Raw genomic sequence first — 64,909 nt, forward strand, 5'->3', positions numbered from 1 at the left:
CATATCACAGCTATTTGCTATTTTATCTTTTGTTTTGCTGTGTGTATAGTCTGAACACTGCCTACTTTCCCTCCTCTGCTTGCTCCTGCCTTGGCTAGAACCTTCTAGTTTTTTCCCCATGCCCTCCTCCAGTCCTGTAGACTGCAGTGACCCAAAACACTGCTTTGTGCAATGATTCTGCATCTTTTCAGCTTGTTTGTTTCACATAAGCTCCATCTGCTGGTTAAAGCTAGAATCTGTATGACTTTTCACTGTGACCTGCAAATGCTACTTTTCCCTTACTTTGAAAATATACCATATCCAGCAGTGCTCTCGTGTCTGCCTACAGGTCAAATTTAATTAATGACCGCTGATCTATTATTTTCTAGGGACAATTTGGGCCCAGTTTATGCGATCTTTTAAAACGCTCTTTCTCTGGAATTTGAGTGGATAATCATTCCTGGATCTGGAATGTCTGTTTACAGCACATTATTGCTGTTATGGAAATCTCTCCAGCACTTTTGACTGCATTGTTTGAAAAAGCACGCACCTCCCACTGATTCTGTACTGTTGCTAATGTGTAGCCACTACTGCTTGGTTTTGGCACATGTGGACAGGAATGAACTTGTGACCTGGACGTTCATAGTGAGCGAGTCTGTAATCCAGCTACCAACTGAACTTTTACCTTTGGGTCTTAACATTTAGAAAGCAATGGGCTTTGTATCCTAGGAGTCCCTCCAAAAATATCTGTGATTATGAATGGGAGTATTTTTAAAGAACTACTAATAATCCTTTGGTTCTCTCCCTCGAGTGGAAACTTAGTGGAACTGCCTTCACAGTGAGATCTTTTTTTCAGTGGTGAATGCAGATGAGGTTGATTCCATATTATTTAATCTGTTCAGTGAGACAGCCTGGTAATTGCCATAGAAACAAATTCTGCAGACTAAAACCTTAATTCTACTTTTAAGTATCGTATATAGAGCTGGATCACTACAGAGTGTATAGTCAGTCTGTGTAAACAAAAATAAATGATTCTGCATCAGAGAAACAGCAAGCTTGTCTTTCATCACATCAGATGCTATTTGTGTTCCCACCTCCCCCACTTCCAGCCCAGAGTATCACAAATTGCACGTCCTTCCCATTCATGCACTGAGTTCTATCTCCCCAGTGCCTTGCTGCTAGCTCAGCTTGTCATTTGGGTGTAATGGGGAACCAAGGCCACGTGTGTGAAATGAATGCAGTCCTAGCAGGAACATCACAGATTTTCTGTTGCTACACACCTACTTGCACAGGCTAGAGGGCAACTGTATCTGAAATTGGGAATGAAGGTCCTGCTACTCAGTCCAAAAAAAAGAAAAAAAAAGGAGCAGGATATAGGAGGTGCTTCCTGGGATGTATCTATCTCAGGGAAAAGAGTGACAACTGTGGTAGACACAGAGGGATGGCCCCCACAGCCACAAGGGAATCCTATTCCCCACATGTACCTGCCTATATAGACCTTACCTTAGTTTTGCTCCCTCTTCATACTGACATTGTTCCCCACTTTCTAGGTAGATCTCTAAACTTCCTCAAAGAGAACTGAAGATTTATCTGCCTCCTTTTCATGTTTGTGCCAGCAAAACATGGATGTGGGCATCATCTTGAGTTTTTATAAGTCTTATGTACATCTCTCTTTAAACAAACAAAACAGCGTTTTTTCATATCACTGGGTTATGCTCAGGTATTAGTAAATGTTTTGATGTGTTATTGTGCTCCTTGTATCTGTTGTAGTTTCCATGGTAATAAATAGAAGGCATTACTTTTGGAGCAAACTATATAATTGTTGAGCCAGTTGTCATGCTGCTATTGAGGGGGAAAAATAGCTGATGCTTAATAAGAAATAATAATCTTAATTTTGTTTCAATAGTGCATTTATTTTCAACATTCTCAGATCCTCATTAAATCCAAACCAAGAAAGGTTTGTATTTCTTCCTTTTAGTCTCACCCTATTCCTGCCACAAAACACATAATTTTCAACAAGATGGCTGACAGTTTTTTCCAAACAACATGATTGCTTTAAGAATCTGGTCTAAAATTACTGTAGTAGCTCGAGGTTTTTTTAAATAAAACCCTACTAGCTGCATGTATTGTGTCTTAATCTGTGTTTGGTGCTCTTGTGAACTTTCAGGCTGTTTGAATGAACTGGAAGATGCTTTTCTTTGAAGCAAAAATTGACCTGCATGGATAGCCCACATATGGACCTTTTCAAATGGGAAAAATCATACAACTACTTGAAAATCACTAATACTTTTTTTTTTTCTTAGGCTTTATCTTTACAACAATTGTTAAGTGCACAAAATCAATTAGTATTTTGAAACGGTGTGTTTGTTTAGGAAATTTTCACAAAGTGTGAAATATATGAATTTTAATATATGATTGAAAACCACATAACTTCCAGGTATAAAAAAAATCTGGAACAAAAGGCTGTACAAAAATATAACTGATTCAGTTCAGAAAGGTTTGTGTGTATGTTGTCTGGCGTGCTGCATACCACTGAAATTAATGACACTGTTGAGTCTGCTTACTCGTCTGCTTGAGTGTATTGAGTCCACTGTAATCATCTGTTTGCTGTCTGAAGGCTTTCATCAATAGTTTAATGACTTCAGAGCATATTCTTTTTGTTCTATAGACTTCATATAGTGTTTCTACATAATTAAGCAGCTTTGTTAAAGGAACTGCCATTAGTTGCCCCATTTCATTTAGTTTAGTTGCTAGCCAACCATAAAGAAAAAAGAATAACAAGAGAAGGCTACAGATCCACTCCAGTGATCCGGAAGATTTTTTCTTAAGATTGCCGTAGTAACATAATATTGTTACATCACACATTTTAAACAACTTTAACCATTTAAATATATCAGACCCTTCAACACTTGTACAGCAACCACAGTTGTCTGAAAGTCTTGCAGTATGTTTTGGAGCCAAACATTTTAAAAGCAGCTCTGATAAAAAGTACATAAATAATATCTATTTCATTTTTAAGTCACTAAATATAACCAACAATAGTGGTTTTGTACCCAATACAGTCAAAGGATATGTGAGAAAACGGTATATTGATTTATTTTAAGGTTTGGTCCATTGAATATTTCATCCTTTGATATGCTATGTAATGAACCACAGAATAGTAGGGGTTGGAAGGGACCATCGAATCTGACCCTCTGCTAAAGCAGGTTCCCTACAACAGATAACAAAGGTAGGCATCCAGACAGGTCTTGAATATCCCTATAGGAGACTCCACAGCCTCTGGGCAAACTGTTCCAGAGCTCTGTCACCCTCACTGTAAAGATGTTTTCCATAATTGTGTGGAACTTCCTATGTTCAGGTTTTAGGCCACTGCTCCTCGTCCTATTGCTATGCACGCCAAGAAGAGCCAGGCCTCATCTAATTGCTTCTCCCACTTCAGATGTTTATAAACATTAATCAGATCCTCTTAGTCTTCTCCAGGCACAAGAGACCAGGGTCTCTCAGCCTTTCCTCATACGGGAGATGCTCCAGGCCCTTCATCATCTTTGTCTCGTTTTCTAGGAGACTCTAAGAGATCCCTGTCTTTTTTGATGTGGGGAGCCCAGAACTGGACACAGTACTCCAGATGAGGCCTCACCAGGGCAGAGTAGAGGGGGAGGATCACCTCCCTTGGCCTTCTGGCCATGCTCTTCTTAATGCATCCCAGGATCCCATTGGCCTTCTTGGCCACCAGAGCACACTACTGGCTCATGGCCAACCTGTACTGATGCATGCATGCATATAAATAACATACATTTTATTTCATTATTCATTCTTAGGAGAAACCCAGGTGATTTTCTTTAAATAACATGAAAGAACTTTTAAAAATCTACAATTTCCTGCATTTTCCAAATCTCAGGAATGAAGGGATGTCTTCAGACACCTTTGCTTTTTGCAGTGTTTCAGTCAGTCACGTTTCAGGTCAACACAGAAGATCCTGCCACCCTTTGCAGACAACAGAGCCTGTTTTCTTCAGGGCTTAGGCATGCATATAGGAGAATGACTGCCGAGTGTTATAAACAACTGAAATGACAGAGGTCTATAGGAGCAGAACCTTCACTGCCATCCAGAGCTGCAATTGAGACATCCATCTTGTTGCAGGCGGTGTCAGCCATCTTGTTGAGAGCAGCTTTCCCCCAATTTTCAAAACAAGGCATTTCCACCTAAACGTACCCGTACCTCATTTTTACTATTTCATAATTCTCATGTTAAGTGAAGATTTCTGCCGTTTGATCCTGGTTGTTCCCTACGCCTCTATGCTCACAGGTTAAGCAATATGAATGGCACAATTTATGCCCTCCAAAGCATGTGGAGAGCATTTTTATGAAGATGCTCCCACAGCGGTACAGTGTTTGCCGAGCAACATTCCTCCTGCAGCCCCACTACCAAGCAAAGCACCGCTGGCAGCTGACCTCTTTACGTGCTATTTTAGCTCTAAACCATCCCAACACTCTGCAGTACGGTGTGCATTTTTTCCCGTCACATCCCGTGACACGCACAGCACTCAGTAAAACGACAAAGAATCACTTTTAGTCCAAACCAGCAGGGCTCGCTCTGCCCCACAGTGCATCACTGCATCACTTAGGACTGCAGTGAAGTGAGTTGAGAACTGGCTGACTGGCAGAGCACAGAGGGTCATCGTTGGCGATGCAGAGTTCAGTTGGATAACTAACTAGTGGCATCCCCCAGGGGTCTGTGCTGGGTCTGGTGTTGTTCAACATCTTCATCAGTGACCTTGATGAGGGGATAGTGGCCACCCTCAGCAAGTTTGCTGATGATATGAAGTTAGGAGGATTGGCTGTGCTGCCATTCAGTGAGATCTGGACAGGCTGGAGAGCTGAGCAGTAAGAAACTGGATGAGGTTTAACAAAAGCAAGTGTAGAGTCTTGCATCTAGGGAGGAGTAATTGCATGCACCAGAACAGGCTGGGGGATGACCTGATGGAGAGGAGCTCTGCAGAGAGGGACCTGGGTGTCCTGGTGGACGACAGGTTGCCCATGAGCCAGCAGTGTGCCCTCGTGGCCAAGAGGGCCAATGGCATTCTGGGATGCATTAAAAAGAGCGTGGCCAGCAGGTCAAGGGAGGTGATCCTCCCCCTCTACTTTGCCCTGGTGAGGCCTCATCTGGGGTACTGTGTCCAGTTCTGGGCTCCCCACATCAAAAAAGACAGGGATCTCTGGGAAAGAGTTCAGTGGAAGGCCACAAAGATGGTGAAGGGCCTGGAGGATCTCCCCTATGAAGAAAGGCTAAGTGAACTGGGTCTGTTTAGCCTTGAGAAAAGAAGACTGAGAAGGGACCTGATCCACATTTATAAATATCTTCAGTGTGGGTGACAAAGTGGCGAGGCCAGACTCTTTTCAGCAGAGTGTGGAGACAGGACAGGTGGAAACGGACAGAAACTGCAGCACAGGAGGTTCTGTATGAATGTGTGCAAGAACTTCTTTACGGTGAGGGTGACGGAGCACTGGCACAGGCTGCCCAGGGGGGTTGTGGTGTCACCTTCTCTGGTGATATTCAAGACCCGCCTGGACACCTACCCGTGCGACCTGGTGTAGGGAACTGCTTTGGCAGGGGGTTTGGACTCGATGATCTCTTGAGGTCCCTTCCAACCTCTGATTCTGCAATGCTGTGACACAGCTCCCGGCATGCCGTGCGCCCACCAGAACTACACTTCCCAGCGTGCCCGGCTCCGGCGCGGGGGGTGGCGCTGTGCGGACTTGCCGGCTGGGCGCGTGCAGGCCGGCAGCCCGCCGCCCAGCGCCAAGATGGCGTCCATGCTGCTGCAGGGCTGCGGCCGGCGGGTGTGCCGCCTGCCCCGTGCGCTGCGCCGCCAGGCCCCGCTGGGTGAGGCTCCCGCGGCCCCGGAGGGACTGAGGAGGGAGCGGGAGGAGCCGCCCTGGGTGCTCGCGGTGTGGGAGGAGAGGTCGCGGCCTGGGCCGGGCCCGGTGCGCGCGGACGTGCGGCGCCGTCTGTCCCCGTCGGGGGCTGAGGGAGGGCAGGGCGTGCCGGGTTCGCCCCGCTCTTGTCGGGGTTTGCTGCCCCGCTCACGGCGTGGCTGCGGGGTGCTGCTCTCCCAGCTGCACGCATCTCTCCGTTCCTTACCTTGCGTTATGAAGGCGGTGCGCGTTGGATTTCCTCCGGGTGATATGGTTTCTATGACCGAGATAACTTGGCGGTTGAAATGTCTCAGCGCTGTGCGGTTTAAGGACATGGAGCAGCTGATGCCCTGTGACGTGTGTGAGCCTCGCGCCTGCTTTTTACGTCCAGGATCTGGAGCGGCGAGGGTTTAGCTGTGGAACGAGGAGAGCTTAGCTGTCACTACTTCTTCTCTGCTTATCATAAAGCTCATACCAGAGTAAAGCTCGTTTGCTGGTAAAATCAGATAGCTTTTGTGCTGTAATGCTTTATGTTTGTGGTGTCTGAAGTGCTGATCCATTAGATCCATCCAGAGTGTTAATTTATGATTAATAGGGTATTCTTTGGTGTCAGAGTTTTCATGGAGAAGACCACTGAGATCGTTTAAACCAACCATCAGCCCATCCCCACCGTGCCCGCTGTCTGTGGCCTTCAGTGCCACATGTCCCTGGTTCTTGAACACCTCCCAGGACAGTGAGTCTGCTGCTTCCTGAGCACCTTGTTCTAAAGCCTTACATTCTTAAAGTGGTTTTTATATAGTGTTCTGCTTTACACCTCCCTGTGCAACCTGTCTAGGAACCCTGCTTTGGTAGAGGGTTGGACTAAATGATCTCTAGAGGTCCCTTCCCTCCCCTACGGTTCTCTGATCTCCTTTGCTTTACATATCAGTAATCTAAGATTAAGTTAAAGCTAAGTGCTTCTAAGAATCCTGTGTGTTCTTCCTGTGAAGATCAAGCTGCTTATACTTTGTAGGGACTTATTTCCTGTTAGCCTTGCTCTGTTTTTCCCCATCAGCAAGCAAAACCTCTTACTGTAATAATAGCACACAGCTATTTTACATTCAGAGCTTTCATTTTAATGTTTCATTACATTTAAAACTTTCTGATGGGTTCTTTTCTATGAAGAATATGTGTGTGTGTATCTTTTCTGACACTTACTTTCCCTACTTCCCATGCAGGTCATCCTATTGCCAGTTTCATAAATTAACCATGTTGGGTATGGTGAGCTGTATGCATCTTGCTCAGACACATTCGGATTTTTGTCTTTCCTCAGAGGGCAGAAGTGTGGACTTTGCTCTTTCCTGAAGAGAGTATGTATTTCACTTTTTAGGCCTGGGCTGCTCCCAGGTGCTGTGATTAGAGCAGTGTAACATATAGAGCTGTTGTTGTCTGAACTGACCAACTTCAAATTAAGTTATTCCCAAGAGTGCTCTGGTGATAATAGGTGTTTCCGTGAGCCCATTCACATTCCAAATGGCAACAGGACAAGAGCTGTTGGAGTCAGCATGTTTTCTTTCCTATGGTAACTATGGAGTTTTGTTCTTTGCCCTTTCCTTAGAATTAATGAGTCCTAGCTGGAAGACGAATAAAGTTAAGTGAAGGCGTCTTGCTCTTATGGAGTTTTATCTAAGGAACTTAAAGCCACCTTTGGTCTTTTTGATATCATCCCTCTTTGTTCTGTGAGCACCTGTCTGTAGCAGATAATTTCCTCTGTCCAGACTCTCATTTTTGGCACATGTGCTTTGTGTTCTTCCTGGAGCTGAGGAAGAAAAGCATACTACAGTTTTGGGGCTCATCTGTAGAGATCCTTAGTGCTTCTAGTTTGCTCAGCCATTCATAGGAGCATCTTTTTTATATATATGTCTTGATTCTCAGGTCAAGGAATTCAGCCACCAGAATGCCTTCAGAAGTTTCCAAAGCTGGTTTGTGAGCCAGAGGTGACTGTCTTTCTCCTGGCTCTTTCTTGCAGTAGCAGCAAGTATCTGTAAAGAGTTTCGTTTAACTTGAGATGGGTAAATCCTTTCCCTTTGACTTTATAATGCCACAAATTTTTCTGTAATGACATCAAAGCCCACTTAGCATGAGACATCCAGTGGTTATTGAGAGAGTATTCTTCGGTAGGTCAACTTACTTTTTTATTATTTTCCTCTCTCCTCCTTCCTTCTGTGCCTTTTGATGTCCCAACCTGATTTTGGAGATTCTCTTCCTGTAATAATTAGGTTGTGTTGCTGAGGAATGCTTTTGCCTATCCGATTTGGTGCTTTTTTTCTCAGGTGTGACTACCTCTACTTCAGATTCTGTTATAGGTCATATCTTAGCTTTGATGATGGAAAAGTTGACCAATAACTTCAAAAATGGCTCTTACACCCTGCTGTCTCTTGGGATTGACCAGAAGTAGTGTAGTAGGCAATAATCCAGCTGGGTCACCTAATACTGTATTGTTGTGGAACTGATCAAGAACTGCATTTGCTTTCAGTGAGATTGTTCAGTTGCAGTTGCTTGTCCTCAGAAACCTGTTGGGTGATTGAATCAGTTACCTTGCATTCCACAGAGTGTGGCTGAGTGTGTGGGCAGTTTGCTTGTATGCATATGGAAATGTCAGCCTTGTTAAAGAAGGGCTTCGTGCCTGTTCTCCCATTTTATCCTATGAGTCAGAAGATTGTGGATTGAGAGAAATATGGAGAACATGCCATGTGCTTTGATTCCTGTTGGAATAGGACGAGGTTTTTGGACTTCAGTACTTCACGGGGTAACTGTCAAAGGAAAAGCTCCTCTTTCTTGGATGTTTGAGATGCACAATCATCCCAAGTGTGAATGTGCTTACAATAAAACTCCAGTTGCTTAACAGCAGTTTCTCCACTGTGTTTTTCTTGGTGTCCACTTCTTAGTAAGACTGTGTGTTGTTTTTTTTAAATCACATCTGTGTACAATTCAGCTGTATTTCTGAATTCAAAATGAATGCTAATAGTTGGTGTTTTTCTAGGTAACCTGGGAGATCGTGCTTGTCTTAGTTGTACATCCCTGAGGTTGGCAAACAAAATGTAAGTAAATACGAACCGTTTTTCCTAAACTCAGAACTGTGCCAAACTCTTAGTTATTATGCTGTAACAAAGCACTGGTATTGCTTCTTTCAGTTCTGGGCTCCCCAGTACGAAGAAGACAGGGATCTCCTGGAAGGAGTCCAGTATAGGTCCACAGAGGTGATAAAGGGCCTGGAGCACCTCTCATGAGGAAAGGCTGAGCAATCTGGGTCTGTTCAGCATTGAGGGGAGAAGAATCAGAGGGGATCTGACCCATGTCTGTAAATATCATAAGGAGCAGGTGGCAAAGGGATGGGGCTGGACTCTTTTCAGTGGTGCGTGGTGATAGGATGAGGGGAGGTGGCCACAAACTGAAGCATAGGAAGTTCTGCACAAATGTGTGTGGGAACTTCTATGCAGTGCAGTGACGGAGCACTGGCACAGCTGCACAGAGAGGTGGTGGGGTCTCCTTCTCTGGAGATGTTCAAGACCTGCCTGGACACCTACCTGTGCAGCTGGGTCTGGGAAGCTGCTCTGGCAGGGAGTTGGACTTCGTGATCTCTAGAGGTCCCTTCCAGCCCCTACAATTCTGTGGTTCTGTATGCAAAGTGTGAAAATACCAGCTTTATCCTGTTTTGGCAGATGTAAGGAGGTCTGAGTAATCATTCTCTTCACCTACCTGATTGTATGTGGGGAAGTGATATCTTTTCCCTCCTCATCCACTTTTACCCTTTTTGTTTCCAGATGATGTGGAAGCAATAGGGTATTACTTTTCTGTTATTGCCTAATTTCAGGTGGCATAATGGGATATTGTGGGTTTCATGCATCCTTCCTCTGTGGAGTTCCACACCCAATGGAAGCTAGTTTGAAACACATAGGTATCAGTTAGGAACTTACTTGAGCTGTGTTTTGGTCAAACGGAGGCAGTGTACTGTACATTACAGCTTTGACTGAGGACCTCCGAAGAGATGGTGATCTCTTTTGCAAGTAAATCCAGTTGTTCTGTGCTCTTATGTCACTTAAGGAGCTGATTGAGAGAGTCCATTCTCCTTCTGACCTGTCTTACAAAGCGTATGGATATGAATTTTCTAATGCCTCTTGTAATATATAAAACATGTTGTCTAGTTGATTTATTCTGACTGTTCAGTAAACAGTGACCATTTCTCAGTTTTGTGACTTTATCATAAGTGTGTCTTGCTATCTGATACAGAACATAAGGTGATTCCTTCTTCAGTCATGTTACTTCTGTAATACTTGCTATGTGATTAGTTACGAGAGGTTTTAATATATCAACCTTTGTCAAATCTCAGTTGGCTTTTTTTATAGATCATTGCAAGCTCTTCTCTTTTTGGGAAGAATGGAAACTTCTGATTTACTTCTATAATATTAACAGAGTGTCGTGCCAGAAGTCACTGTTTTTTAGGTTGTGGGTTTGTTTGTTTTGAGTTCTTTTACTGAAAGCTGCTGTTACTGTGATTTTGCTCCTTAAAGTAAACTGATCCCTGCACACTGCCCAGATCCAAAGCAGGGTACTCCAATAATACCAGGACTGGGGAGAGCTTGGGAAAGAGTCTCTATGTCCAATGTCTTGTAGTGGAAGTCTGTTTATTAAACAAAGAGACACACTTCTTCTGTCTTCTAATGCTTATCTACTGTTTCAGGGTATTCAGTAACTTTCCTTTTGTCTTCAGTTTGCATTTAATAAAAGAAAAGGAACCAAATTCTGTTAGTCCTGTGTGTGCTACCTCAGAACTATGACGGAAATTCACGTGTAAAGTCTCTTCTTTAAAAGGAAAGCAAGATATGTAGAGAGAGTAAGGGAGGAACTCCAATGAAATCACATCTCTTGGTGCTTATCCTCTTCCTGTAATTCAGAACCTGACCCAAGCCTGCAGCCTGAGGTTTCCTTACTGTTTTATTGAAACAAAATAAAGAATAGGAGGGTCTTTGTTACTTACGTCTACACAGATTTATTTTTAAATGAAAAGCACTTCTGCTTGCTGCTTTTCATGTCACTTGAGTAAAAGAAGTCACCTTTTCCACGTAGTTTAAAGGAGAATCCACTACCAGTTGGATTTCTTCAGGTTTTGATTTTTGTTTTGGTTGGTTGGTTTTGGTTTGGTGTGTGCTGTTATTTTGTTACAAAGTGAAGCTAAGCACTGCTTTCAGGTTTAGACATCTGAGCTTGAAGCAGATCTCATTGAATAAGTGGTATGTATTTCTCAAGTGATGCGCTGTATGTTGTTAGTTTTTGAATGCTGTTTCTTCTTTTCTTTTGAAGGACTGTACACTTTAAATATTGCACTAGTGTTGCTCCTGTTTACGCATACTCCAAAAAAGATCACTACTGTTGTTGGACTAAAGAATCAGAACGAATGTACTTTACTCTTATGAGCTCTTCTGGCTCATGGACGCCACTGGCAGCCATGGGTGTTTTAGGACCCCAGTATCTTCCAGTTAGGTGGTGGCATTCTTCACGTTCCCTTCAAGATGACTCCATAGTTGAAAAGTCCCTGAAGTCCTTAAAGGACAAAAACAAGAAGTTGGAAGAAGGAGGTCCTGTATATAGCCCAACAGAGGTAGAAATTGTGAAAAAATCTCTTGGACAGAAGATTATGGATGAGCTGAAGCACTATTACCACGGTTTTCGGTTACTCTGGATTGACACAAAAATAGCTGCAAGGATGCTCTGGCGAATACTTCATGGAAACACTCTGTCGCGTCGGGAACGGAGACAGGTACTGAGTAAACACCAATTTCATTTTAGTATCCTTAGTGACTGCTCCATTTTATTTAACCTGATGTTCTTTTTGTTGTGCTTTGTTCCTAGAGTTAAAATTGCCATGTGAATTTCCCTCATCCACCTTATGTGATTACTGAAAGCTTCTGATTTGGCACCCAACTGTTTCACCTCTTGTCCCCCTGTCTAGCTTTATGAACCTGCCATTAAAGCAACAAAATATTCTGTTTTTAGAAATATAACTGTTCTGTTTCTAAACAGTACATGAGCATACCTTCTCCTGCTTTGTGTTGGAGAAAAAAGTTGGTGATAAATTTATTTGCTGGTCAGAAAAGCAGATTTTTCTGTTCTGGCGTATGCACAGCAGCTGTGGTTTCTTCTCAAGTTCCCATCCAGTTCCATGTATAAACACAATCACTTTCTCTACTTTGTTTTTAACTGGAAAGGTGGAGGCAAAACACCTCTAGCAAAGGTTGGTTTAGTGCTGGTTCAGTTTTAAAACCAAAATAAAAATAAAGTAGATGATGTTGTTCAACTTCATGATTGATACTGAGATATTATTTCCATTTCAGTTATAAATATGTTGGTGAGATAATCCTTGTCTGAACAGGGTAATTTGACAAAAGCTTTTGTTTTATACTTAGATTTTTCCACAGGGCATATAGCATACAGTCTGTGAAATTGTGTAAACATGACCATTAATTTTCAAGAAGCTTTAACGATTTTAGAGGAGAGGAAAACTGAATCCGTTTGGTATTCAGGTTCACCAGGTCATTGGTAATATATTAGAGGCACTAATTTAGTTCTTGTTTTGCTGCTTTTTGAAGACAATATATGTAAACAACTTATACAGATAATCAAATCTGACTTTTTTTTTTTTTTAAGAACAAAACAGAAACACTTCAGCTAGTACTGAAAAAATTGTGGTGGATGAGATGCTGGAGAATAAAACGTGTGTGCATTCTGGCATCAGGAGTGCTTGTTGCCTCTGGTATTTGAAGCACAAACATCTGCAGGTTGTACACTACAAAGGCAGTGTGTTAGATTGACATCTGCATGCCTAAAAATGTTCCGAAATGTTCAAAAATATGAATGAGTTAATGATTTATTGATAAGCTTAGCTGCATAATTGAGCATTTTCACGGATAATTTGAAAGCAGTGCATCTCCGTGAAACATGCAGAAATGTTTCTTTTTGTATATCCAGAAGATTAGACAAGTGACAGAAGGGCCATGCGTAGTGTTTTCAGCATTTATTTGGGCTCTCTCTGCAGCAGCAGTGGTTGATGGCATTTGGTCTCAGTGTCTTCACGCTACTTATTTTTGTTCTACTCTTTAATGACACTACAAGAGTGCATTTGGCAGCTGAGCCAGCTGAAGCGTTGCTCAGCAATAAATGTAAAAGTGTATGCTGACATAAGATAGGGGATTATGCAGTGCCAAGATAGAGCAGCTGAGGAGAGCAGGAGAAACGGGGACAGCAGGACCTTGGGAAATGGCAGTTCTTGTTCAGAGCTCTGGAGTACTGGGAAGACCAAGCAAGACAAGTTGATTGACAGAAGTCTTCCATACAGCAGGATTGAAAACATTGGCTTCTCTGCCTGTTTCACATCTGCTGAGCCATGCTTTTGAGAAATTATACAAACAGGAAAAAGAGAAATCCCACAGAAGTATTTCTGCTGAAACATGAGAAGTGTGTACTACGAGGCTTGAACTGTCAGGAGTAATATGTTATCTTTGGATGAGCACGTGCTATTCAGTCAATAGAGAAATTTATTCACTAGGTCCTTCTTCAGTACTGCAATCTAGTGAGCACAGAGCTGTTTTTCTCATAGTTGTGTAGTTGTCTGTCCTTCCTGAACTTCATTTATTTATTGCAGAGCTTCCACTGTTGAATCTCTTATTTTAAATAAAACAGAATTTTCTTGCATAGATAGAAGTTGATGTTTTTGTTGATGAAGCTTCTCTGATGAAATCTGTAGGCAATACAGTCTAGAAATTGTAGGGGAAAATAATTTTAAGAACTACAGCTGTTATTTTCTCAACGTAAGTTGTGCACATTCTTCATGAGGAGGTAGATGTCCTGTCTATTGAATGGAGGAGTGGTGGTAGGCATTGAACACAGGTCAATGAAGAGCATACTAGTTTACAGCTGTTAATATTTGCACGTGCTTCTTTAAAGCCTTACTTAGGTTTGTTTCAGCACGGTTTTTGTTTTTTAAATCAGGGCATCCTTAAATTGTAGTGTGACAACTGCTTTAAAGATGTCTTGATGCCAGATTTGTAAGAGTTGTGCCTGAAATTCTTAGTATCTGAAGTACGTACTGCTTTAAATGTAATAAACCATGTATGAACCAACAGTCCTAGAAAAATCTTATCTTCACTTGAACTGACAAGTGAGTTATTTCTGCTGGCCTTTTCCTTCCTCTTTGAAGGCAATAATGGAAAGATATCTGAGTAATCTAACCACATTAACAAGCAATTGCAGCATGGTTAATGCAAGGAAGCTAATGCTTATGTAAACCAAAAGTCAGTTACAAAATTCTGCTTGTACAATTGCTGGCAGCATTTAGATTCAACAGGATCACTTGTGTACACTTAAGAGATAAGTCAGGAAAAGCTAAACGTGTAAAATCTGATACTGGCTTTTCAAAAACATAACTTCCCTGCTGCAAAAAGCAGCACTAGAGAAATTCAGGGCACTGAATGCTATAGAATTTGTGGCAAAATATATTGGCTTTGCAGAGCCTTCTGTCCTGCAGAAGAGTGAAGAGTGGAGTGCTGCAGTGTGTGAGCTGTAGCAGCAGATACAGAGCAATCACAAGTTCTTCATGCTGCTGCCAAGGGATGTGTGGAATCACACACCATTGTATCGTGTTTCTGTGCAGAGTGGTTGTTCTCAGTGCAGGATGCAGGTCTGTGATTTACTTAAGCTGATCCAGGGCTGTGCTGCTGCAGTCTGGCTTGGTGCTTAAATGCAAGGCCTTCCCTTTGCCTACTCTATCCCCTTTTGTTTTGTCCTAATCTGTGTCTGCGTGTGTTTGTGGGTTAGTTTTAGCTGGATCAGAGGCATGCCTTCACATTGTGACTGCTAGTGCATGTTCAACGTGTTATATAGCACCCCAGGTTTACTTAATCTGATTGTAAATCTACTTCCTCAAATTTAGATTTCATTTTAGATGAATACCTTCAGTACCTAAATAAAGAGAGTGGGTAGAAATAGGAGCAGATATTACATTGGGTTTTTTTTTTTGAAGTGTTTTTTCCCATGGAAAATGTCTGTGTTCTTCTGACTCTTAACATTTTCTTCTGAACTTTATTACATCCTTTTGAACTCTCTGGTTGTCATTTATCTGCTATTATTGGAGTGAATGGAAATGCCTTTGAGTCTGTAAACAATGGACAAAGCTTCCTTTCTGGGAAACTGCATATTTTTCTTATATACAAAAAAAAAAGGCCTGCCTTTACATCTGCAGAGTTTGTGCTCAAACTCCATAAAAGATTTCTGGATGGTTTTATGTTGAGAAAATGGAATAAAGCTGTATTGGTTTTGTAGCAAAGCCGTTCAAAAGCAACATGCAGTCTGTACTGGTTGTTGCTGGTGCTCTCTGGATTGGCACAAGCTGGGGGAAGGGATGCAGTGGGAAACACATTAACTTGTGTGGTAGCATTTCTGTTGCTATTTTTTGCTGGTCGTAACTGTGTTTATTAAGTCATAATGTTGACTGACAGTGCTGGGGCAGTAATGCACTTCTGGCCTTCAGTCTCTAATTTAGAAAATGACATTATTCCCAGTAACTGGTTGTTTACTTTATCAAATGAGATTAGTCAAACAGTGTACTTTTCTAATATAAACCAAATTCTTAACTTTCAGAGTTGTAAAAATTTGATTATAGACTGTATGGCTTAATACATACAGCTATGGGTGCACAGAAATCAAAAGGATGATATTTATTTCAGGCCGTTCACGATTCAGTAACTAATGCATCTGCCTGCTGCAGAGGACTGATCTAGAAAAGCCATGATGTAAAAAAAAAAACAAAACAAAGAAAAACCCTCTGCCAAGCTGAGCTCATTACCCTGGATTTAAATGTACATTACAATTGTTAGAAGGCAGTGGGGAGGAGCCTTTTGTTTTATTCTTGATTACTCAGTCTGCAGCAGCTCATGCATGTAAGAAGTGGTGGAGCACAAATAAAGATGAATAAAAGAGGTTAAGCAGCTTTAACAACAACAAATGACCACCTCCTGTTTTCAGGTGCTTTTAAGGGGTTTAAATGAGATACTTGCTCAATAATCCTATTGAGACACAGTGAAGGTTTTGAAATGCTCTCTATGGTATTGAAAACGGGTGACTTGGGTACTCTGTGGCATATAATAACTTGAAAGATACCAAAAACTGATTGACTTTCTTTGTGCTATTTTAAATTTCCTTTCTAGCAGATAGACATACATGTGTGTTAGGGGTAAGGCAGCTGATAATATCAAGTATTTTTAAAATAAATGTACAGATAAGAAATATATGAAACTCTGCTTTTATTTCTTCCAGTTTCTTCGAATATGTGCTGATCTCTTCCGCTTGGTTCCTTTCCTCGTTTTTCTCGTTGTCCCATTTATGGAGTTTCTGCTCCCAGTAGCTCTAAAGTTGTTCCCTAATATGCTTCCCTCTACATTTGAGACAAAGTCTAAAAAGGTAAGTCTGAGTTTGTGATCCAGAAAGATGTTTAAGCTCGTGCTGTGAGTGTTATCTGAACACATTTTATACCTGCTGTTTCTTTTTGTGGAATCTCGTTAATAAAAGCAGTCCTTTAATTCTTGGTGGTAGGATGAAGCATTTTCTTCAGAAAAGTATGGTGTTGTAAGCAACAAAAATTGCAGTGGTTCGTTTTTATTGTATGAGACAGGAAAATACATATTTTGTTGTAGTCCAGATCACAGTTTGCAAGTTATTTTAGTCTGTAAAAATTTCAGCAAGAACATTTGGCAACTCATATTCAATTGATAGTGAGCTGTTCTAATGATGTATAAAGCTTTCTATTGCAGTGTAAAATCACACTATACTGTTACTAAATATATATATATTTTTTTAAACCAAAGTAAAACTTTACATGAGGTATCAAGAAAGATGGGGAGTGGAAAAATCTCCGTGAGCATTGTTCCCACATTTCAGTAGGGTTAGAGGATCAGGATTTTAAAGTAAACAGTGTTTCTATATTTGCTGAATGGTGTTTCAGTTTCTTGTTTTGTCATATATATGGAAGAGAAAATGGGTTTGTTAAATATTAATAGGAGAAAACTGCTTATTTTATGAAGTAAAAGTAGGAAATAATGTTACATATGAACAACAAAATGTGGAATGTGTTTATGTAAGACTGAGAGTGATTTTAATGTTGATCACACCAAATGATTTAATATAGACCTAACTGTGTTCTGAGTATTTTTTAATTTTTTTTAATTTTGGTATTTGACTTAAACAATTCCTTAGCTGCATCCAACTCTTATTTTAGGTTCTTATCAAAGATGATTTACTGTTTGGACTTACTATTTTTTTCAGCATTGGTGAATGTTTTTGTCCATTTTCATCCTATTTTGGTAATTTTGTTGTTGACGTTACATAGTGAACCAGTGGCACTCTGGTTTTCCTTCTCATATATGTGCTTAGTGTGGTGTGGTTGTGTGGGTTTTTTGGGTTTTTTTTTGTTTTTCTTTTTTGTTTCACTAGTTGGATGGGTGTGTGTCTGCAGTAGCAGGTGAGGTCTTCAGCTGTACTTCACTGCTGGCAATGCACCTTGTTCTTTGTGGGGCTCCCAGCTGATCAGCGTGTCTTTCATTTTGATTTGATCATCTTTGGGTACATATTGTGAAGTGTGTTGCAGCCAGAGATCAGAAGCAGTACAAATAACTTGTCTGAAGGCAGAAGTGATATTTTTAGTACAGGCATTTCTGAATGAAACACAAAAAACAAACTTTTTGTTTGCTTGTTTTTTAACAGGAGGAAAGATTGAAGAAACAACTGAGAGTAAAGCTTGAACTGGCTAAGTTCCTTCAAGATACAATTGAGGAGATGGCCTTAAAAAATAAGGCAGCCAAAGGAAATGTTACAAAAGATTTTTCAACATTCTTTCAAAAGGTAATTGCCTTTTTTTTTCCAAAGCATTTTGTTGTTTCTACAAAAAAAAGAAAGTGCTCTATGGAAGTTACCAGCTACCTTTCCTCCCCTTTATCCACCATCAGTTACCTGTCCAGTTAGATTAGCAAGAGTAACCTCTGATCTTTCCTTCAGGATAGATTAATTTTTACAGCTACTTTGATGTGCTGGTTTCACTGCTCTTAGCTTTGCTATTCTGACTGGTCCTTGTACTCCTAGAGTTAAGGAGAGTAAATTTCTGCTAATCCTTGTTTCCATGTAATTATAGAATGATTTAGGTTGGAAAAAAACGTTTAAGGTCATCTAGTTCTAACCCCCTGCTGTAGGCAGGGATTTCTCCTTCTAGACCAGGTTGCTCAAAGCTCCATCCAGCCTGGCCTTCAGTGCTTCAGGGAGGGGCATTCTTTACTTACTGTCCTTTTGTTCGTTAATTAACTCAAACATTGAAAAGATAACACCTGATGAGTGATAGTTCATGTAGTTTTTGGCCTGTTTTTATGAACATTAGGTATAAAATGTGAAGAGAAATTGTTATTTCCTAATTACCTGATCAAAATTCAGAGGGGGAAGTGTATAATTCTTCCCCCCACCCTCTTTTGTTTTATATTTAATTCCATCTGTAAAAATGTTTTGTTGATTTTAAAAAAAAACCCAACAGTTTCTGTGCTGCTGAAATACTTCATGATAATTACTAGAACTTGTGATTTTGCTGATATGTTTGTTACAAAATTTCTCTGTTAGCAAGCAGTTGCTGGAACAAAGAATGTCAGGTATCTGCCTCCAAAATTGACTCTCTTTAGGTTGTTAGTGCTTACTTTCACTGAGTTGGCTCTAAGCTATTTTCTGGGGACATAAAGAATATCTTCCTAAATTTTCTCAGCATAGGATTCATCTCCATCCACACCAATTTCTGATTTCTGTATTCATGAAGCTGTCAAGACAATAACCATGTGCTATTGTCAGAGGCTTAAGAGTGTGACTGAGAGTTTTAAGCACTGAAAAAGGCTCAGAACTCCAGGTATTTTAGACCAGAGCTTTTCAAGCTTGAGCTTGAAAGTTTTTAGAAGATGAGGTAATAAGTTGATGGCAGCAAATGGGTTGCCTAAGATAATGGTAGTGCTGTTGAAAGGTTGTGCAAGTGTCTGCTTGCAAAGGCCATGTACTTGTAAACTTATTTGCAGTCACTTGTTTCTATTCTTTTTCATGTGCAGAAAATCTATTGGTTAGTTAACAGTGACTAGTAGCTGAAGCATGCCTCTTATGTCTGCAGACTCTTCGGAACATGATTCATAGTTGGAGCACTTCATTTTCATCTGTAACAACTACTAAGAATTTAAATTCAAAGGTTGATTTCTATGGAAATCAACATGCATCACTCCATGTATCACTTGCTAGGGGGAGTTCCAACTTCTTGCAATGACTAAAAAGAAGCTCAGGCTCTGCTTTCCTTATGTGTGGGTGTGTTTTTTATGACCGTAACTTTCTCGGTTGTGCCACAGAGATGAACTATATTGATGTCGCTTCAGTGTAATAAGAAATTAAAAAAAAAAAAAGTTTCCACTCCTTTTTGCTGTTATTTTTTGCTGCTTCTGCAGTGCCAGAAGCCATGAATTGCAGTCATTGCATGTTTCCTTCAGAATTCCAGAACTTACCTGCTTTGCTTTGGAACTCATGATGAAGTTTGTGTGCACTTGGAGGAAATAGGCTTTTTTCCTTTTCTGTACAATCATGGGATCATTCAAGTTGGAAAGGACCAGAAAGAGCCATTTAGTCCAACTCTCCTGCAATGAATGGGGGCACCTACAGCTCCATCAAGTGCTCAGAGCCCCGTCCAGCGTCACCTTGTCTCCAGGGATGGGGCATCCACCATCTCACTGGAAAGAAGAGAGTTGGTGGGTGAAGAAAGCAGTTTTCTTCTATTCAATTTAAATCTCCCCTATTTTTACTTTGAAGCAAATGCAGTTGCGAAAAGAGCTTATGTAGATGAAAATCAGTGTTTCATAGAGATACTAATGTCACAAAAATTTAGCTATTTGAAATCACAGCATGCTTCTCAGTGTATCTTCAGAGCATGGTGCTTTCAGTGTGCTTTTATGTTTACTAACTATGGTGTTGTCTCCGTTCGGCCTACTACAACACTATGGTGCCAGTAAGAGTCCTTGCCCATGTGACTCTGGTAGCAGCTATTTATCCTCTCAGGTATTTTGAGTTATCTCAAGGCAGTGCCAATTCAGAGAGAGCTACTCATTAGTGTACACATACATCTAATTGTTGGTTTTGATGGGTTTTATCTAGCCATGTATATTATGCATTGCTGTTGGAAACTCTTAATATCATCAAAACCATTCTTTTGTCTTTTACAGCAAATAACTACTTTTCGAAACAAAAATTCTTCTGTGACTTCCTTATATCCCATTTCCTCTTAGCAAAACTGATGTAAGGTACCTGGCAAGTGAGAACAGTTGATGCTGTTCAAAATGACGCCCAGCCATGAGATGAGTTTTGAAAAGCTTTTTGTATCTGTTTTTCTTTCAGATCAGGGAGACTGGTGAGAGACCCAGTAATGAGGAGATCCTAAGATTCTCAAAACTATTTGAAGATGAATTGACTCTTGACAACCTAACCAGGCCTCAGTTGGTGGCACTTTGTAAATTGCTGGAACTTCAGTCAATTGGGACAAATAACTTCCTCCGCTTCCAGCTGACGATGAGGTTGAGAAGTATAAAGGCAGATGACAAAGTGAGTAATTCTAAATATGTGCTGGTTAATAATGTTACATGTAAGAAAAGAAAATACTGTGTGTGTGTACATATATATATATGTGGTGTTTTTCTAGGTGTTTTCTTATTTTGAGCTAACCTGCAACAGAAAGGTTTGAAGAGCTTAAGATCTTAGCTCCTTATTTATAAAGGAAAAAAATGCCCTTTCTACCATTAAATTGCAATGAAATTAATAATTTAACAAAGAAGTGCATTTCTGCGAAAGTCATTTGTGAAGGAACGAATGAGAAATGCAAACTTCAGAACTTTGCAGTGCAGTGCTCACTGCTGCTTCGGAGTGGAGGCTGCTTTGTGTTACCACAGCAGCCTCTAGTGGCTGTTCTATAAATTGCTCAAAACTGAAGATCCATCAGTATTGAAGTTTGTTTTACGTTTTGTGCAGATGATTGCTGAAGAAGGAGTTGACAGCCTGACTGTTAAAGAACTGCAGGCAGCATGTCGTGCGCGAGGAATGAGAGCCCTTGGTGTGACAGAAGAGCGTCTCAAGGAACAGCTTAAACAGGTACGTTTTTGTAAGATTGTATACACAAACTTAATTTTAATTGCTAACTGTGATTTTTGTCATCATACTGATAAAATCATTTTGCTTCTTCCCTCATTAAAGACTTGGCTAAAATAGTATTAATCAGCTCTTGTCATGTGTTCTGTGTAAGTATGTAGTAGTGGTAGAGTTTTCTAGCTGAGCCACGGTGTTGTGATGATGTTTAAACATTAAACATATCCAAAATAAGTTTTCAGTTTTGCCTGTTTGTCTTGTTAATTATTTGTATTAATCCATAAAGTATGTTTCTCCTGGTAAATCTTGGAGAAAAGAAATCTTGTCTTTTGGTTACTTGATTCAGAAGAAGATGCATATGAAACAAAATATTCTGTACTTCTTTAAATGCTTCTTCAGCAATCACTGTAATTCTTCACTGTTATAGCCTATAGTTCCTTTGTTATTTCTCAATAATTAGTGGTTAAAAAATAAAATAAAACTAGTATTTGCACTTTTATGTGTGCTTGTGCTGATTTGTAAAAAGAGACATCTAAAAGCTGACGGCTTCTTTTCTGTGTATTTCATTTTATAGTGGCTAGATCTGCACTTGAACCAGGAAATCCCTACTTCATTGCTCATTTTATCCAGAGCCATGTATCTTCCAGACACACTTTCTCCAGCTGATCAGCTCAAAACAACACTTCAGACCTTGCCAGAGAGTGCTGTAAGTGTGATTTATACAGTCTGTAACTAACTTGCAGTATAATCACTGAAAATCTGTTTCAAGCAGTGGATGTTCTTGGTCTCTTTCCTTTCCTTGAAAAGGGAGAGGAGAGGGGAGGTTTACATGAATGGCATTAAACCACTCTGTGGATGGGTTTGATAAGGCAAGTGAAAGGCAGTATTTCGTTGCACAAGGGTAGACAGTAGTAGTATAGGAAGATACGGCATACACTTCTTGTACCTAGTTACACTGTAGGCAGTGTAAAGGTGCTGAGATGGAGTGTTTGTAGGCTCTCTACTGCTACATTAATTACGGTTAATAAGAGACTGAGGTGAAGCTTGAGTTACTCTTGTAAAAAGCAAATCTTGTAATCCACACAAGAAACATATTTAATTCAGTGGTTTGATATGAAAATGTTATGTGGTGGAATATGTATATGGAAATTATTTGAAGAAATTATATATATAATTATATACTCTTGAGAGAATGAAAAATATATTACATTTTCAAAATGGAAAATTCTTATTTTTATTTTTCAGAAAAAAAAATCTGTCTTTGAAAAAGGACAACTCTTTGCAATTTCAGCTGTATTCATTAGTATACCATTATTGTTTCAGGTAGTATAGGTATATGGACTTTTTTGCATTTTATCAGTGTACAGAGACATTCATTTATTTCTTGTATTACTTATAGGCTAAAGAGGCTCAAGTCAAAGTGGCAGAAGTTGAAGGTGAAAAAGTAGATAACAAAGCACGACTGGAGGCGACGCTTCAGGAAGAGGAAGCCATCAGAAAAGAAAATGAGGAAAAAAAACTGGAAAGAATATCTGAAGCTGCAGAGAAAGCCAAAGAAACTCTTCAGGTTGCAGCTGTGGTAAGTTTTGTTCACAGCTACTGAGAAATAAATGTCTGTGGTGTAGAAATTAGCATGTTAGGAGTGATTGCCTCTGTTTTGGGTGTTATGGAAAATGGGGAAAAGTATTAAAATAAAAGGCAATGTAGGAGGGGTCCCTGTGAAACCCCAAATACTTTCTGCCTTACATATCTCTAATTCTTCTTAATCAGAGTGGTAAGAGAAAGTGCTGTATTCATCTAGCAGAGGTGGTAGCAGTTTGTGGTTTTAGTTTTTAATTTTTGGATTGGTTTTCTTCTTTGTGGGTTTTTTTTTTCTGTAGTGTAAATTGTGATTGTTCTTACCTTTTGGCACTTTTTGTCATTAGCCAGATAATGTCACTGGTGCAGTACTTAAGCATAAAAGCTACTGGCCTGGCTTATTGCATGCATTAAGCCTCATGTGCTCATAGGCACAGTCCATTAAGTGCAGATGGGCATTTTGGTATGAAACCACTCAATATGTTGAAAGTTTTTATCATAAAAATGTCTACATCTCCTTTGGCATTTACTTGTATTTTAAGGAACCATTCTTTGCTGGTGCTAATACAGATAGTGCTATCTTTGTTTTAATTAAACTTCTTGGGTCTGTCAAATTTAGAAAGAAGTGGAATCAGCAGTAGATCTCGAACCAGCTGTTCTGCAAGTTAAAGAAAATCAGATGGCTATGGACAGCAAACAAGAGCTGGCAAAAGCAGATGTGGAAACGTTGAAAGACACTGCACCCGTACTGGAAGGCATCAAGGTAATGTGACTGCAAGTTCTTAATCACCAGTGCAGCGACTGAAATTGGCATGTAAAGAAATCAGTATCTTTTGTCTGTATTACTGAAACTAATATGCTTATTTCTGGCTGTAGGCTTGATGGGTCTGTGTGTGTTTATTACATATGTATTTAATGTGAGGAAGGTGTGGACATGAGTAGGTAAAGGTGAATAGTTTTTTTTCCCCTTTGAAGGGTATAGTTAAGACTAAAGGATTAAACAAGTAGCTAGACTTTCCAAAGTTTGAAATAGTCTGTACTTGATCTATATTGACTTATTTTATACAGGTATGTACTGTATGTACACTATAAAAGCATTTTTAGTATACTTCCCACAATTTGTTTAATACGTTGTTCAGCATGGCTCACCATTGTTCAGTCTGTACTATTGCAGAATTCATTTATTAAAAAGTGTTAAACAGTGTACCTCTGGGGTACATCAATATTGTACTGTCTTCTGTTTTTCCTGGGCAGCATCGTTATCTGTTATTAGCATAACATCATTTGTTTAATAAGGAGGTTCTAATGGTAGCAGCATAATTTGAGGAGTACTGAAAGATTATTCAAGGTTGAATAATTAAGGGGCCTAAACATTTTTTTCAGACTTTTTTTTTTTACAAGGGGGGAGGGGGGTGAATATTAGACTACTGACTTCTTGAAGTTACTTAATTTTATTTGTGACAGGAATTTTTCAAACTGAGCTACTTTCTGGTTCTTGTTTTTGGGAAGCTAGATTTTTTTTGTTGATTTGCAGTTAAAATCAGAAGCAAGGTTGATGTCTGTATAGGTCACAGTATACTGAAGCTGAGTTGTTAAAGGGGCTGAATGTAGTCTGTGAAGTTCTGTTTGTTTCCTTCTATTTGTTTATTGCATCCTTGTTTACACATGTCTTTCTGTACTGTGCTTATACATCTGTTCAGAGCTTTTTCCTTCAGAACAAAAGCTGATATCTGAGTAGGATTTATGTAATGCACTAGTGATCTGCTGTCATGGGATTTCAGCATTTTTAGTGAATCGTTCTTGAAACTGTGTTTTTGCTGTATTCTGTTGGGGGTTCAGTTTTTCTCAACTTTTCAAGAGGCATGTAGACTTTGCAGTCTTTGAATGATCATCCATATTATTACAAAAGTTATTGAAGATCATTTTGTTTCAGCTCAACATTATGAACTTTGCTCTGCAAAATCTTTCTTTGTAATGAGTATTTTCCTGTATATGATGTCTGAGTAATTTTTCAGTTATTCAGGTTTTCCATTCAGTAAAGAAGGAAGTAAAATACTTTTTAAGGAGACAACTATGTATAGGATTTCAAATAGCCAAAACCCACGTAATGAGTCATACTACCTGAACTTGATACTAATGGTGCTTAAAAAGTACTGTGGCAAGCTAATTCTCTTAGCATTTATGATCTCTGTGTTAGCTTCAGAGTGCAGGTCTATACTGTGTTCTGAACATGGATGAAAAATCTGAAGCATGTCCTTTCTGTCTTGGAATTTTTGAGAAAAATCACACACGTGTCTCTCACTAATTTGTATGTATTTGCTGTTACAGGGTGAGGAAATAACTAAGGAGGAGATTGACATGCTGAGTGATGCTTGTAACAAGCTGCAGGAACAGAAGAAATCACTAACAAAGGAAAAGGAGGAGCTTGAAGAATTGAAGGGTGATATTCAGGAATATAATGAGGTGAAATTTCTTAAAAATAATAAAATCTGTTCTTGTTCAGTTTTAGCATAAATGACCCACGTAGTTAAAGATTTTCTTACTTGGATATCTTTGATAGCAGATTAACTGAGTTTTATAATGCTTTAGAGAAGAATGCAAAGCTTCAGGCTTTAAACACGTTAAACAAGTAGTTACAATCATTGGAGTAGTTCCTTCCAGAGGAGAGTCCTGTTTCTACTCTTATTCCCGGTGTGACCAGAATAACAGATCCTGAATGTGTTGCAGTATTCTTACCAAACATAATGTCAACATTTTAGATGCCTTAAGTTAATTAGAAGAAATTGTATTCAATCTCTTGAAGGTTGTGTCTGGGTAATGGAATGGGCTGCCCAGGGATGTGGTGGAATTGCTGATGCTGGAACTGTTCAAGGAACATTCAGACATTGTGCTGAGGGCCATGGTTTAGTGAGAACTATTGGTAATAAGTGGATGGTTGGACTGGATGGTCCTGTAGGTCTTTTCCAACCTTGGTGATTCTGTGGTGGTAGAAAATACCATTTAAAGAATGTATGAAAAAGGACTACAGTGTTGAGTTGGTTCTGATTCTGCTTTGACCTTGTATATCTTTTCATTTAAGTTTCATTTGCAAAAGGCACTTGTCTTGAAATGCTAATCTCTTAGACTGCAGTGTCATTGAGAATTCAGACCTGCAAAAAGTTTTTCTTCCTGATCATTTCTTTTAGGACTTGCAAGAAATAAAGGAGCTCTCTAAAGCTGGCCAGGAAGAAGTAGTGGAAGAATCAAAGGCGAGCAAGCGACTGACCAAAAGAGTGAACAGGATGATTGGTCAGATAGACAAAATCATTAATGAGTTAGAGACGAATCAAAAGATGGTGGATATAAAGCTTGACAGAGGTGATAGTCGTCCTGCTGGGTAAGTGACTTGACTGAATGTCTCTTTGACTGTTCACTTTTAAGTTTTGCATTTGTCTGATGTCTGGTTAGAAAAGACTTATTAAAATTCTAAACAACTTATTTTCTATTTATTCTAAAACACAACAAAATTGTGCTGTAGACTTTCTTCTTTGTGAAGTGCTAAATGTGGTTGAAATAAGGGTGGAAAAGTAGCAGGTATCATTTGCTTAGATGCTAGCCTGATGGTACAATACTTCTTGACACCCTGACTTTCAGAGCCCCATCTCTTTCATGCATGTAGGCCTAGTAATGATGCAGGTGAAGTAATGCCTTCAGTCATGCTACTCAGGCAGTGGGTTTGCCTTGTGTCCTTAATGGAAACAGTATGCGGCATTCTGAACATTTTTGTTTGTCGTGCTCCAGTAGTGCACATACTGGGGGAAAAAAATGGCAATAAAATCTGTTCCCTCAGGTGTGAGGAGATATCTCTTTGGAGAGGAATGTGAGGACATTTAAAGGAAATAATTTTACATGGCTGTTTTCTGAAGAGTTCATGTGTCTCTTATCGTAACTAAAAGCTAACCATTTTCATTTCAGATTTAATTTATGAAGACCTGTAGCTGTGTTGATGTTACCAGAGGGTCTTTCAGGCAATCATATGCTTCACGGTCATATGTTAGTTGTTATGAGTACTGAGATGCAGATAAACTGTGACAGAATTTTTCAATCTGTTTGTAAATGCAGTATTCATCTAGTTTGTTTGCTTCTCAGCTTCCAAAAAGCATAACCCAAACAGAAATAAGGATGTTGTTTCAGTCCCTTCCAAACTGTTCTCTTCCAGTCCCCAGGGGAAGCAGTCATTCGTTTCAGATTTTGTATAAGATTAAGGAGGCCACGTGAGAGGTTCTACAGGGAGTTGTTAATCAAAACCATCAAAAATTGTGAATTAAAAATAAAGTACAGCAACTGTTTGCACTAGATGTCATTGTACTTAATGTAATGAACATCTCTGGGAGGAAAGTTCTGCATTTGTAGGAGCTCTGGGCAACCTGATTGAGGTGAACAGCAGCCCTGTCCATGGCTGGGGTTTGGAACTAGGTGATCTTCAAGGTCACTTCAAGCCCTAAGCCATTCAATGATTTCTGTGACTGAAAATAATTAATCTAAGCACTGATTAATTGTAAAAGCGTATTAAAATCAAAACAAAGCACAAACACGTATACCCCAAAAAAAAAAAAGCCAAACCAAAACCAGAAATAAACACACACACAAAAAAACCTCACCTTCGATTCAGTGCAGTCAATACTCAGCCATCAAGAGTTGTAGAAACAAGGCCAGGGCATTGTATTGTGGCACTCTTAAAAATAAAAGATCTGAAATCTGGTAGTCATAATGTGAATTGCACTGCTTTCTTCTACAAAGTGCATTTCTTAGTATGAACAAATGAAGGCTATTCTGATCAAACTGCTAAGCTGCTAAAGCAAATAGTTGTTTGTTTTTGTTTTCCTGTGATTTTTCTGATTTGGTGTTTTGGGTTTTTTTTTCTCTCCTGTCCGCTTGTGTTCCATGCTGGCCAACTTCTCCTAAATTCACATGTGATGAGTGCATTACAGTGCACTTCTGATAAATGGGAAAGGCAGAGGACTTTATGGATACTGTCTAGGAAGTTACAGAAAATATCTTGACCTCTATTTGTGCAGTACAGCATGTGGAAACAAGGTGTGAGATTCTGTGGATTCACATGAAATCTGCTTTGCTGATCAGTGACTCATTTTTTTATTTGTTTTTGCATTCTGTTCAGGTCTATAAATGATTATCTAATATTTTACAAGTTATGTGCAGCATAGTGACTTTCAGTGCTTGTCTCTTGTGACTTCTACTCCTATGGAGTAACTGTTTGCCATATACAGATTGTCTTTCGTCTTTAGGGAGAATCTCATTAGTATCGCTGAGCTAATTAATGCAATGAAACAAATCCAGAAGATTCCAGAGGAGAAACTGACGAGGATTGCAGAGGCATTAGATGAAAACAAAGATGGCAAAATTGATATAGATAATGTTGTTAAGGTAAGTCTGTGGACTATTATTATTCAAATATTATGCCTATGGCAGTCCTGAATTAAATTCATATTAATGTCTTTTGCTGGAGCCTTTACTTGATGCTGTCTATTTACAATACACTTCCAGAAGCTTCACTGGCATCAAATACAGATGCTTGTCTGAATTCAGAGTTTGTATGGCTGTTTCAGAGGGGGATGATGATTCTTATCCTATGTCTGTTACCTGCATTACCTTTAAAGCTGAAGGCTTTACTTGCATATGTAAAGTAGTGTGTGTATATATACAGATACATTCATATATATATAATAGACATATTTCCAGTGGTTGAAAGACATCAGACCATTCTTTGCTCTTTAGATCCATTGTAAATGACTGAACTTGGATCATGTCTGTTTTAGAGTTCTCAGCCACTTCTTCCATTGCTAGATAATTTGTCTGTTCTGTCCATTTCTGCTCCTTTTGAAGTAATGTCTAAATGCTTTTGAGAAGCATTTTGTACTCGGTGACTATTGAATCCCTTATGTGATGCTATACTTTCAGGTACTTCTTCTTAGCCTGCTTTGGTCCTTTCTTCTCACTTTGCAGTTTTCTCAGGTTGCCCCCTGCATTCTCTTTTGTTTTCTTGGCTCTTTTCTATTTTAGAGATGTCCTGAAAATTATTTCCTTGCAAATAATGTTCCTACTCAACACATAAATAGATTTTAGAGGTAGAACATCATGGCCAACTAAAAAGTGTGAGATAACTTCTTTCTTGACAATTTAAGATACAAAAATGCCTTATGTTACAAAAATGCTATTTTAAATTCCATGCACTGTGTTTGTGTAGGTGGTAGAATTGATAGACAAAGAAGATGTTGATATTGGCACCAGCCAGGTCGCTGAGATTATGGCACTGCTTCAAAAGGAAGAAAAACTGGAAGAAAAGGAGAAAGCGAAGGAGAAGCATGATAAGGAAGCTGCAGAAGTAAAGAATTAAGCTTCAGAATCTGAAGTAAAGCACAACTGTAACCAAAACTGTGTATATCTTTGTGTCTAATGGCTAAATATTACTGGAGCTTTTGTGATTATGGAAAGTGTTTTGAGCTGATACTAGTAATAAGTTATAGATATGTTTTCTGACATATGGAATGAAATTTCCGTTCATCAAAGAAGTGATTTATTGCCATTCCATATGATGAAAACAAAATATGCTGCTTCAGCAGTGTTCCTGCCCGCAAAATCATGTATTTGCACTCATTGTTGTGGTACAGTGATCCAGAAATGTTTCTCATTTATTTACTTTCATCATTACTTGGGGCCCAACCTTGCTCTGCTTCTACCTTCTAGCTTTTGCAAAATTCAATACCAGCTTTCCATTCTGTCACAATTACATTTTTTTTTTTGTAACCTGTTAGTGAAGATGCTGTGGCTTCAGTAGTAGCTCTTCGGGTTGAGCTTTATTTAAGCTGAATATCACCAAGCTGATGCCTCACTGACAGAGAATGTGACATTCTAATCACTTATAAATTTGTTTTCTTTTCTGTTGAAGGGAAAATAAGGTTAATTTTTCCCTAGAGCTGAAACTTCCCATGAAGTTTGTGTCTTATGGGTGCCTTAAATTAAGACCAGGGAGTAGAACATGTCACTTCTACTCAGAGTTCCATGAATTACTGAAGCATTGGAATCACAGGAGCCTTTCAAATAGTTTCAGAACAGATAATGTGTTTGTCTAAATAGCAAATTGAAATTAACTCTAAGGGGAAAATGTCAATTGTGATCTCTTTGCATATATTTTTAAAAATATGCAGTTGTGGAGGCGTGTTTATTGTTACTCGTGTGACCATTACTTATACCATAACTAGTTCTTACCTCTCAGTTGTCATCTCAGGTCACCATTGCATCACTAGTCAGGTGCATTTGAAGTACTTAAATACTTTCATCTAATGACTTTGCTTACTGTGCAGTCAGCAACTCTGGTGTTGGCAGTGTTTTGATTACAACTTTGGCTTTCTAATTAATTGATCGAGTCTTTTGACTCAATACTGACAGTAAGTTAAAGTTTATTCATTACTGTCTGTCCTTAGTAGCAAGTTGTTAAGATTTAAAACTAATATACCACCTGTAGGATGTTCATAATTCCTGGTAGCCTGAATTTCCCCGATTAATGCAATTTGTGATAAAATACAAGAGGTATGACTTGACCCAGCTGGATTGCTTGTTATTTTCCCATTTTGCATCCTGTATTATAAATTACATGAACATTCTTGATTTTGTGTACGCTATAGAGAACTCATCTCATGATGGTGCTGTTCACAGCAACATTGAGGGGGGCAGGTTGTAATTAGTGCTTTTGATAGTAGTTGCATATTTTCTTGGAAAATATTGAGTCCCGAGTGTATTTCAGCATAACTCTACATGCAGTATTTATCTAGTTTGGCTACATTATTTGTAAAAATTCTTTTGAAGTTAGTGGAACCAAAAACATTTGAATAGACTCAGGGCCTGCATAGTGATGGAATCATAGAATGGCTTGAGTTGGGAGGGACCTCAGAGACCATCTAGTTCCAACCTCCTGCCATGAACTGGTTGTCCCCCACCAGATCAGCCTGACCAAGGCCCCATCCAATCTGGCCTCGAACTGAGTTTGTTTTAGATTTGGTGATTAATCCCTTAATGCTATTATAACACCCAAGGTAGGAGACTTGGTGTACAATGACTCCCTGTACTGAAATGCCAGAGCTTTGGTGCAGACCAGGAAGTCCATCTGCTATGGTAATTTTAATAAATACAGCCACTGAGTTCCTGGAGCTGTTGCTCATCAGCATCTTTCAAATGGCTGCAGGTAACAAAAGTTTGCCCAAAGGCTAATGGGTGTACTAAACACAGAGATTTTACTCTTGTGGCTCTACCAGAAGGTTTGAGAAAAACCTGATCCAGAACTGTATGTCCACTTTGGATGTGAGAATCCCTTTTCTTTAAAAGCAGCATTTAGAAGCCTGAATTTGAAAATACTGAATAACATTTGACAGATGGCCGTGCCAGAAGCTGGAAAATCCTTGCTCTCTGGGGATGGACAAAAAGCAGTAGATCCTGCCCTTGTACTACTCATCCACCTGGCTCTGTTTGGACAAGGCAGTAGCAACTCCAGCTCCTCCATGGGTGCTGTGGCCATCTTGGAGATAATGGACCATTGTATTTAGTTGTTTCCGAATCAGGATGTACAGTACAGTAGTATGTATAATACAGTTCTAGAAAAAAAGGGTCTTTGTTTAACTATATCTTGGATTAATATTCTGTACATTCTGAAAGGTTGCTTACAGTAAGTGATGGGACTGATCTTCCTGAGAAGTACTGTAATTACAGATTCAATCATTTCAGTTGGAAGGGACCTTTAAAGGCCATCTTGTCCAACTCTCCTACACTGAACAGGGACAGCTACAGCTTGACCAGGTGCTCAGAGCCCCTACAGCCTGACCATGAGTGACTCTGGGGATGCAGTCCGTTCCCTTATAGCCCCATGTAGGTAACAGATAATAGGCTGCTGTCAGATGTCTCCAGAGTCTTCTCCAAGCTGAAGAGCCCCAGCTTTCTCCGTTCTCCCTTAGGAGAGCTGTTCGATCCCTTATTCCATCATTATTTGTGTAAAATTGCTTTGACAAAGCTGACATTTCAGATTGATAGGAGCTCTTCGGTTAATGTACCCCTGAACAAACAAGTTATTCTTTCTTATAAGATGAGATTTACCTGGAGGTTTTAGCACAAAAGTTAGTTTGTAGATTCTGAAGATAGGACTTCACCAGGTGCTTTTTGAAGCTAAAGATTTTTCTGAGCTGAAAATGCATTAGAAAACTAATGTCACAATGCAATTTGAAAACTCATCCAACAGATTGGAATTAATGGACTTCAAAGTAGCTACGTTCTCCATTTGCATATTTTCCATTTGAAAGCAGCATGTAACAATCTTACTTAACATTCCTGAAACGTCACTGAGTTATTCTAACAAAAATGGTCCACTGGCTTTTGCGTGAAAGCCAAAGAATGGTGTGGGCCTGAATGCATACAAGGTTTAACAGGGAAGCAGTAGAACGAGCTGTTGGCGAAGCTTTACTGATCTCAGTTTCGTGCAGCTTTAATTCACCTGACGTGGTGTTATCTGAACGCAGTGTGCAGGAGGTTAGGGCAAATTGTTGCTTGTCGTGTCTTGCATTTGCTGTTCTCTTAAGTTTTCTGTGGGAGCCGTAAGTAACCGATTCTTCTTTTACAAAGAGTGTACTGAGGGAAGTCATTGTGGTACGCTGATGGAACATCTTTAGCTTTTGGACTGGGTTGAAATTTGGCATACTGAACTGTTCACAGAAAGCCCACTCAAATGCATTGTTCTCAGACACAAGTGTCAGTTTTCCCCTCTAAGCAGTGGAGCGACGTGTGCATCAACCACAGAGGCGTTCTGTGGAAATCTCCCTTCTCGTGCTCTGATGTTTAAAGTAGGCAAACCCACGACATCTAGGCTTCAACAGCTGTCCTGCAAGCTTCAAAAGCTTAGGAAGCCCTCAGTGATGGATGCTCACCCGGTTTTGAACCTTGCCAGACAGCCCTGTGAGTCAGGCAGCGTGAGCAGGTCGGTGGCTTGGGGCCTGGCTTCTGGTAACCTGCTTTGTCTTTCGTGTTGACCAAAAACCCAAAAGCCACAGTACTTTCAGAGAAAGGATGACTTCCAAGTGTACAGTATCTGGTCAGAACTTATTCCTGAATGAATATTTAATCAGGAGATGTAAATATTTGTTTAAATAATTAAAAGATGTATGAAATGTGTGTGACGTTGTGACTTACACAGGCAAAGCCTCTAAGCTCGGAGTTGGGTTATCAGTGAAGCCACTGTTGGAGTTGTTTCAGCTTCACGCGGGGTCGAAGTTTGATTATAATCTATCCGAAGGGGGAAATTAAATAATAGAAAACCTACAGTACTACAGTAGCAATAGGAGAGAAGTAAAGCATGATTTCTTCCCCATTGAAACAGGTTATAGGACCTATCCTATTAAGTTTTTATTTCCAGCTTAGGTCATCTCAAAAGATGGTTTTTACTGAGATTTTAGTAAGTCTGCAAGCTGAGTACCAGAAAACCAATTTGATAGGTGGTTTGTCAGCAGGACTGCATGCAGATTGAGAATGGTCTTGACAAGATTGTGTATTGCACTACAGGCTTTGTCTGGGGGAAGAATTGTGTCTTTTATACAACTCCAGAATACTTCTTGAACTTTTTATCTGCGTATCTTCCTAATCAGTTGAACTTCAGTTTCTCCGGCATGTATTTAAATCCTTCTAAATTGTTTATATGAAATTACTGGGTATGTTTAATTAAAAGAGTAATCCAATATTCTATTCTTTGTATGTATCCAAAGGTTTACATTTGAGTTGAAGAATTTCAGCCCACGTTACAAATGATTTGTCCGTGCTCTGAGCATACTACTGGTCCTGTGTTTGCCATAATGCAATATAAAAATTTCAAGTTAATTGGAGCTTGTGTCCTTTATTTAGTTTTAATAAATGTATCATTTTGAAGCCTGCTCTGTCCTTTTTTTTTTTTCTGTTGCTTTTCGTTGTTCCCTATTGAGGGCTGCTCACGTGGGATGGTCAGCTGGATCTGCTTTCTGGTGTCAGAGCATTTCTGCAGATGGCTGAGAACAGCTTCCTGTCTTGAGATGCTTTTAAATTAGCTTTACTGGATGGTGAAGGTTGGTTGTGGATTTCTGCTTTTTCTGCTGAAAGCCAAATGTCATATATCAAACGATGGCTGAAAAGGAACAGGCTCTGCTACTTTTTAAGCTTTTGCTTTAAAATTTCCTTTAATGATAGGCTTATTTAGGGCAAATGGGATCGTTGTGCAGCTGTGCAGTACAGCAGACAGTGGAGCAATTGTGGCTTTGTGCTTGTAAACTCAATCTGCTTGTTGGCAGGTGCACCTGATCATAGGTGTCCCGAGCTCCCTGGACAGACTGCTGCATCCAGTGTGTACTGAGATACATTGGCTGTATGAAAAAGTTCTAATCATGTGTCCTTCAGAGAGATGGTAATTACTCACTTACATGCTTCCGAGAGCCTGCTTTAGCGGGGGTTGTACCAGGTGGTCTCCAGAGGTCCCTGACAACCCCTTCAATTCTGTGATCTCAGATAAACATTTAAATGTCTGCAAACACGCAGAAAGAGAATAACTAACCTTGCAAATTTGTTGAGTGATTGTTTCAGTTATTGGAGGCCTGAGAAATGCATGCTGAGTTAATGCCCGTCCTTCCAATAACACTGCTGGGCTCCTTTGTCACAGTTACAACTTTTTTGCCATTGGCTGGGTAGATCGTACCTTCTCCAGGGCAGGATCTCATGAGGACCCATTTCAGTATCTTATAGTTATGAGGTCTTCAAATACTTAACTACAACAGTGGCAACCTACTATACTAAAGAGTTTCTCTGGCTAAGGAACCTTGCTCCTCTCATCGCTTGTATATTGAAAAGTGTTTCTGGTATTTCCTTGAATTATTTCTCAACTCTGCTGCACACAGGAGGATGTTTGTAGTGTGTTTCTAATTCCCCGCACTCTGTGCTCACTTCCATTTTGTATATTACTGGATATAAATCTTTCTCAGTAGTTAAATACCCTTCACAGGTCAAAATTCTTTGGGGGCTCATTAGCATGTACAGTTCCACATGTGCCAAACCTTCTGTGGTTTTCAAACATCGGTTTCTCTCATCTAACTGGCGTAAAAGATTTCTGCTATGCAAGAGATGGATCTAATTCAGATTTGCCTCTTTCCATCTAGTATTTCTCTGTATGTATATTGGCAGAGCTGGCCCCTCCATGAATGGCCTGATTTATGGCTCAGTGAATGCTGCAGCCAGCAGTTCAAGATGTCAGATCTCCTGTGCGTGTTGGGAGCGGCTGTGGATTCCCCCTCCCCTGCTTTATGGCTTGGCTCCGTTGCGAGATCCAGCAAAGAAGCTTCCTCCTCATGTTTTCTAACTGTGTTTTCAGAGCCCTGCTTAAGCAAGGTCTTCAGGATCTGTCCCACGGAGAGCTTCTGTGAAGAGCTGGAAGTGAGCAAAAACGTGTATTTACGTATGAATATTTTTAAAAGAGCCTTGCTAAATCCAGGGGAGAATTAATGGCCTTTCAGTGCAGAAAACTTGGGAATCTCTGCAGCTCACTTCAGAATGGAAATCATAAGATTTCTTTTCCCCCCTCAGTTCAATATGCTCTACGTAAGTAAGCAAGTGGACACGTTTTTGTTCTCTCTCCTCCCTGCACACCACCCTTCCCTTTTCTCTGCCCCTTAGCCAATAGGCAGCACTTGGTAGGGAAGATTTATGGAGCCCTTGCAGCACTTCAGTTTCCCAATTCCTAGCTTTACGCTGGTGGCAGCGGAGTTGAAATATAGTGAGCATTAATCTTTCCAATCATTTCTGCTCACTAGATGGATTTTGGTGCTAGGTCTGTGGAAATTCACCACAGCCTCCATTAAGCTCCACACTCACTTTCTTCCCATCAGTGGTGGACAGTGACCATGGGCAGTGCCCAGGAAAGCAAAATAGTTTTATCATTGAACCACAGAATGATGAAGATTGGAAAAGGCCACAAAGACCATCTTGTCTGACCATCTGCCCATCCCCACCGTGCCCACTGAGCCGTGTCCCACAGTGTCATCCTTTCTCTCGAGTCCCATGAGCTCATATCACGGGGAGCTGCGTGTGCCCCATTATAAGCACAGTGTGTTAGGGGAAATATTTACTCTTTGGCTTCGTCTTCAGAAGCTGGAGTGACATGGAGAGGGCAGGCACACATCATTTCAGCCAAAGACATGCAAATAAGAGGAGCACTGTGGTCCGTCGGTGGTGCAGCACCATTTCATTTGAGGAGTACCTAAGCCACTTGGGCCACCTTTTTACCTAGAAAACTCTTTGTACCCATTCTTCAAAATGAAATCCTTTCAGCTGTCTAGGATGTGGATCTTCGAGCTCAAGAATTAACTGATAGCAGTCCAAAAAACCTCTTGAAATAAACACCAGGGGGAAAGCATTTGCACAAAACCCCAGCTACCTTTTGTATGCCAAGCATTCTGCGGCGGGGACCTCTGGCACGGCAAACTGAGCTTCGAGCCGGACTCTTATGGAGCATCTTTGTCCTCACCCCATGTCTCCGTCCCAAGGACCACCCCTCGTTCCCCAGCAGACGGCGCCGAGCTGCAGCCGCGGGATCCGGTCGCTAGGTGGCGGTATGGGACCGCCCAGCGCGGGTCGGGATGGATGGGGCGGAATGGGATGGGTTGGGATGACGTAGGATAGGGTGGGACGGGACGTGACAGGATGAGCTGGGACGGGATGGGATGGAATGGTTCGGGATGATAGGACAGCATGATGGGATGGAACATGATAGGATGAGTTGGGTCCGGATGGGACAGAAGGATGCTGCCTGCACACAAGGCATCACACTGGGTTGTGGCTGCTCAGTGCTCTCCTCTCCCACCACGTGCCTGGTGCTTTGTGTCTGGGAAATTTCCACATTTTCACATCAGCGTTGTAAGTCCACCGACTCCAATTTGAAATGATGCTCTGAGCACGCCCCTCCCCACATTCACTTGACTTCTCTCATGAGATCCCATACCTGATCTTCCCCAGCCCGTATCTGTGCCCAGTGCCCTACCCTGCACTCACAAGCTCACTTCCCTGGGTCACTGTCCTCTTCCCTTCCCCCGGGGCCACATGTGGCTGCTGCAGCTCTCCCATCCCACGCCAGGTCCCAAATTTCCTACTTCTCTCCTTTTGTCAGCACGACAGCACTTGCTTTGCAAACCAAAATAAACCTTTGGCAACTGGTCTTTCTGAAATTAATCCCTGTTTGAAACGCAGCATAATTTCTAAGAAATTCTCCAAATCTCCTCTTTAAAAAACTGTCAGTGAAAGAGAATCCACCGCAATCCCTTGGTGAGCACTTGTACTGGTTTACTGCTATCACTCTGTGGTTTGTGGGGGTTTTCTTGTGGAGGAAGGGAGAGAGGAAAAAGAAATTAATTCCTCACCCTCGGAAAATCAATAGCAAAAAGTTAAACTATTTCTAATGAATTTGTCTAACACCAATTTCTATTCAATTTGCTCCAGTCTGCTTGGCCAGAAAGCCCCTGAAAAGGTTTTCTTTGTTGAACTGCTTGTGGCATGCTGTAATGTGTAACTTTGAAGCTGCTCAGCTTCTCCAGAAGTCTCTTGACATTCTCATCAGAGGTCTGTGTGTGTGTGTCCTGCCCTACCCTGAGCTCTTCCCCATGGGTTGGTGATACGTTGTTTGAATCACAGAATGTTTTGGGTTGGAAGAGATCTCAAAACCATCCAGCTCCAATCCCCCACCATGGTCTGGTTGCCCCCCACCAGCTCAGGTTGCCCAGGCCCCCAACCAACCTGGTCTCAAGCACTTCCAGGGGTGGGGCAGCCACAGCTCTCTGAGCAGCCTTGGACTTTGCATGGTGTAGGACTTTGTCTTTGGTGTTGTACAACTTTGTGATGTTCCCAGCAGGCTTTCCCAGCCCATTGTGTTCCTGCCCTGTGAGCTCCACGCTGGGGGGAACGTGGTGTGTAGGAAAGTAAGCAACAGAAATGAGAAGGTCAAAAGCACAACATGGAACAGTTAAGTCTCACTTGCCAAATGCTTGAGGTTATTCAGGGTGAATCCAGCATCGTGGCAGGCATGGAACTGATGACAATTTATGCAATCGTTGTGAAGTGAACAAACTACCATGTGGTATTATAGAAGGTCTGAAAAAATAAATTAACAGTCTGTTGGTTCAAATATGAAAGCACTAATCTGGTCGATGGTGATGTGATCTAAAAATAGAGGTTTGAGCCTCTGCATCAGAAACAATGCTTCCCTTAGAAAGACTTACCCATGCCTACAGACCTAAGCAGAAAGCTCTCTGGCTGATGCCCCCAATTTTTTTGTTGTTTTGTTTTTTTCCTTTTTAAACTGTTGTAATTAACATTCTTTTCATTATTTTTTGGTGGGAAGTTTCCCTTTTTCTTTTCCCCATTTTGGTGTGGCAGCGGTGTGTGCGCAGTTGCTATGAGGACAAGAATAATGGCACTCCTACTGCCAGGGAACGTTGTAAAGCTGAAAAGTTTATGTCATTTTGTACGACCTGGACTTACAAGTTATAAATGACTTGTTCATTATTTGCCTTAAACAAAAAGCTTCTCTCCCATTCACCTTCCCATTGTGTGCTTTCTGCCCTGCACATTTGTATAGGGTTGTTCAACACATTAGCAGTGCTGGTCAGTGAGGTTCAAAGCTGCTGTGTCGCAGTGCTGGAACTCACCAGATCTTTGTCTAAAGTCAATGGGGTATGCGGTTTTTGCTCAACCTACAGATTCCTGCTCTGCTTTGGCCAGGTCTCACTGCCCTACAACACTGCTTGAATGCTGCCTCAGTAGTTCAGAGCTGCTGGGTGCTAAAAAGCAGCCATAGGGACCACTGGGGTGTTCGTTTTTCAGCATACCTGAAGGTTATAAAACACTGATCAACTCCCTGAATTTCCAGTTTTAGATCAGGTTGCTCAGGGCCCCATCCAATCTGACTTTGAACACCTCCAAGGATAGGACATCCCTTCTGTCCATCCTTGCACAGTGTGGACAACCCTTAGAAGGGAAAAAAATTACTTGTCTGAAAGGCTTAGTTGAGAACCTGCAGCCAGCGTGGTGGATCTCAGCAAAGATGTAAGCAGGAAGGTCTGATCCAGCACACAGCTTCATAATGAGGAGGCAACAACTGACAAGGCTGTGGTGTGGTGGAGAAACATTTGGATTTGATGGGAGATTGTCCCCAAATGAGTGGTGCTGCGTGGCTGCTGCTCGATCCTCTGGGCCATCTTCACAGCAGCACTTACAGGATGAGTGAGGTGGTTGCATGGGTGCTGATGAAGTCTGGCAGTTTGAAGCCAGCTTTGGGTACTGCTCTTCATCACCGGTAACAAGGGATTGGAGCAGGACCGGATTGACAGGAACAGTGTGTGTTTGGTGAGGAAATTGACAGCAGTGCTTTGACCCAGAGAATACAGGAACACCCACATTTGGGAATGTTTGCTACTTCAGTGCTCCCTTTTCCTCCACAGCTACCAGGGCTGCGCGGGAGGAGACACAAGTACTTGGCTTCGTTGGCAGTGATGTAATTCATAGAACCATAGAATCATAAAGTTTGGAAAAACCACAAAGATCATCCAGTCCAACCATCCACCAGCCCGTCCCCACCATGCCCACTAACTATATCCCTCAGTGCCACATCTCCATGGCTCTTGAACACCTCCAGGGATGGTGACCCCACCACATTCCTGGGCAGCCTGCTCCTATGCATCACCACTCTTTCTGAGAAGAATTTTTTCCTAATATCCAACCTGGAAGTTGGAGCTCTGGGAGGGTGAGGCTTTCACCACAGGCATCTCTGGTCCTGGCTGCTGTCTGAGGGCTGCTGAGGCTGCAGATAACAACGGGCACCAACTCCCACTTTGGCTGGGTCTGAACCCCACAGCAATACAACTATATCAGCTGAGCAGTGGCTCTGTGGCTGTCCCATCCCATTGGTTCCTCTCCCACTGAGTTTTGCTGCACACAGCAAATGTCTTTCAGAACATCTGCATTTTCACTGGGCATTGGATCCATGCCTGTACAGAGCTGGTGCACAGCTGATGGAAATGCCCTGGAAGACTTTGGGATGTAGAGCTCACCAAAGAATGGAGTTGTTTATTGTTCTGATTGCTAAAATTAAACTTCAAAGTGTCTTAATGTAAAGAGTTTGTTGGCAGGTTTACAATTTAGGGTGTTTGATGAGGGGAGAAATTATTTCCAAGAACCAAATTACAGCAAGTGTCCCTTAGGACAATACAAAAAGAGACTACAAGTGTATTACAAATGAGCACAGCTATGACTTCATAAACTTCTAACATCCCTTAGTATCAGGGGGAAAGGGGAAAGGAGAGTCAGGCAGCCAGAACAGGAATCTCTCTGTATTGGGAAACCCTTAGAAAGATGCAATGCAGGGGCTGGGACCCAGACAGAACTTGAATGTCATCCCTTCTCTATAAATCATGTACGAGCATCATCACATTTTTAAACACAGAGCCCTGAGGGAAATAATCTCTCTCTTGAGCTGAGACAGTGTTGTGGACTGGAATCTGGGAGTCTCAAGTGGAGGGGTCCTGGGCAGGGGAGCAAGTGGCAGGGCCACAGCCAGAAAAGGGGGATGTTTGCCATCACTCATGTTTCATTGCTGGACCGTGAGTGGAGGGGGCATTGGCCACCTGGTCCTGGAGTCACAAGACTGCACTGGTGTCAGATCAGAGTAACGCAGCTCAGACAGAAAGCTTGTGGGGATTTGGCTGTGACTTGGAAGGTTTTCAGGGTGAAGTGTTGCTTGAGTTTTCTCCATTGCAAGCAAGAAAGAAGAACACAACGTTTTTGCCCCTACCACAGTCTCCCAGAATGTGAAAAAATTGCCTTTGGGTTGCAATAGGTTCAAACATTTTTATGGGGACTATTTATCTATGCAGCCCATCCCCTATTCCTGCACCAGAGAAGAAAACTGATGGAAGAGAAACAAAACAGTTACTAATTAGTAATCACTTCATTTATAGAAGACATCTGTTTCATATTAGGCGGGGAGAGATGAAGAAAGCTGAATTTCACATCTTAAGTGACTGCTGCTTATGGGATGGGCATTAAACTAGAAATCAGGTTATATTCTGGTTGCTTTTTCTCTCTGTCTCCTTACTCTTTGGGTGACTATTCACTGGGTGACTGCTGAAAAGCAGAGCAGGAGAGGGCACAGCTCCTCTGGGGCAGCAGAGGTTTCCCCAGGGGAAAGGAGGGGGAAGAATATCCCCCCTTTTCTAAGATGGGGAGCTCCCATAAGTTCTCCTCAGCTCTCCTCAGATATAATTCTGTCCAAACTTCCTTCCCCTCTAGAAGCTGGAATACTTTTATTGTATTGAAATTAAATGGAAACTAAACCTGAAATTGATATTAGAAATAATGATAATTAAAAAAGCCTAATCATACAAAATGCCATTTTTCCTTGAGAACTATTAAACTGACTGAGCTCAAAACTTCTCCTCTTGAAATAGCAGAGTTCCCCTCCATTTCAGGAGCTGTGGGATGGGCCTTCAATGGGTTTTGCCACTCCCAAGGACAGCAGACTTCCAAGTGATCCTTCCCACACATCACCATATGGATTTTTTGCCTATGGACTGGATGCATTTGTATTTTGAGGCTTGTCTACCCGGCACAACAGACCTGAATAATACAATATGAGTTGTTCTGTAGCTGCTGCTCATCTGAACTCTATTTAGGAATCAAAGAGAGTATATACCAGAGCAATTACTTTGCTTTGGAGTAGAGCATTAATTATTCTGCCGTAAAATGACTCTTATTGTGGAAGAGAGTGGTCTGTGCAGGGAGCTATTCCAAAGCAATTATTGTGGAACAGCTCATTCTGCAATAACTGTTCTGGTCAAGCTCCTTGTGTTGGCACCAGGGGTGGAGGCACTCAGCCTCTGGCTCTACAGGCTGGCATGTGGCTGCCAGCTGATGGCTCCAATTGTGCTGTTATTCTGCTGGCCTTTCAGCAAGAAAGACAGAATTCACTCTCACGTCTCTGTTAATACGCTTTCTCCTGGACTTCTCACTTCCATTAGGTGTCATGCACTCCCTTTGGTTCTCTCTGTGCAGGTAGGCAAGGTTGTTCGACCTTTCTCCATGAAAAAGTTGAGTTTTCCCATGGTTTATCCATGTTTCTCAACCTTGTGGGATTTACTCCTCTGCCCATATGGCTGCAACCTTCTTTTTAACTTTTTCTCAATTCTGCATTCCCTCCTTTCCCCCCAGTGGCCAAGGAGGTGAGAGCAAAGCAGGTCTCCGTGTGCCATTCCTGCCTTTGCTGTCATCTCAGGCAGCTTTCAATCTGCATGACAGCATTTTCCTGCTGGAGCCAACTTGAGTTAATTTGGAGCATAAGATTTCAGGAGACAGTATCAAGCCCTTCAGACAAATCCAAATAGATTGCAGCTGTTCTTCGTTCTATTAGCCCTGTAATTTTGCAATTCTGTCCCCAAAAACTGGGGGAAGGGCAAAGAAAGCTGGAGGGATTTTGATTCCACAAAATCAAATGCATGTCAGAAGGAGCATAGGAAGCTCTTTCCTTGGACAGGTCTGACAGATGTCTATGTCTTTTGCATGGGCTTCTTCCTTTATTCCAGCAAACTGCTTTTATCCATAATTAATGACTGACATCCTCCCTGAAGTGCAAGTATTTAGGTCTCCCATGGCTAGTGTAAAATTTTCTAAAGCAATTTTTGTCTTTTAGATTCTTAGCTCCTATTGGCTACCAGAGAGTCTCAGGGTAGGGTTCTTCAAAGTGGTTAAATGTGGGGGAAAAAAAGCCCAAATAATATTAAAAAGCCCACTGCAGCTCCAAGACAAGAAATAAATACCTTAGCCTGAAGCTTTGTAGCCTGGAACTGAGCCAGTGTGCTTTTATAGATCAAGAGGTGGCTTTGGAGGTGCACCAGCCCCTCACCTTTCAGCACAATGTGACATACCCTGGAGATGACTGTCCCTCCAGCGTAGAGTGCAGTTTTGGTGTTGAAGAATCCCAGAGAACCCCAGAAGAATTGAGGTTGGAAGGGATCCCTGGGTCCCTCTGTCTCAACCCCATCAGGGGCCCCCAGAGCAGGGTGCCCACAGCCAGGCCCCTGATTGCTCCTGGCTCTCTTGTCCTCCAGCTTTTAATGGTCTCTTCTTGTTCAGCCATTGCTATTTCTTTCTCCCCCTCATTAGGTGGCTTTTGGCTTTGTAATCATCTTTGGTATTTGCTGCTCGCCACTTATAAGCACGTCCCGGTCTTCAAGTTCATGACTTAAAACCAAACCAGAGGCAAACATCTTGATGGTATGAGGACCTGCCAGATAATCCCCACACTGGAGTAAGAGGAGAGGAGCTGAGCAAGCTTATTTGTGGGTGTTCACTTTTTCCAGGAAAGAAGAAATTGTTCTTTCTTCGCTAATCTGTCTAGGGTTGCCCTTTCCTGCTAAAATACGCAGCGAATTGCCATAAAAGAAAAACTCTCTGAAGGGCGTCCAATGCAGTGAATTTATTGGGGTGGTTGTTGAGTCACTGGGGTGCTGTGGAAGGCTGGGGATGTGTCTGTGTAGCACCTAAGGCAACAGGGATTTAAACAACTAAAAGTGCAAGGTGTAAGAGTGAGAGAAACCTCCAGTAGCCCCTAACTCAAGGTATTGTGCTGCATGCATGGTGCTGTGTTGGTAAACCAGCTTGGGGATCTATGCTAGCCCGTGCCCCTTGCAGTATCAGAACTTGCCTTTGGCACCCTCCCTGCCAAAAGAGCTCACAGCACAAAACAGATATTTCCATGTACAGTGCCTGTGGCTCTGAGGATGTAACTAAATCCTGCTCGAGTTTGTGTAGGAAACTGGATGTTCTCTGGCATTTCTGCTGAGCAGGGCCAGGCTGTGGTTACACAGTTCAGGATCGTGTGGGTTTTGCTGGTCTCAGTATAGTCCATATCAGAGCAGGGAGGGAAAGAAGTTCAAGGTAAAACCTCAGGAGCTGATTTCTGCTATATTCATCTCGCCTTCCTCCCAGACACATCTCTCACAACATTCACTTGGGAGCACTGAGAAGTCTTTGCCATTTTCTGTCACAAGACACTCTCAGCAGCCAAATGTCTCTCTGCTGCTCATTCTGTCTTCCCCTAAAAAATGAATAAAACCCTCAATAAAACCAAACTTCCTCTCTGTGCTCCCAACTCCAGCATATAGTTTTAAGAAGAAGAGCTCCTTCTCACTAAAGTCTGTACATTACTTCTGAAGAAAGGTTATGATAGAATGCCTCTTCATACAAATAGCTGGAACACATCTGAAGCCAGATTTCTTCTTTTCTGTTCAAAAAGAATATTTTTCCCTGTTTTTCTCAAGTAATCAAACAGAAAAGGAAGAAATAAATACTTTATGCTAAAGTTGAGAGAGAAGGACCTGGGATACCTCTATGCTGTCTCTAACTCTGGTGCTGACTCCCAGTGGGAACAATCTTAGCAGATCCCGTATAAGGACAAGGTGCTGCAGGCTCTTGGCATGCTCAGCTTCACCTTTTCTGAGCCTCAGTTTTCTTGTCTACAAAGCACAGGTAGTGCCACAAACCCGGCTCAACTCCAATTCTTCAGCTGAGGCCAACAAGAGCAGCTCTTTCACGGTTGATGTTGACTATACACTCATCTGCTTGCATTGCATATGGCTCTTATCTTCATGTCATCTCTCTCTGGTGATTTATATGTCCTTTCATGCTGTCACATCTTGATTTATGCCATTGCTGCTGATAGCAAGGCCTTGGCTAGATGCTCTGTGCCTGGTGTGCTCTATGCTGCCCAAAAGTAATTAACAGTAGCAGGGACCAGGAGGTTAATTCCAGGCTCCTTTCCTCTGACTGAGCCAAGCATAAATCCTCTCTAAGAACAACTGTGCAAGCAGCTGCCACTCAGTACAGAAATTAATATTTCCAGGTTTAAGAAAGCAATAATTTTGTGTAAAGTATAGCAGCAGATATAATATTTAAGGCCATTTCTGTGGTTTCATCATTAAACTCTCTATATAGAGGCTTAAAAATTGATTATCTCAATCTCTTCATTCAGATCTCAGCACGCATGCTTCGAATGGAGCTGAGATCTCTAAAAGGATCCAGAGCAATACATTTTGTTGTGTCTTTTTCAGACAGATGGAGGAATGTTGTGTGTGTGAGTTCTCCACTTTCATTACCCTTGCTTTAATTAGCATTATGTTTCTCGTAAGGGCAGCAACTAATATTTCTCTGATTGACACTCTGTTTAATTGTGCAAACTGCTTGGTCTTAAATTAAACTTAGTTGGATCGTTCTGTGAGTTACAGATCTTAGCTGTATTCCTTGAGAAGGCTGATGACTGGGACTATCAGAAAAGGGTAAAACTCACATTGTTAAATGAAGTTTTGCCTTCTTCCCATGACTATTTCAGTCCATCAGACGGACAGATCTGCACACATGTTCAGCTTGTACATGGATACATGGCATGGTGAGGGGGTCTTGTACAAGGCGTGCAAGAGCTACATTCCAGTCCTGCTGGCTTGAATCACAAAAGCAAAACCAAGGAGGAGACAGCAAGACCATGGGTTGCAACTGATGTCTAGAGCCAAGGTTTGGGTGCAAGCATGACCCCCATGATCAGGTTCCTAATGTGGGAGTGGAGGACAGCCAAGAGCAATGGCTCTAATGTTCAGGTGGTGTTCAACAGAGCTGCAATCCTTAGAAAAGGGTAATTACACCTGGGAGGCCACCAAAACTCAGCTGTATGTGTTTATTCATCCAGTAATTGCGACTGGGCCTCACCTGGAGAAACTCAGCCTGAGTTCTGGTAGGATGCAGCTGGGACAGTTTACTTCTGGGGTACAGCTCTGCCTTGGGAAAGCTCTGAAGCACTAGGAAATTGAGCATTCTGGCTAGTAAAAGGAGATTGAGGCTGTGGGAGATTGCACCAGCATTGGGTAGTGTGTGGAATGGCAGGTCCTTGCATGAGCAGAAGATGAGATAGTGGTGCAAGAAAACATAAGTGAAAGGTGGGTTGCATAAAGGAGCTGTGGATCCAGAAGCAGACACTGGGGATGCAGCAAAAGGTAAGGGAAACATCCAACAGAAGTGCTTTTACAAAAGGAGCAGGAGCAGGTTTTCTCTAAGTGGTTTACTTATTGGCCTTGCTGTGAAAAGCCTTGGTGTGTTGAGACTTTGGGGTGTGATGAATGTGTTATGGAAATGAGACAGCCTTTGGCTGTGCCTCCCTGTATGGTTGCTGGGTGCCCGTGTAACTCCTGTGCAGTTACAGGGATCATCTTTTGCTCTGCCCTTGTGAAGACCCATCTGGAATAATGTATCCACGCATCTGCCACCCAGCACAAGAAAGATATGGAGCTGTTTGAGTTGGCCCAGAGGATGCCACAAGGGAAGATAGAGGCTCAAGAGAGGGCTGGAGCATCAATCTTACAGAGACAGGCTGAGGGAGATGGGCTTGTTCAGTCTGGAAAAGAGAAGGCTGGGGGAAAACATCATTGTGACCTTCCAGTTCTTGAAGGGAGCTTATAAACAAGAAGGGAGACTGACTTATTACATGGACTGGTAGTGATAGGATAAGGCAGAATGATTTTACAATGAAAGAGGGCAAATTTAGGTTAGATGTTAGAAATTCTTTATTCAGAGAGGGGTGAAGCCCTGGCATGAGCTGTCCAGAGAGCTGAGGGTGCCCCATCCCAAGAGGTGCTCAAGGCTGGATTGGATGGGCTCTGTGCAGCTTGATTTGGTATGGCAGCAACCAGATCATGGCAGGGTGTTGGAGCTGGATGATCTTTAAGGTCCATCTCAGCTTCAGCCATCCAATGAACTTTGTGAGCAAGCAGGAGGTCTCCCTGCAGATGCTGCTCAGCAGGCCCAGCCCCTTCAGCCCTCTGCTCCTGCAGCTGCTGCACACACATTTACTGTCAGAAGCACGTGTACCTGCATGTCCCATTGTAATTATACTCCTGTGAAGGTTTTTTTGCTGGACTCAAGGACTTAATCCCACAAACCTCACTGATCACATCACTGTGTGTAAATTTATGCTTGCAGGATTAAACCCTGCCTTCAGCTATGAAGCAAATAATTGTAGGCAGAAAATGTGCAGGGGTGGGGAAGAAGGGCAAGGTTAAAATGCTCACGCTGAGTGGGAGATCTTTCATGCTGGTGCATATGAATTTCCGTCACTAGGGCCTATTGCTGGGGAAGCCACTGTCCCAGGCTCCTGGTTACATAGCAAATGATTATTTACTCTGTGTGAGATGGAGTAGGAAATGAGACCTGAATTTAATTCCAGCTGCCTAACTGTGCATGTGCCAGAAACCCTGTGGATTCTGTGCAGCCTGCTGCTTGGAAATAAAACATGCTGAAGTCACCTGGATACTTGCAGAGGCCTCATCCATATCCCAATGATTCTGATGGTGAATCTCACCAGGTATAAATCAAGAAAAGCACTGTTTTGCCTGCTGAAGGTATTATCTGCTGTTATAATTGATCACAATCCCAAGGCACTTAACTGAAAATATAGACCAGATCGTTTGTCCCTTTTACTTTCCTTTCACAACAGTAAGGAGCTTAACTAGGATTTCCAAGAAGCAGTATGGGACTTCATATACTTCCTTATCTGCTCAGCAGAAGCTCATTCCTTGCCTTCAATAAATTTTAGGGCAGTCCAAAGGCTCAGTATTGGCATTGCAGATGTACAGAGCAATGTTGCAACTGTGATAGTCTAAGGCTGCATCTAAAGCAAAGCAGGAATTGTCCTCATCCACTTCACCTGCATGTTTAGGGGGTCAGGGTGTCTTGTTTAACACTTACATTTGAACAAGCAGATTGTCGACATTTGAGGTGCTCTGCCAGAAACCCCAATGCCTTGGCACATTTCCTGAAACTCGTGCCTCTTCTTGTTTCTAGTGATGTCCATCTTAATTATTTTATATATATGGTTCCTTGCTGCATAAAAGAGTTCAGAATATGTGAGAACAAGGCTTTGTTGTCTGTTATTACTCATGTAATTATGCAGTACTGGTAACTTCATGTAAAAGAATATGAAAATAAGTAGGTTGCTTTCGGCCAAGCTCATTGCAAGCATCAGGAGCCCTAGATTTTGAATTAATACATGTTTTTCTAGGGTTGCTGTAGTCTTGATCTGCATTTAACCTAATTAATGGCACAGCCAGCGTCTCGGAGATTTTCTGTTCCATTGTTGTTATTTATTGATCTATTAAATCATGAATTATGGCAATGTAATCAGTAATACCTAGGAAACATCCTCATAGTTGAAGCTAAACTAGTTACATGCTTTAATAATCTGTAGTGAAAATGTTTGTCACCAGTTCTGCTAACAGTCAAGCAAGCAAGTCTTAAACAGAAATGGCTCAACAGGACTAAAGAAAGAAATGAAATTCTTCCTATTTAATTAGCTCAACAAACTATTTTTCACTCCTTTCTCTATTTCCCTTTCTGCACAGCGATATATATCTCTTCTCCAAAATGCTCATGTAAATAATGGAGAGGAAAGCCTTCTGTGTGATTTTCACTCAGTTTGCAAGCTGTGTGGTCAATGTAACTCAACAGAATTTCAATGAGTTTCGTAAACTTCTGTGTGCATAAGGAAAAAATTAATAACTCATACTTCTCTGTTGACTGTTTTTCTTGACACAGTAGCATACATACGAAGGAAGAAAGGGAAAATGCGTTGACAAAAAAGGCAGCCTTTGAAGAATCAAGGAGTTTTTTCTGTAATTTTATAATTGAAACACCTTGATGAAAACGTGGCATACTTTAAAATCTTTGAATCACAGCTGTGCCTGGTGCTCAAAAGGTCTCTTTTATTTCCTTTGGTCAGTATGCTGTTCTGAGTTGTATGTTATGCAGTGTTTTGAAGAAACACATGATTTTTATTTTAATTTTTGATGCTAAGTCTTTCCATTTGGCTCCAGATGTTATCCAGGAAGTTTGACCTCCTATTGTCTGTGCAATGTCCACTTTTATTCTTGATGTCTCTAGATAGCTGTTGCTTTACTCTGAATGTGACAAAGAACTTAGGTAATATTTGAGTGTCTAAATTTAGGTGCGTAATGAGCATTTCAAACTGCTGCCTATTTGTAGGTATTACTGCACTGTGCATTGACTACACTTGAAAAATAGTGCGTGTGTGAAAGTCTTGCAGCTCTCAACAGTAAAGTCTGACCTTAAGCAAAGTAGTGACACTACACCAAGTTTGTGCTGGGTGCTTCAGCAGACTGGCTGTTGCTTTTCATCATCCTTTTGGTATGCAGCTCTTCGTAGGGCTGGATGCCCGTGCTTTTTAGTTTAGTTTTTGTTTTTCTTCATCTCCCTCAGCAGTGCAGTGTCTGTTTGATATGTGCTGGTGGCAGCTTCAGAAAAATAAAAAACCCTAAGCCTACAAAAACAAGTACAATCATTTTGGACATCTAAAAGATGCAAAAGATATGTTCTTACATTAAAAAAAGTTCAACACTGGGATATTGGTGGGGTAAAATCTTTCCTTCCCAACTTTTTCCATCTCTGCAATTTTGAAGGTACCACTGGACTTTGTACAAAAAAAAAAGTATAAGACTATTACCTCACCCCTTCTCTGCCTTCATCTAAAGAAGCAGTGAAAGGAAGCTGAAGTCTTTGTTTAGACAACAAGATCTTGAGAGCAAGATGTTGGGTGAGAGGCAAAGGCCAAACAGCACTGTGTAGGTAAAAAATGCCATCTGGAAGAGTGGGTGAGGTAGTTAGGAAATAGGCAAAACAACCTCATCCACAACTTAATGTTAAAAGTACAAAAGTATGAATTACTCAGACCATCTAGAAAATGAGTTAAGTTGTGCATGTGGTCAACTGACTACATCAGAAGGATTGTGTAGAGAAGAGTGGTCTCACAGGTTAATCTGGGCACAGTATCTGCTGCCTGCCTTCTAATAGCATGGAAGAAGCTTTGGGTAGAAATGGTGTGCAGGTCAGGAAACACTCAGGTTTGGTGTGTGGTTTTTCTTGCACAAAAATTTGTGTACGTTCTCTTAAATCATGAATCTTGACAATGTTTGAGCATGTAGATGCACGCTCTGAAGTTCTAACTGGTATTAAGCAAATAACACTGAAGCATACAGAATGGAAGAAAATTAAAAGGAAAATGTCTAGCAGGTTGTTATACCAACATCTACCATGTTATTGGAGTGGCAAGATCATGCTGCATTGCATTTGCTTATGAAATGCCTCTGTTGGACCCATGTGGTTGGACTGGACAAGCCCAGTCCTTGGGAGTGGTGGATTTACAGATATTGGGGTAGATGGTTATTATCAGAGTGGGCAGGCGTATCCCTGCTTGGTCCACTGGGAGAGGAAAAAGGTACTCAACAGTTTGGTTGTGATTTGTGGAAAGTGCAGACACTTGGGAGGGGCAACACATAAATGGTGGACAATTAAGTGGTTACCTTGGATCTCATGGAATTTTGTTCCACTCTTCAAGTGTGTCTTCTTAACTGATGTGCTGATAGTAGAGGGGTGGCTTCATGGGACCTGTTCTGGGGGAAAGGATCATGCTTCTTTTTGGAGCCACTTTTAAGACAGACAATGAACATCACTAACATCTTCTAGATGACTAGTGAAAAATGAGGATACACAAAGCTTGGAGGTAGAACGACTGGGGGATCTTTCTATAGAATCATAGGGGTTGGAAGGGACCTCAAGAGATCGAGTCCAACCCCCCTGCCAAAGGAGGCTCCCTACACCAGGTAAAGGTATGGAGTAACCCAGACACCAAACCTGGTACAGAGAACCTCCCTATCTCAAGAAGACCTTAGAACAGTGGGAAGTTAGGGCCCTGAAAAGGATGCTGAACATTGAGGCCAACCTCTGCTCTCTGCTTCATTGGAGGACATCTTCAGATGTTTCATTCTCTCTTCAGAATCTCAGATCTGAGCTTTCCCAAATCCCATTAAGCCACATCAGCTCTTTCTGTGAAAAAGCATGGGACACCCTGACTTTTGTTTGCAAGCGGAGGACTTGGAGCTGATCCAATGCTGGCAGTAAGGTGACTGCCCAGGGAAACTCTGCCAGCAGTAATGGAGGCATTCCTGCTATCATTGCTATCAACAGAGTTTTTGTTTTATTTTTGGCAAGCAGCAGTGGTGCTGATGTCCTGGGTGAGTGGGTGCAATGGGAAGCTGTGCACAGTGGAGTGCTGGGTTGAGTTCTCTGCTGGGGAAAGCTTCTGTTACCATTCTAGCACAGTCACTGCTCAGAGCATCAGAAGAAAACACCTCTCTCAATCTTGTAATGTGCTGCCCGAGCAAATGTAAAATATTTAATCTGGCATTGCCAAAGGGGTGCTTTATGACTTATGCCAAATTACATTATATAAACATAATTAAAGGGTTAGCTTTGTTTGAATCTGTCATTCTAAGCAATAAAGATGTCAGATAATTTAGTGTTACATTTTGATAGTCACCCTATTAAGCTAGTAAGTGTTTTTGTGTGCGCGTGTATGTATGTGCAAGCGGTGTTCTCTGGGTTAGGTTCATTTTAAAGATGGTTGAGTCTGAAGATGTTGCTGATGGAGCTGGGAAATATTGTTTGCTGAAAAAAATGGCTTGCAATATTTGCTCTTGAGCCTGGGCATCTATGGTTCCCGAAACTGGAGGCTGGGAGAAGCAGGTACCCTGGTGTCCCTACAGTAGCAGGAGAGGGCAGGTGCTTGTAAAATTGCTGGGGTTGAGCTGGGATTTAGCTAGGGAACTCTTGGGTGGGACATGACTCTGCAGACCAGAAATATCAAGCAGTTGTGCAGGGAATAAATAATATAAAAGGTTTAAAAAAGGTCGATATTTCTCTTCTGCCCTCTGGACCTGGAATTTTAACATTTTCACCTACTAGTGGGTAGCATTCACTTATCCAGTGTGCTTCACTGAAAGTCTACCGCTTCAGCAAGATCTTGTCCTGGTTGTTGAGTTGTGGAAGCTGAAGTCAAGAACTGGGTTATTGAAGACACATAGTTAGCAGCCTTACTGTGGCATGGGATGGACCAAAGCAGTTCCTGGAGGATGGGGCACATCTACACTTTGCTACTGGGGAGGTTTCAGCCCATGACGTTAGGTGCTGTGTGTGCCCCTGTGCTGGACCTGGCATAGGTTGATATGCTGGGTATGTACCGGCTTCTGGAGCAAAAAACCACCTTCCCTCCCTCAGCTACTCTATTTTGAGACCTGCTTTACAATGGCTAAGTCAGTGGAAAAACAAACCCAAATCCTGTCAAGTGCTAGGACAAATATTTTTAAGGTTATTTTAAGGTTTGTAAAAAAGAAAAAAAATCAACTAGAGAGTAAAATGTACTTTGTGTGATTAAACTGCCCCAGTTTTACAGAGTTGAACGTATGGACTGTTCCCGGGATATAGAAATTAAAGGTATCTCTGAGCCTAAGACTTATGTTATTGGTATCTGAGACCATTTATAAATTAGTAGATGCAATTATCCTTTTGAAATCTGTTGTCAAGATAGGTTTTGTTTGAAGCTGGCATTCCTTCTGGCCGCTATTAAGTAAACTGATCGAGCTATAACATGCTGTTTGTTCACCTTTCCAGAACAGCGGGTACACACAGAGCTGAGTTTGTCATTTGTTCATCATTCAAATAGCATAAAGCCTCCTATTTAATATTGAGGTGCTGCTGCTGGATGCCTGAACAGCTCAGGCATACTAGAAGATTTAAAAAAAGCATCATACAATTAAAGACAGGGGCAAAAATAGATCCAGGATTTTCTGTTTCAAATTAGACTCCTAAAAGCCACTTTCATGAAATTCTTCCATTTTGGATTCATTCCTAAATGCTGGGTCTCAGATCCCAAATTATTCCACAGTAATGTTGGTGATAGATAGGCTGATTCCAAATGGTAGATCCGATCACACTGAAGCTTTGATTCTCCTGCCTAGGTTCAGCAGAGCCCCGTGGCTCATGTGGGTCCACACAAGACCTCCATCTGCATCCCTGAATCCTGTCCACCTCCAAACAATACACCCAGTGCCCATCTGGATAAATATAATCAAGTATCTGGGGCCAGAAAAAGAAAAATAACTCTTGCCTAATTCAGTTTTGAGCTCCATCTCAAGCATGTGGAATTTGTCTATTGTGACCATGCAGTGCATTTGCTGTAGGATTTGTACTAGCTGTGGGGGGTGGTAGGGGTTAAGCCTTTTACAAGTTTAATTAATAAATTAAACTTGGTGGGAGACGTGCAATGTTTCCCAGTCATTCTCCGAGTATCACAACAAACCTTCCTCATCTTGGGAATGGTATCTAGGGAGGTATCTGGCTTTCTAATCTGGGTTTGGTTTGGGCTCATCTCTACCCAAAATATTATTTTAACCACTCTTTGTATTTCATTTCCATACTTTCCCTTCAGTATGCTTTGAGAAAAGATTCTGCCAAAGACAGAAATGCTTTGAGCCCTGGAAAACATTTTTTTTTTTTTCTTTTCTGTGTATATGGAAGGCGGTGTTTTGCTTGGCTTAACTTGTGAAATACATGGCACAACCTGCATGAAATATTTGAGGCTGTGAGGAGACATGAGCAATTCTTGAAGAAAAAAAGGGGGGGAGGGGAGGGTGGGGGAAGTTATTTTTTCATTCAGTTGTCTCATTTGCTTAAAGCCACACCCAGACATGAGGTATGGAGCAGAGCAGGGAAGAAGAGTTGATTTATGAACTTGTAAAATTAAAGTTCTTTTAAAACTAAAGAGAAACAAAGAGTCTCCAAAAAACCTCAGACTCATGGCGAGGCTTCTTGCAGGAGAGCAGGAATTAAGCCATTAATGCTTGATAAAAATTACTGAGGCTTACTAGGCAGCAGGGGCTGAGATGAAAGTGCTGCCTCGTACTCAGGCTGCTGGGAAAAGTGCTGTCAAGTGACCCATCCTCATCAGGATGGGCTTTTCCTGCAGTCATAGTAGGAGGTAGAAAGGTAAACAGGAGTTGATAGGGTCTTAAGGTATCTCAGGCTGGTAGAGAACTCCAGATGATTTCAGTTCATCCTCTGGAGGTTTCCAGTGCAACATCCATTTCAGAGCAGGATCAACATGGACTGGTTTCTTCTGCCCTTGAAGTGGCCAACTGACTCCTGATAGAAGGGTGGTGAAGACATGGGAGAAGCACTTTTCAGCACCCAGCCCAAATGAAAATAGCTCTTGGGATGTCTTGGTTCTTATTAGCCTGCTGGTGCTCCTCAGGGGGCCTAGCACAACCTCAATGCAGCAATCATCAACACTGAGGGTCAGAAAAAGCCTTATGTTTTTGTGCTGAGCATCCCTCGGGAAGTAGAGGTGCTGTGGATGCTATTTGCTTTCTGTTCCTTATGGCAAGTCTGAAACAGTCCATTTCTCAGGACTGCTAGATCAGGACAGGCAAATTCCAGACTCTCACTGTTTCATCACACAGTCTATGGGCAGTGTGTTTGGTTGTGATGAAGCAAGCTGTCCATCACTTGCACCATAATGCTCCCAGGGCTCTGTAATACCATACCAGAGCAAACCAAGATGCTAATCCTGCCTCTCAGGTTTCAAAATCCAAAACCTGGCTCTGTGGAGGGTTAAGGCAGGACACTGGTGGAAATATTGAGTTGCTGCTGGACATTAGCTGGCTCCTTGGCACTACTTCTGCCTGCAGCTGGTGGGTACTTGGTACTCCGGTTTGTTTGGAGCTTTTTGCTTTACACCTTGCCTGGCTGCTTCCTAACCTGCCTCCACCTACAAGAGGATGTCTTCTCCTTCAGTCTCTGGCACAGCAGACTGTACTCAAGTTCAGAGAGTTGGTGGGATGCTGGAGGGCCCAGGAGTGAGAGCCAGCATTTGGAGAACACTGCTTACTCCACTTTTCTGCTTCTCAGGAAGCTTTTATTAGTCAGACTATTAAAAAAAATAGGTAGACCTAACCTCTTTGGACACCTCTGCTTGTTTTCTTTTTTTCTTTGTTTGTTTGCATGGGTTTTTTTTGCTTTTTTGTTTTGTTTTGTTTTTCCTTAAATTGCAACGTGTCCTTTAGAGTTATCCAAGGGGCCTGTCAGGGGTTGTATTTTTATCTCAGGTGTATCTGGTAACTGTGGGATAGATGGGATCACCCTGCTTTAGAAGTTGATGATTTGGGGAGGTTTCTGCAGCCAGTGGTGGCATGGGCCACCCATCTCTGGTGGCCTCCATCTCTGCAGCATGGTGTAGGCTACACACAAGGAGCTTAGTCACATCCGTGTCTCTCTGATACCTCTTTCAGGCAACAGTGGTGTTTTGGAGGGGGAGGAGGAGACTTATGAATACTTAAAGCAGAAAAAAAGTGGAACTGGCCCAAATTCCTTGATCTGACCATTTCTGCTGGTAACCTGCACTGTGGTTGGAGCTAATTCCAGGTCTTCACAGCATGGTGGTGTGAGGTCCTCAGCAAAACCATGTGTTATTTCTGGATTGTCCTAAGAAATAATTTTCTTCTGCAGAGCTCCCCAACTCCAATACAACTCTGGGCCCCAATTCAGTAAACCAAAGAAGGCTAAACCCTGTACTTCTAAAAGGCAGCACTGGAGAACATATGATGTCCATAGTGGTTCCCACAGTGTCTTCTCAAATCAATCTTTTCCTTCAGCAGTGTAGGAAAAAATGTAGGTAGAAATGAAAACATTGCACTGGGAGGAATGAGAGTACAATCTTTGGGAAGACCCTGATGAATGGTTCCTGATATAGTCTGTCTACAGTGTTTCCTCCCAGTAGTAGTAGCTCCTCCAATCTGAGTATCAACCATCCAAGCCAACATCTGCAGCTTGTCTTCCGCTTGAGCTTTTATCATAACTGACAGGCAAAATTGCCTTTTGGGTAGAAGAGAAGTTCTCCCTCTTGAGTTCCGGAAGCAGAGCACGTGTGCAGGGCCCTGGCACTTCTGTTGCAGGAGTCATTAAGTCTGTTTAATTTGGATGTTATTGGCATTCCTCTTGCGTGGCCCACGAGCAAGCACTGACATCAACTCCTTCCTAATCCTGGTGCAGAAAATGCTGAACTTCAGGAGAGGGGAAGAGGGGGAAGGGGAAAGAGGAAAACTCTTCTCAGAGAATGAGGGCTTGCTATCACTTGATGATGGTTATTTAAATAGTGTGTTAGGGCAGGAGAAAGGAGCACTGCATCCTGTGCTCTGCTGACAAGAGCAACTTACTGCTATTTTCTATCCAGCAGACACTTTTTCTTGGACACAGGAACAGAAGTTGTTGTGCCCAACATGAGGGTGGGATCAGGGGAATAAGAAAGGATGTTTTTGCTTAGGAGAGAGTAAGCACTAAGCAGGTGAAATAAACGCAGCTGCGATTTCTCATTCTGATGCATGGCCTTAACATAATTTTGAAGAGTTAAAAATTGGGCAAAAAATCATCCAGGTGCTTGGAATAATGAGCCAGAGTCCCACGTGGGCACCCTATTCAGCCAGACAGGTTCTGCCATCCGTGCTTAGTTTGATCTTCCAAAATAACTGGGTGTGAACTTGGATATTTCCATGTGTATGGCAAGAAATAACGTGTCTGTAACAGTTCTAATCCTGGGTATTACCTCTTCTCCAAACTTCAGAGATGTACTGATATACACACCCTGCCTTCCCGCATGCGGGTGGATAATTAGGAAGACAAAATCCTGTTGCTTGTATGTTCATGCACGTCTTTCTTAGCAACTCCATTTCTCATATCAAACACATGTGGTGAAGCACAGTTGTTATTGGGTATTCTGTGTACTGTATTTGTAATCCAGAAGTGAGACAGATTTTGGTACATAATTATTTTGTATGACACAGTTAAATGATGATTTCCAAGCCCTGTGCCAATGCAAGAATGAATAATGTGCCTGACATTCCTTTGAGGAAATTTCAAGACAGGACAGACTGAGTATATTGAATTGAATGACCATGTGGACTATTCCTTTGCCTGATTTTCTTTAATGTATTTTCATGATAAAGGCAAAACCAACAATTGAAATTTTCTGATTAAAATCCTCTTGACTGGTAATATGAATAATATTTAAACACTTCTATTTCATATCTATACTTCCAAGTGAGAGTACAGAAATGCATAGCTAATATTTCTTCCACTAATCTGTTACCAGCCTGGTTCAGTTGTCTGCATGTTGCAAGGTTACTCTGCCACAATTCAGGTGTCTTATTATTTTTTTCTTTTTAATGAATTCATAAATACCTGCATTTTCCTCCAGGTGAATATCAGCTCTTGAAAGAGAGATGATAAGAACCTTAAAATCCTTTGACTGGCTCAGAACCACAGAATCTTAGAATAATTTAGATTGGAAAAGTTCTCTAAGATCATCAAGTCCTATGCCACTACTTCTGCTTTAAATTCTACGATAACCATGTTTTTGTAATGTTAACTGAATTATTAAGAGAGCTGGATGCAGGATGAAATATGAGAGCATAATACAAATCTATACAGTGCTTAAAGAGACTGGGGGGGAAAAATGTATTTAGAATTGCAATGAAGTGATTCCAAAGTATCTTCCTTGAAATTAATGGATTTATCTTGGATTCCTTCTCCTGGAAGTAGGATGTTGGTAGCAGCTGGGATAAGAAAGTAGCTGTCTCTGAAATGTAAGAGAGAAATGTAAGAATATAATATCTGAAATGACACAGAACTTGTTGCTCAAAAATCCTCTCTTTCTAAAAACATTTTTTCTGACTTGACTTTATTTTGAGGAAAAAACAACTGCAGAATGGTAGAGGTTTGTGATGTTTAACCTCAGATTTTGTTACAAAGCCATCAACACTGAGTCTTTTCTGATTAAATAAAAAAAATGTATGAAACTCTGTGTTCTTGGGTTGAAGGACTGCTATGTGTGTGGACCACCGTTTTTGCAAGGATAACTTTCTCCTCTACCAGGTGTCTAACTTCCACAGTTCCACTAAAATGCTGTTTACCAGTCCACAAATACAACATAAAGGTTAACTTGAGAGTCATGGTGTTACTGCTTTTCATATTTTAGGTGAGTATTCATTGATACAGCCTTTTAACAGCCAACTTTCAATTTCCAGCCAGGGTGACTATTGCATAGAAGATTTGCAGAAGCAGTGGAATAGCTGGGGCAACTGGGCTAGCTCACTGCTGCCAGTGTTGTGAATAACTCCTGGGTGGGCTACGGTGCCACTAGAGCCAACTGCAACTGATACTCAGTCTTTACAGTCTTAAAATCAAAACTCTGTGCTGTAAACAGAAATTACATGTGCAACAAATGCTTGTTTATAACAGGGTTCATAATGTACCCCATCATGGCTGTGGCCTATTTTCAAGATGATGGTATAGGAGACAGTGTAGTGCTGTATTTTTCATATAATCATTTTAGTTGCAAGGGACACTGAAAGCCATCTAGTCCATCTGCCTGCAATGAACCAGAGCACCTACAGCTCCATCAGGTGCTCAGAGCCCTGTGCAGCCTGACCTTGAATGTCTCCAGGGATGGGGCTTCCACCACTTCTCTGGGCAATCTGTGCCAGTGCCTCACCAGTTTGTTAAAGTACCTTTAAATGTTTTTAAATGAAAGATACTTGTGGTTTGCTATTTGGTCATTCAATCCCAGACACACACAGATGTGTTGGTGTTTATCACAGAGGAGCAGTATGAAGATATTTAGGTTAGTTTTAATGCTTCATGCCTTGCTTCAAAGGTTTGTGGAGTTCTATGTGCTGTAATTAATGTGGCATTATCACAGGTGGCACTTAGTGGTCCTACATGAAATGGGAGCATGCAGAACAGTCCAGCCCTTCTTGGGCATTGGGTATGGATGCTGAATGGAGAAAGCTTCAGATGCAAGAACAGGCAGGATCAGACCTGGCTGCTAACTCATCAGCTGTGTAGCTGTACATAGGAAATAACTCTCTTATGTTCAACAGGGAGAATTAAAAGTGGAAAACGGGTTAAATCACTGGCAAAGAATAAACTTGTGTATGAAATGGCAAATAGTTATTTGAAAGGTCAGTGAGGGATGTTGTCACAGCATTGAGGGGATTATCAGTAAAACCTCGATGTGTATGAAGACTTGAAAATGAAAAGATAAGCTTTCAAAGTGAGCATGTACAGTTGCTTGTACTTGCTTGCTAACCCTTCCAACGTGTGTCCAGAGGGCATTCCCTCCAGCATCAAGCACGTTGCTAAGGCTGAATGTAGAGTAGTGGCAAACCAGGGGTTGCTTTCCTCCATGCACATGGTGTCTTGGTTGAGTTCACCCTGCTCCTTCTCACCTGCTTACAATTTTTGTCTTAAGATTGAACAAGGAAATGTTAGTGCAAAATAGTTAGACTGCCGTGTGCTGTATGTTTCTGACCTGTACAATACTTTCTCTCTATATGTAGACCTTTGTAACATGTTCTGCTGTTTGCAGGCATTTATTCAAGGCTCATAAACACAGGGAAAGAATTATTGTGTAACATCAGCCTGGTGGCTCTTGCTCTCCTAAAACATGGTACAGAAAGAGGAGTTGGAGATCAAGGGCTGCAAAATTGAACTAAAATGCACCATATGTATTTAGCATAATATTTTAACATGAGAGAACACATGACCCTCTTGTCCTATGGAAAGATTGATAAAAGACTTGAGGTTGGCATTATGCTAGCCCCAAGGGTGAAGTAGTGGTGAATTTGCATAACAAAGTTAAAGTTGCATAATCGTTTTCATTCTAACTCATTTTCAGTTAGCAATTTGTTGAAATTTTCAGCTTTTGGGCTGAATATTTCTGGGCTGCTTTTCAACCTGGAAAAAAAAGCGTATGTACATGTATTAAAATATTTAAGCCAAAGATTACTAAGTTGTCTCTGCATCTAATGGAAGAAAAAAAAAGCAGAAAACATTTCTCCCTTTACTGTTATTTTGTTATAATTCTTTCTATGAATGTTGATAGAGAAGAAACAGCTGTTTTTGCATATTGAAATGTGGTTTGGGAATAGCCTTTGCTGAGCAGTGTCTTTCTGTGTTAGAATAATGCCATAGATCTGTTTTAACCTTGTAAATTTAGGGTTCAGGAGCATCACCATCAAGGAGCTGAGATGTAAGCAATTTCCAGAGTGCAGCTCTCCACTTAGAAGTGGCTGTGAAAAATTCCTGCACAGAGGCAAAAGTAATAAATAACAGCTTTTACTGAGTCTCCATAGTCTTCAGTTAAGGAAGGTTCACTAGTGATGCCTAATTAAAAGCGAAATACATAGGATCATAGAATGGCTTAGGATGGAGGGGACCTTATAAATCACTGAGCTCAAACCCCCTGCTGTGGGCTGGTTGACCCCCACCAGCTCAGGCTGCCCAGGGCCCCATCCAACCCAGGCCTTAGCTTCTCCAGGATGGGGCACCCACAGCCCTCTGGGCAGCCTGTACCAGGGCATCACCACCTTCTGAGTAAAGAATTTCCTCCTAACATCTGAACTTAATTTTCCCTCTTTCAGTTTAAAGCCATTCTGCCTTATCCTATCACTATCAGACTGTGCAAAAAAGTCAGTCCCCCTTCTGCTTGTATACTTATTACACTATATAATGTATAATAATATTTATTATGCTTCTTGTATTATTTTATAAGCATATTATTTAAGGATTTATTATAATTAGAACACAATATTGCTTAGGAAATTCTGAGTTGGAGGGAAGAAATTCCTGCTAAATAGCTGAGCCCATATACCTGCGACTTTATATTGGGTAGCTGTGGGCAGTGACCATATCCTCATATCAGCTTTTGCACCTCCTCAGTCTGCAAGATAAAGAGAAACATTATCTCATCTCCCAACATTGTCTCATGGGGGTCATTCTCTGCTGTGTGAGGCAAAGCGTGTGCTGGGCTGATGCTGTGATATCATGGCCAAGCACGTCCCATGCATGGGGGCTGACCTCATGCGAGCTGCTGCTCTTCTTTTTGGTTTGAGGATTTTTTGTGGGGTTTTCATTTCTTTGTTTCTTTTTTCAGGCCTGGAAAGATCTCTTTTCACAGCAAAATTGCTGTAGAGCTCTGCAGCATCCTGTTGCACACTGATTCCCCAGGATGAAGGCCCCTGTGCTGAACCTACAGCAGAGCTTGCTTGCAATGACCCTGTTGTTTGTCCTTTTATTTTAAACAGCACATTTTTAACTTGTGTGAATTGATCTCCTGTTGGGCTCTTTGCGGTCCCTCCTCTCCCTGTGTCAACAATTGTTCCTGGGTGCAATGGATTCACTTCTGCATTTGAAGGTTTTTGTCATAAATCAAAGTCACTCAGAATCAATGTAATGAGTCTGTTCTACTCTTAGTACCATAACTTAAAACCCAGTGTAAAATGTTCTGATGGTGACCCTAAGAACACTGAGAGCTGATTTGAAAATCATCCTTTTTTTTTTTTTTAATTAAAATGGATGTAAATGCAGATCCTGACATTTGAGCTGGTGGAACTTTCCTGTGATACATAAAATTAGATTGTTGTATTTGTTTATATTTGCTATCTGCCATCCATGTTGTTTGCCTTGGTTAAGTTTCCAATTTTCCTTTTATACAGTCTCTGCATACTGATTAAACAGACTCAGTGGGAACATTCTTACTTGGTGCCTGCCTTGTCAGCAGATGCTCTGCTGATCTGGACCTGCACCTATTCCAGGCTAAGAGACTGTAAATAGTCACCTTCCCTGGAATCTCAGAATGTATTTTTCCCTCTTGAAATCAGGTCCATTAGCAAATACAGTACCTTAACTACTACTGGAGGTAGAGACAGGTGAGTAGCCTGGTTACTGTATTTAGTGGTAGGGGTAGAAATCTTAGAGCTGGATACAATATTCTTGCCATTCTTTGCTCTAGAAATAGATTTTAGCCCCCAACCATTATCAACAAAGCCACGAAGAGGCAGTGAGGCAGACCCATTCCTGAGCTTATGAGTTATGTTGGCATAAGAAAATGAGCTTTGAGGATAGAAGTGTTTGTTTCAGTTACAATTACTTTATGTTCAAGGCCCAGAATTATCACTGGGGTTTACATGATTGATCTTTATAGAGAAGTGAAATTGACCTATGTTCCAATTCATATCTATACTGTGGTGACTGAAATCAAGGCAGAGAATCATAGAATGGGTTGAGCTGTAAGGGATCCATAAAGGCCATCTGATCCAACCTGACTGCAGTGAATGGGGACATCTACAGTTCCTTCAGGTGCTCAGAGTCCCATTCTGCCTGACCTTGGGGCCCAATCTCCAGGGGCAGGGCATCCACCACCTCTCTGGGCAACCTGTTCAGTGCATCACCATCTTTCTTGTAAAAAAATTCTTCCTTATGTCCAATATATATCTTATATTTTTTAGTATAAAACCATTTCCCCTTGTCGTATCCCTTCAGAGTACAAAAACTGTTTTCATGCAAAGTTAAAAGCAAAGAAGTTTTCTCCCTTATAAGGTGGATGACTTTCTGCTTGAGACAAATCTGTTTCATGTGGGAAGGATAATTTATCCCTTAAAAACTAGTCTGAATGCATCACGTTGAGCTACAACTTCATTTTTTAGATGAAGATACCAAGTAGACCGCTGGTCTAATGCAGCAGTGTCTGATATTTGGGGGCGGTAGGTTTTCATTGGTAGAGCCCATTGAGCAGAGGCAGTGCTAACACACCTGCACACAATTCTTCATGCAAGGGTAGATTTGCTTTTTGCAAGCTGCCTTGTCTCCACCCTGCCAGCCATGGAAGCCATTTGAGGTGAATAAATAGCTGGAAGCAAGAATGGGATTTGACCAGGGCAGGAGGTTCAGTCTGTGGGAGGGAAGTATATCTAGGACATCTCTCCACGTACAAGTTAAACTGATTGTTTGAAAAGCTCTTGGTCCACTTTAATTTCACAGGGGTCTAAGAGAAAGGTGCCAACAGCAAGAAGATTGTGTCAGTCCTTAGCCATGCCAACCCAGAGCAATGGAGTGTAACTCAAGCTGTACTTCAGTGTAAGCAGGCTATAATGAACTGCTTTAACTAGGAGAAAGTTATAGGAGAAGAAAATATTCGCTCTATGTGTTTCTTCAGTTGAGAAAACAAACATGAGAGAAAGAAATGAGGTAGAGACTAAACAGAGAGATTATTGCATTACCTGTTACAATGAGCAGCACGTCCTGGTATAGCATGCAACTTGAGCTGACTTAAGACTGGATATGGAGAGCAAGTTCTTACAATAAAGGTGGTGAGGTCCTGGAACAGAATGCCCAGAGAGACAGTGGATGCCCAATCCTTGGAGAAGTCCAAGGTCAGGCTGGACAGGACTCCCAGCACTCTGACTGAGCTGTAGACATCCTTGCAAATTTCAGGAGATTTGGATTAGACAACCTTTGGGTGTCCCTTCTAACTCAAATGATTCTGTGCTTCTGTTTATGCTGGCCACTATGCCTCGGAGAAGAGTTATCTTGGTAAGAAGGAAGAAAAGGAACACAGTGATCATAGCGGTTTTCATTTCAGAGTGAGCAAAGAGAAGTAAGGAGAGACTCATTACGTTTAAACACTGAGGAATTCAAACCAATATGATTCTTTCTCATAGCATATGCCTGCAGGGTTATGGCCCTGGGATGTCCAAGAATTCATTTTGCTTTGAATAGAGGGCAAATTTTTATTTAAAGTATCCACCTGAAGAACTTCATACACAGTTCTTTGCTTAGGGCCCTCCTTGGCTCCTCCCATGTCTGGAGGTGTCACAGATAACAGATGCAGCTTGAGCAGCCCTGGGTCTGGGTGGGAATGGCAAGCATCCCATTCAGCCACTGCCAGCTCTGCAGGCTTGGTCCATGCACAAGCACACTGGGACTGTCCAGACTGCTGGTCATGATGAGACTTAGGGTATGTATCCTCTCCCTCAGCACCCAGAACCCCTCCTGAGCTGCCTGAAGGTGTTAAATCCTGAAAGAGTTAAATCCTGAAAGGGATACACAAACGAGCCCAGCATGCAGAGTGCTTCCTTGCTGAGCTGTGCAGTGAGCCAGCCCCTGGGGAATGCTGAGAGGAATGCAGCAATCAGGGCATAACTCACTCTGTTAAGTACTTTTTGCCTCTATCTTGTGGAGAGTTTATTTTGGCAACTGTGGAGCATGAAGAGAAAATGAATGTTCCAGTTATAAGTATTGCGTATCTTCACTGATCTGAAGAGAGCTGCCCAGATGGGATAGGACAGGATTACTTTCCTGAGAATGAAGCCCAAGGCTTTTTCTTCTGTTTGTGGAGATCCGTAGATGGAGTCCATAGAAGGAAGGACAAGACTTTCCTGCTGAAATAGAGGGGAAACCTTCTTGGATGTCTGGTCCAGCTCGACAGCAGACAGAAAACTGTAGACCAGAATTTGTAAGCAGAATTATTCCTGTCAGAAGATTTGGGTAGAGCTTGAAGTGAACGTGGAGCTGCATTCAATTCCAGAAAGTGAGAGCTATTTCTACATAGTAGTGTAGTTACATATGCACATCAGAAATACTGCTGCAAGATCCTTTGGGAGACAAGGCATAGCCGTGTTTTGTTGCAGGGCAGTAAGGCAAAGCAGGTGTGGGTTGGTTGCTGGTTGACAACAACTTTGACTCAGGCTGGGAAAACCTGCAGAACCTGGTACATTGTGCACCATCTGCCAGTTCTCATAGTGGATAAACATCGAGCTCAAAGAAAAATACAACATCAAAATAATCCTCCTGCCACTCTCTGTTGATGTGCAAAGAACGACCATCTTACAATAGTCTTTTGATAAACTAATCCAAAATAACTGTTGTTCGTAATGTTGTGTTGCCAAAACTTGTGAGAGCTCTGTATAAACACGATTATCTCTTCTTCTGTTTTGTTTCCCTTTATGTGGGAAAGAAGTCCAGAGGGTGTTGTCTGCCATTGCTGTAGATATCCTCAAACATTTGTGGCCCCTGAGCGGGCAGGGTAGGCCATAATATCCTTTGGTGTGGGGATCACATTTGGAGCAAACCCTGGATTGTTTCTTTACCTGGATATACATCTCTACATGGCAGCCATAGGACCTGCAAACACGTTTACTCATGCCATCTCTAACAGCAGAGGAACTTGTATTTTCCAGTAATCTGAGTACTACTCAGGTACTAATGAAGACCTTGACATTAAATCACCTCACTAGAGAAATAAGCGGTTGCAAACAGCACGGCACACTGTGACCACTGCAAGT

The 64,909-nt window shown here is 41.6% G+C and overlaps 1 protein-coding gene across 2 annotated transcripts; it reads left to right on the forward strand.

The window, feature by feature from the left end:
• Positions 1-5,779: 5,779 nt before the first annotated feature.
• LETM1 (leucine zipper and EF-hand containing transmembrane protein 1) lies at positions 5,780-30,936 on the forward strand. 2 transcript variants are annotated; one of them, XM_065735892.1, is made up of 14 exons: positions 5,780-5,862; positions 8,917-8,974; positions 11,235-11,691; positions 16,242-16,385; positions 17,685-17,822; positions 20,376-20,579; positions 21,003-21,122; positions 21,691-21,822; positions 22,516-22,695; positions 23,314-23,457; positions 25,023-25,157; positions 25,880-26,070; positions 27,962-28,118; positions 28,939-30,936. In XM_065735892.1, exons 1-14 carry the CDS (start codon positions 5,784-5,786, stop codon positions 29,086-29,088), a joined length of 2,289 nt encoding a protein of 762 aa, XP_065591964.1. In that variant the 5' UTR covers positions 5,780-5,783; the 3' UTR covers positions 29,089-30,936. The 2 variants fall into 2 exon arrangements, with proteins under 2 accessions (XP_065591964.1, XP_065591966.1); XM_065735894.1 differs by having other exon boundaries at positions 27,980-28,118.
• Positions 30,937-64,909: the final 33,973 nt, after the last annotated feature.

The sequence above is a fragment of the Cyrtonyx montezumae genome, unplaced genomic scaffold, assembly GCF_038088225.1.
Source record: "Cyrtonyx montezumae isolate F1298 unplaced genomic scaffold, pur_monq_1.0 scaffold_2, whole genome shotgun sequence".
NCBI classification, from domain to species: domain Eukaryota; kingdom Metazoa; phylum Chordata; class Aves; order Galliformes; family Odontophoridae; genus Cyrtonyx; species Cyrtonyx montezumae.

What these genes read in the sequence shown, in the direction of transcription:
- LETM1 (XM_065735892.1), top strand. Translation starts at nt 5,784, where the DNA reads ATGGCGTCCATGCTGCTGCAGGGCTGCGGCCGGCGGGTGTGCCGCCTG. An exon ending in CCGTACTGGAAGGCATCAAG is followed by an intron (nt 23,458 to 25,022) that starts GTAATGTGACTG and finishes TTGCTGTTACAG; the next exon opens with GGTGAGGAAATAACTAAGGA. An exon ending in GGTGATAGTCGTCCTGCTGG is followed by an intron (nt 26,071 to 27,961) that starts GTAAGTGACTTG and finishes TGCCATATACAG; the next exon opens with ATTGTCTTTCGTCTTTAGGG.